The 70454-nt window shown below is 39.7% G+C and overlaps 7 protein-coding genes across 12 annotated transcripts in view; 1 reads left to right on the top strand and 6 right to left on the bottom strand.

Moving 5' to 3' along the window:
- Positions 1–18195: 18195 nt before the first annotated feature.
- On the bottom strand, positions 18196–25455 carry ist1 (IST1 factor associated with ESCRT-III). Of its 2 annotated transcripts, none has more exons than XM_050040365.1 (10): positions 25322–25455; positions 24622–24722; positions 24315–24495; positions 24094–24181; positions 23891–23974; positions 23672–23782; positions 23402–23578; positions 22173–22274; positions 21603–21648; positions 18196–20144 (listed from the first exon to the last, which is right to left on the bottom strand). In XM_050040365.1, the coding sequence occupies exons 2-10, from the start codon at positions 24710–24712 to the stop codon at positions 19966–19968; spliced, it is 1059 nt and encodes a 352-aa protein (XP_049896322.1). In that variant the 5' UTR covers positions 24713–24722; positions 25322–25455; the 3' UTR covers positions 18196–19965. The 2 variants fall into 2 exon arrangements, with proteins under 2 accessions (XP_049896322.1, XP_049896331.1); XM_050040374.1 differs by having other exon boundaries at positions 18196–20138.
- Positions 25456–27317: 1862 nt separating this feature from the next.
- On the bottom strand, positions 27318–33664 carry mphosph10 (M-phase phosphoprotein 10 (U3 small nucleolar ribonucleoprotein)). Its single transcript, XM_050040251.1, has 11 exons — positions 33532–33664; positions 31459–32113; positions 31199–31380; positions 30943–31108; positions 29304–29445; positions 29056–29123; positions 28811–28948; positions 28619–28729; positions 28307–28414; positions 27985–28215; positions 27318–27602 (listed from the first exon to the last, which is right to left on the bottom strand). Exons 1-11 carry the CDS (start codon positions 33615–33617, stop codon positions 27453–27455), a joined length of 2037 nt encoding a protein of 678 aa, XP_049896208.1. The 5' UTR covers positions 33618–33664; the 3' UTR covers positions 27318–27452.
- Positions 33615–39038, top strand: mcee (methylmalonyl CoA epimerase). Its single transcript, XM_050040481.1, has 3 exons — positions 33615–33736; positions 35889–36229; positions 38678–39038. The coding sequence occupies exons 1-3, from the start codon at positions 33709–33711 to the stop codon at positions 38828–38830; spliced, it is 522 nt and encodes a 173-aa protein (XP_049896438.1). The 5' UTR covers positions 33615–33708; the 3' UTR covers positions 38831–39038.
- Positions 39039–40854: 1816 nt separating this feature from the next.
- fth1a (ferritin, heavy polypeptide 1a) lies at positions 40855–45076 on the bottom strand. The gene is made up of 5 exons (XM_050040468.1): positions 44791–45076; positions 43394–43499; positions 42408–42554; positions 41960–42085; positions 40855–41337 (listed from the first exon to the last, which is right to left on the bottom strand). The coding sequence occupies exons 2-5, from the start codon at positions 43493–43495 to the stop codon at positions 41179–41181; spliced, it is 534 nt and encodes a 177-aa protein (XP_049896425.1). The 5' UTR covers positions 43496–43499; positions 44791–45076; the 3' UTR covers positions 40855–41178.
- A 5348-nt stretch (positions 45077–50424) lies between these two features.
- Positions 50425–53147, bottom strand: rplp2l (ribosomal protein, large P2, like). Its single transcript, XM_050040493.1, has 5 exons — positions 53040–53147; positions 51644–51767; positions 51487–51535; positions 51015–51107; positions 50425–50542 (listed from the first exon to the last, which is right to left on the bottom strand). The coding sequence occupies exons 2-5, from the start codon at positions 51764–51766 to the stop codon at positions 50466–50468; spliced, it is 342 nt and encodes a 113-aa protein (XP_049896450.1). The 5' UTR covers position 51767; positions 53040–53147; the 3' UTR covers positions 50425–50465.
- Positions 53148–57418: 4271 nt separating this feature from the next.
- lin7c (lin-7 homolog C (C. elegans)) lies at positions 57419–66312 on the bottom strand. The gene is made up of 5 exons (XM_050040454.1): positions 66111–66312; positions 64706–64824; positions 64516–64587; positions 64161–64370; positions 57419–62278 (listed from the first exon to the last, which is right to left on the bottom strand). The coding sequence occupies exons 1-5, from the start codon at positions 66145–66147 to the stop codon at positions 62111–62113; spliced, it is 606 nt and encodes a 201-aa protein (XP_049896411.1). The 5' UTR covers positions 66148–66312; the 3' UTR covers positions 57419–62110.
- A 3364-nt stretch (positions 66313–69676) lies between these two features.
- Positions 69677–70454, bottom strand: part of bdnf (brain-derived neurotrophic factor) — a 14735-nt gene continuing 13957 nt past the window's right edge. For all 5 annotated transcript variants that reach the window (XM_050040390.1, XM_050040383.1, XM_050040417.1 and 2 more), the window contains exon 2: positions 69677–70454. This exon is cut by the window's right edge and continues 273 nt beyond it. In XM_050040390.1, coding sequence (XP_049896347.1) covers positions 69897–70454 — 558 coding nt within the window. In that variant the 3' untranslated portion in view covers positions 69677–69896.

Raw genomic sequence — 70454 nt, 5'->3', positions numbered from 1 at the left:
CTTGTCCGCTTATGTATCAGGATCAGCTGCAGACTGACTTGGCAGAGATGGCTGCCATCTTGTTTTTACATTTATTAGTGTATTGTGCTCTTACTACCACTAGATGGCACAAAAAAAAGTGTCAATGAGCAAGGACAACAGATCTAAGTCAATCAGAATGAAGTGTAAGTTCAAGTAAACCCAAGATGTGATGTCCTTATACGAGGACACAGGGTCTCAGGAGGATATGTTCTGGTTGTGTGCAGATCTGTCCATCTTCTGGAGAAGTATTGTTAAAGTTTTTAGTGAGATGTTTGAAGCCCAATTGGACACTAACCCAGTCTACACACTCTTTGGTTTAACTTTGAAGGAATCCCATGTTATCTTACCAAACAAAACCCTACGTGGTCATAGCTTTCACTACTCTCCTGGCAAGATGCTTGATCCTTTTGAACTGGAAACATCGTGCTCCCCCATGCTTTTCTCATTGGGTCAGAGATATCATGTATTTCTTAAAGCTAGAAAAAATCAAGCAAACACTCATAAAGTCCTCACAAACCTTTATTAAGATATGGAGACCCTTTTTTGATGTTTTTGATTCACTACAGGAACCTTAATAAAGAATAAGGTGGTACCTATAGATGTTGTATTATAGCTGTAACCTGATTTGTTTTCATAAAAATACTCATATAAATAGAATGACTAAATGTTTACCGTTGCAGATTACCTAGCATATACTAGTCTTTTTTAAAAGAAACTGAAATGAATGAAAAGCCTTGAATGAAATGCTATACTGGTTACTCTGACACTATAGTGTGGTGCTTTCCACAGTCTTGGTTCAGGTCACTGATGTGTGAAACCAGTGCTGTTACATGTGCCCTTTGTGCTGTCCTGTAGGTGACAGTGAAGCTGATTGGCTCACAGGGCGAGAGTGACACACACAACCTCACAGATCCTGACAAGCCTGTCTTTGAGAGAGGAGCTGTCGATATGTTCGTGTTGGCCACACCCTTCCCACTGGGCGAAGTGCGAAACCTCAGGCTGCAGCACGACAACTCTGGAGGTCATCCGTCATGGTACTGGAGAAGCAATTAATACATTTAGTGCAACTCCAGATCAGAGCAGGGGTGCTTCAGTGCTTGGATAATTGGTTAGTGTCACTGTGAGGATGTAAGCAGGGTTGTTAGAGCTGTGTACAGGTAGTGTTTATTGCCTTGTCTTGGCTTCTCACAGTGACACTTTGAAATGTCAGGCCTTTGTCGTCACGTAGCACTACCGTGTTATCACTTCTCATTAGAGACCACTCTCAGCAGGCTGTTTACATGCATGCACACACACTTTGGGGAAGAACAGCTGTAGTCTAATAAGACTGGTCATAAAGAATCACACAAAATGCTTTGAGCAATATACAGTGCTGGTCTTCCAATAAGACTAGCAATGCAGCATCAGAGGTTGCTGCTATCTTTAATATTGGCAGTAAATCTTCAAAGAAACTTCAAAGTAAAATACGCAACACACAAATATGGGTGAAGAATGAGGTAGCAGTGTGCTATAGGACTATCTATGTCATATAACACTCAAGAGAAAAAAACGCATGTGCTCTTGAAGATAAGGGTCAGCACGTGGGAAGAAAAGGTACTCATGCGTGGAGCAGGAACAGATGCACTTGAATTAAGTTAAAAAGCCTTTATTTGAAAAACATGGCTGCTTACATTAATACACAGACCGGTTTCAACCCAAAGGTCTTCATCAGGGTGTAAAAGGGTGGACAGGAGTCAAGCAAAACATTTTATAAGCTTGATAGGGGGTGTCACCCAATCCTGATTAATAAGTGAATGCAGGTGGGGGACAGCAATGGATCACAATGAGAGGCCATTTTGAAAGTGACACGCCTCCACAAGTGTTCAGAGAAAAAAAAACATCCTGCACTAAAATGAGAAATTACTAAACAAACATCAAAATTACATACATCATATAAAAATACAATCCATTCCTTAAATTAAGTTTTATCTGTACAGAAACATATAACAGAAAAAGAAAATTGGAAAAAAAGGTCAAATATGGGTACATATATATATATATGATATATATACAAATATGGATATAGAATCCTCTTCTTTTGATGCTTCCCTTTGCAGACTTGCCTAGTGTATGGAGTTAGATTTGTGTCTTTATTACATGCGAGAAAATAAATGATATGAGAGAAAAAAAAATGTTCGAGACTAAAAAAAGTTTTGAGAGAAAGTATTTTGTCATAGAATATAAAAAATAATAATTTGAGATTTAAAAAATGATTTCTGAGGAAAAAAAACTCTCTCTCAAAAAACTTTTCTTTACTCTCATTCTCATTCTCAATCATTCATCATCTGTGTCATCATCTTACCCAAACATTGGAGTCTCCGCTCCCAAATAACGCAGCGCATCTATGCCAGTGAATCGACCATGGTGGATGAATGATTCAGTTGAATTCGACTCCCAAGACGATCCTCACCCAGCTGTCAATTCGATTGAGACTGGCCAACAGGAACGTGGCCCTGCCCATGACATTATTTTCACAGCGAAAGCAAAATCCTGACACGACAGCAGAGAAGAAAAATGTTTTGAGAGAAACAATTTCTTTTGAGAGAAAATGTTTTCACACTGATAGCAAAAAAAATAATATTTGTTTTTTGAGAGAGAGTTTTTTTTTCTCGGAAATCATTTTTTAAATCTCAGGAAAAAAAAAATGTTTATATTCTATGACAAAATACTTTCTCTCAAAACTTTTTTTAGTCTCCAATATTATTATTTTTTGCTATCAGCGTGAAAACTTTTTCTCTCAAATATTTTTTTTCTCTCATTTTTTTTCTCTCATATCATTTATTTTCTCGCATGTAATAAAGACACAAATCTAACTCCATACTAGCGTAGCTTAAAGGAACAGTGTGTAAGATTATTGGAGATTTAGTGGCATCTAGTGGTGAGGATTGTAGATTGCAACCAGCTAAAACTTTAGGATTAGGATTCCAACAGTGTTTACTGTTCAGTTGTTTTAGGATTTACTGGGAGCCAAAGTATCGGCAGAGGTCTCTCCTTCACCGAAACCAACCAACCAGGTGATTAAAAATGGTAAAAGCGGGGCGTCGGTGGCTTAGTGGTAGAGCAGGCGCCCCATGTACAAGGCTGCTGCCACAGCGGCCCGGGTTCAAATCCAGCCTGTGGCCCTCTGCTGCATGCCATCCCCCCTCTCTCTCTCCCCCCCTTCACACTCACCTGTCCTGTCCAATAAAGGCAAAATGCCCTAAAAAATATCTTTAAAAAAAAATGGTAAAAGCACTGATTATTAGTTTACGTTACAAATCAGTGTTTCTCTGACGCTGTCCGGCTCGTCAAGACGTGCCACTATCTCAGCACCTGCTAATGTTTGCTCACCTTTTTTCTCTGATATCGTTAGATCCAGACTTTCAGGAGGTTTTTACTGGGAGCCGAATTATCCACAGAGGTCTCTTCCTCCTAAAAACAAACAGACTCTGTGATTTAAACTGGTAAAAACACTGAAAAAAATCAGTGTTTTACTGGCGCTACTCATTGCGGAGGGGGTGCTAGTTACAGTGACCGACAAAAAACAAAAAAACGGGAATGGCCCTGTCTAGAGCCAGTGTTTGGTTTGTCTGTATTGGGCTACTGTAGAAACACGGCGGTGCAGCATGGCAGACTTTATGGACAAGGACCTGCTCCCTTATGTAGATACAAACAGCTTATGATAAGGTAATGAAAATGCAGTTCTTACTTTTAGGTGATGATACATTAACGAAAACACACTTATTATATCATATTCCATTTCTGCCAATATATGCCCCTAAATCCTACACACTGGACCTTTAAATATTATCTAACATTTGCATTTCTCACATAAACAACCCATGTGGTAAATGTATAATTGTTGTTTTATGATTTCCCCTTATAAAAAGGTATATAAACAAGGTGACCATACAAGACCTCCAAACACGACATGTGTTTCACTTCTTCTGTGACTGCTGGCTGAGTGCCGACCGTGGAGACAACATGACCAAGAAAACCTTCAATGCTGCAAAGAACAACGAGATTGCCAGCTTCAGGTCAGACCAGGTTACACTGCTGGAATAAAGTCAGCTCTGAAGGAAGAGTCATGATGGGTCTCTGTTTTTCTCTGCCAGGAATATTTTCCAGAGCAGAACATCGACTGGCTTTAGGGATGAACACATCTGGGTATCCATCGTGGATCCTCCCTCACGCAGTCCGTTCACACGTGCCCAGAGGGTCTCTTGCTGCATGAGCCTGCTCCTCTGCACCATGGCCATCAACATCGCCTTCTGGAACATTCCTGTAGATGAGGACTCACCAGTGCTCTTCCAGTTTGGTGAATGATTTTAGCTGTTAGTTAGATGAAGAGAAATTTTAATACACAGAGAGAAAGCTAATCTTTGTTAGATTTACCAGTGCTGTTGCTGGTTCACAGGCATCTGAAGATGTTTCTAGAATAAAAGGTCACTTACACAACAAGCCCACGGATTTTTTAAGAGTTACTATACTGATCATAAAACTGAGCAAACATCTAAAATGTAATATAATGAGCTGTTTTCTTTAGGTCTCAAAGTTTTGGAGAAAGGTCAAAGGGTAGGAGTCAAGACGTGAGCTGGAGCAGAGGGTGTAATGTGAGAACTAAGTTAATTGGCTGCCTGTTGTCTCATTTTGCATTTTCTCCAGCACCTCTGCTTCCATATGTGTACCCGAAACATTTCTAAGTGTGGAGGTGTCAGCACAGGCCCACAGCAATAACTGAATATGTGTGGGATGAGGGACTAAAGCAGCTTTCACAAACTTTTGAGTACTGCTGACTCTTGTTTTGAGTTAAGGCTCCAGGAACAGCCTCAGGCTTTAAAGGCAATTTTTGTAGTGGCCAGACTGTAGAATCACAATGTCCAGGTCTTTCATGTGATGCCATCAGGCCCAAAAATACTTTCCCCAGAGACTTACATTGTGAAGGAGACGTCTGTTTACCAGTGGATACATTTTTTGAGTGTCCCTACTCCCAAGAAATGACTAATTTCACGATCAAAATTTGGTCTATTTGGTTATTTTGAAAATCAAGAGGAGCCCCCCTTTTTTTTTTTACCCTTATTTGACTTAGCGGAATGCTAAACCAGAGGTTAGCCGCTCAGCCGGCAGAAGTCTTTAGCACACTTGTTCTGTGGGCTTTTTTTGGCTTTATGTGCCACCAAGCAACTTTCATATGCATGAACAGGGCCCTGCTACAGTGCTGTATCCAGTTCTCTTCACACATCCGTGTTTTGAAGCCTCAAGTTCGTTATTTTGGCTGCTGCTAATTTGGATATTTGGAGCTATATGTGACAAAATTTGGACAAGAGGGTGGAACAGTGGAGAAGCAAGGGTGTGGATCTGTCTCATAGACAGATGGTGGTGATGCCTCACAGACAGCCTGTCTCTCAAAGCAGCCCTGCCCTTAATTATGCATAGCTTTAGCCTTAAATGGTTCAGTTATGTAAAAAGTCATCCCCTGTGAAGTTGTCATGAATGAGGAAATTAGCTACAGAAACCAAAACTGTTTTTTGTACCAGGCTGTAAACATGTTTATTTATACTTTAAAGTTTGCTATTTAAAATGGGTGTCTAATGAGATTGACTCACTTTTACAGCCAGCCTCAGAGGTTGCCTTTTTTTTGTTTGTATGTTTTTATTTACAAAATCACCCATTCACATTTAGCTGAATGCAGATTGTCCACAAGAGGGAGCTGGTTGGTCAGCCTCAGACCAGCTCTGGACAGTGGCAGTAAAACCTGCGGGCCTACACATGTCAATGTCACCACCTTCAGGCACTGTTGAAGCTGCTGCTTTCTTTGTGTACCTCTGTGTGTGTGTGTGTTTGAGATTTGACATTTGTGCCGCCTGTTAGGTAAAATGAAATAATACTTAGAAATGGAAGTGTATCCACTATGCAAGACTAAAATGGATTGTTGTTAACTATATTGAATTACAAATACATTTCAGCGTGAGATTTTAAAACACCAAATTTAATATGATTTTATGATGTAAAACATGTGTAAACCTGACATTAGATTCTGTTTTTGAGTCTTGTTCCTGGCAGCCTGATGAGTCCCTCCAGAGGAAATACTTGCTTCTTTAGCTGCCTAATAATTAAGTACAATATTCACCCCTACCTTTGTCTGTGTGCTTTTTGGTGTTGAGCAGGTAGCGTGCAGACTTTATCAGGGCTTTAATGAGGTCGATAAAAGTCATAAAACCAATGTGCTGACTGAATGATCCAGACAGGTTTTAGTTGCCTCTCATCACTGACACTGTGTCCTTGTTTTTTATTTATTTATTTATTCATTTTTTGCCTCTCCAGGTTCATTACAAATCACCTGGCAGGAGCTCATGGTCGGGGTGCAGAGTGGTCTTCTCATGTTTCCAATAAACATCCTCATCATCACCATCTTCCGAAGCATCAGACCTCGCATGATTTCAAAATCTAAAAAAGGCGACCCGGAGGAGAACTTGAGACCCCCCGCAGTTACCATACCATCTATTCTGAAGGTGTGTTTTACATTATCTAATCTCTGGGGTATGACAGCATGTTCAGCACAACTTTCTGTGGCTTTGATGCTTGCCTCATCACTGACCTTGTAAACCCAGGAACACATTTTCTATTCACTTTATGTTGCAGTTGCTGTACGCCCCCTGTGTGGCTTTGACCTTTGCTGAACTTTTACTGTAAAACATGCATTCCTACTCTTCCATGTGTTTGATCAAACAGTGTACGTGGTTGCATTTGGTATCTGTTGTGCATCACTTGAATATCCCTAGGATACAGAGGAGGTGATTTTTGCAGTGAGCAGTAGTCCGAGGAACAAGATGTCAGAGATGCACAGGCTAGAGTCCACCGCTGACCTCTGCCCAGCCTTGGACAGGGTGCATGAATTCATCCAGCTTATGCAAGGTAGTTTTTATAGTTAGGGTTTTTTTAAACAGAAAGGTATCAAACATTGACTAACTCCTGTTGGCCTGACTCAATAAAATGAAAAAAGGCCCTCTGTATTGTCTGTATAATCAAGGTTAAAGATTAAAATACACTGAAATTACACTAAAACAAAAAATCCAACAGGGCTGAGATGGGGAAAGTGAATGAATAAGACGCCAAAGTGGTACAATGAAACAATAAGGCTGGTGATATTGTATACTTTTGTCAACACATCCTATGAAAAGACCAAACCAACAGAGTCAGCCTCTGACTGCTATCCAGCTTCACCAGCCTGTTTGTTGCCCATTAATTCATACTGAAGACGTGAATCTTGAGAAACAGGTCACAAACATATACTTTAATTATGACTCTGAACCGGCAACAGCCGTGGATGGGGGCATTGTGTTTTCAGATTGTCTTTCTATCCATCGGTCGTATTCTCATAAACGTGATATGTCAAGAATGCTGTGAGGGAATTTCTTCAAATTTAGGACCAATGTGCTCCTGCACTCGAGGATGAACTGATAAGATTTTGGTTGTCAAAGGTCAAGGTCAATGTGGCCTCGTCCATTGCATTCTGGTGAATGCAATATCTCAAGAAAACCTTATGGGAATTTCTTCAAATTTGGCACAAACGTCCACTTGGAATTAACGGTGTAAGAATCTGGTGGGTGAAAGTCAAAGGTCAAGGTCACTGTGACCTCACAACACGTCTTTCACCATAACTTAATCATTCATACGCTGATTATGTTATGACAAAATTTCACACACATGTCTAATAGGATAAAATGTTGAATTGATTACATTTTATGTCCAAAAGTTTAAAGGTCAACATCACTGTGACACCATAGTGTTCTTCAGAAACATGTTTCTGGCCATTACTCAATGTCATAACTCAGGAACAGAGGGGGAGACATTTGGTCAGATACTGACACTAATCTTGGGTGCCCACCCTGAAACTGTGCTGAATGTATAGACCATATATGCTGCTGGGGGTCAAGATGTGTGTGAAACATCCATATTTTCACAGACGAGGATGTAAACTGTAACTGTAACTTGACAGGTTTGCAGATGCATACAACCGCGAGGCAGTAATTATATATATATTTTTTTTTTAAAGAATGGGATTTCAAATCAAATCAAATCAAGTTAATCTATATAGCACATTTAAAAACAACCACAGCTGACCCAAGTGCTGTACGAAATAAAAGAATGACACACAAATATGTAGCAATATAACATGTACACAAATATAAACAGAATAAAACCGGTGAAAAAGTTTATAAAATACTAAACTATTAAACCACTACAAACAACCAAAGGCCATTGAAAACATGTACGTTTTAAGATTTGTCTTAAACGTGATAATGGAGGGGGAGCATTTGATTGAGAGGGGAAGGCTATTCCAAAGCTTTGGAGCAGCTTCCACAAAGGTAAGATCTCCCTTAGTTAAAAGACATTTGTTCAGAGGATCTAAAGGGGCACAGATCTGGTGCATTATTGAATATTGGAGTGCATATACTGTGCAGAGAATTGCAAATGTACTGTAATGACACGCTGGTCTGTGTGTAATCCTGTCAAAGGGGAGAGTGAGAGTGACCCCCACTGGGTGTACTGCAGCAAGTTCCTCCTGGCTGGTCTGTGTCACCTCCTGATGTGCCTCGAGAAACTGGATGTAAAGAACTTCCCGAGTACAGATGAGTATCAGCAGACCCTCAACGTCACCAACATACTGGTCCGCAAGGCTGAGATGGTCTTCAGCAGCCACTTGGCCTACTGGTCAGCACTCCAGGCCGACAAACAGACACTGAAATATTCATGTAAACTAGAAATATGACTGGTTTTATCTAACTGGAACATCTTGTGTGTTTCGCTCATTCCTTCCCTCTCCTTGGCTCAGCCCGCCTCCTGTAAAGAAGAAGAAGAAGTCGGCGAGCTGCTGGCTGCCCTGGTGGTGTGTGTTCCTGGGCTGGTTCCTGTTGCTGTCCATCAGTGGAGTATCCACTTTCTTCACCCTGTTGTACGGCTTGGATTACGGCAGGGAAAAGTCAGTCAAGTGGGTCATGTCTCTGGGCCTCTCCCTCTTCCAGAGCATCTTTATTCTGCAGCCTCTCAAAGTGAGTAAGCTTAAAGTGTATCAAATATAAATTTTATAAAGTCATTTTGTCTGAAAAAATACTTTTTCCTGCATGGCACACTTGTTAAAGAATAATATGACATATGACATTTAAGTTAACTGCTTCCTTGTGGCTTGTTTTTGTCCACAGGTGATTGGCATTGCTGTGTTTTTTGCCCTGCTGCTAAAACCTGTAGCCGTGGAGGAGACTGAGGAAATTGAGCAGGTGATGTTAGGTAAGAACAGCATTACGCAGCCCATCTGTTACCAGAACAGCTTGGCGTGAACAGGTTCCTAGCTGTTAGTAAGACATTGTAAATACGGTGCTCAAACATTTCACATCTGCTCTTTATGAAACAGTGTTTCATGCATTACGTAAGCAGTTCATAGCTCTTTCCTTTGTCTTTAATATTTTCTGTTGATCTGATACCTGTGATGTTTAGTACTGAAAGTAACCAGTATAGCAGCTTTTCATCTTCGTTGTATGTTTCTGTTTTCCATTGTCCTTGAAGCTGGTATGATGAATGTGTTTATATTTTCAATGGGTCAAATGATTATTGTGTGCGCTACTCGTAGTAATGAACCCAACTCTGCAGTTCCCTCAGAGCTTTTTTTGTTTTTTTTTTGTTTTACGACTCACAAATTTATGGTTTTGGTTCGCTCACTGCTCTGAAAAAAATACATTTTCAGATGTAACAGGCAGCTATTAACAGATGAAAGCCCCCAAAATCCACTGTACACTTCCTGCTCAGCACCAAATGGTAGAGTAATGGTGAAAATGGTGGAGTATTACCTGCTAAAGAGAGAGATATATTTCCTTCAGGAGTTGGTGGAGACCAAAAACAGAGCTAAAAGTGACTGAATATTGGACTTATATTCAAACAAGTTGCTCCATGTTTGCTGGATGTGTAAATAAGCAACTGTTTGCTAACACATTCACAATTAAGGTTTAAAGGTCCAGTGTGTCGGATTTAGGGTAATATAAGAGGTAAGTTTTCTTTGTATAATCACCTGAAAATAATCATTAAGTTTTCATTTCTTTACAATAAGTCTGTGAGTTTGAAACTACATTCGGAGCACGTCTCATATGGAAGTATTAAGAGAACTGGATATGGTATTGACCCTGTTCAATCCTATGAAAGTTGCTCAGTGCATAAAGCCAAAGAAGCTCCATTTCCGCAGTATGCAATTACCTGATGATCAGCGCTGCTTCCACATCATTGGGCCCATAGAACAAGTGCACTTGGGACTAACAGCCAAGCATGGTTAAGCATCCAACTTTCACCAGCAGAGTGCCTGACTTGGCCTGAGTGTTGCTGTCTGCTAACTTGAATGGAGATAAAGTACTTAAATCTTGTGGCTCTAAGACTTTAGACTTAGACTTTCAAAATGTTATTGGACTGAATGGATTAAATCCTGATGGTGGAATGAGTCATTTAGTGGGAGTTGTGACACTCAGAAAAATGTATCCAATGATTCATAGACGTGGCCCAATGTAAGTCTATGGGGAAAAAGTCTTTTCAGACCCAATGGCATCATGTGATGGACCCTGAAAATTGTAGTACCACTGTTTGGCCACTACAGAAATTGGCTACGTTGCACTTCCTGCGGGCCTGGAGTCTCATCCACAGAGTCTGGCATGTTGCATGTTTCCACAGTAGCCCAGAACAGACAAACCAAACACTTGTTCTGGATAGGGTTATAGGGTAAAAACCTCCTGAACAATGAATACTGAGGGAATCCTAACCAGAAGTTTCAGCTGGTTGCAATGTGCAATCCTCACCACTAGATGCCACTAAATCCCCCTAAATCTTGCACACTGCTCTTTTAAAATGTCCACATGGTGTTCACAGCTTGTTTCTGCTGCTCCCAAAGTGGACAACATTTCACTTAGTACAGGTTTAAAGACTAATAATAATAAAAAAATAACACTGTAACTCTAAGGGGAATAATTAACTAGTTTCAATACATTACATTACAAAAAATCTTATTCCACGGGTTGCCGGTGGTGTGATCCCATGAACGCTGGGTCCTTTGCAGTGGCCTTGATTCGGGTCAGATCCACGGCCCTTTGCTGCATGTCATCTCCTCTCTCTCTCTCTCTCCCCCATTTTGTGTCTATCTGTCTTATCTAATAAAGGCAAAAAAGGCAAAAAAAAATCATGAAAATTCTTCTTTCAAGCTTGTCACTCGAAACAAAAACTTTCATAAAATAAATATGTCTGTGACAACTGATCTAGTAAAAGACCTGAGTGGAAAAGAACATGCTTTTGGGATAAACTGCCTCCAAATCTCATTTATCACATAAATTGTTTAGTCCAAACTACCTATTCATTATTCATAAAGAAGACAGAGGTATCCATTCCATTTGTTTCAGCTTGACTGCAGAGAGCTCTTATGTAATGATGCATGTGAAACAGTAAAAATATTTGCTTTGGCAACTACAAACTAGTGACCCTTTTAGTTTTGTGCTCCTCCCAAGTGACTCCTCTCTCTTAAGTGTATCAGTGCATCCTCCCTTTAGTTTAAGAGAAGTAAAGTACTGTGAGTCTCACTGCACTGTCTTCTCCATCTAACAGAGCAACAAGACAAGTGTAGACGATACTCTGGCAGGGACACACTGTGAGGAGGCTGCATTTAGCGGGATAAGCTGTCTTCTCCAACGGGCCCAGCTGCGATCCACGTCACCCACGCTTCGTAAACACTCTTTTGCACTTATCGGAAGTTTTAACATTTTGAATATAAAATTCACTTTGGTGTTTTATATGTGTACAGCCTGAGAAAGTTTTCTGAAATGGTGAGTCAGAGTAAATGGGTAATTAAATAACTGTTGCTCTTGCTTGTCAAAGTGTTGCTTTTTCCAAGTCATTTATTATTCCTGCACATGGATGGATTAGTGAACTGGTATACATGTCCAGGGGCCCAAACTGTCAGGGCCCGATCTGGCCTTAACCTCAGAGACACATATTGACCAGGTAGAGACTCAAAGAGACCACAAAGAGACTCAATATGACCACAAAGGGACTCAAAATGGCCACAAAGAGACACAGAATGACTACAAAGAGACACAAAATGACTACAGAGAAACTCAAAATGACTACAGAGAGACTCAAAATGGCCACAAAGAGACTCAAAATGATGACAGAGAGACTCAAAATGACTACAGAGAGACAAAATGGCCACAAAGAGACTCAAAATGGCCACGAAGAGACACACAATGATGACAGAGAGACACAAAATGACTACAGAGAGACTCAAAATGGCCACAAAGAGACTCAAAATGGCCACAAAGAGACTCAAAATGACTACAGAGAGACTCAAAATGACTACAGAGAGACAAAATGGCCACAAAGAGACACACAATGATGACAGAGAGACACAAAATGATGACAGAGACATAAAATGACTACAAAGAGACACAAAATGGCCACAAAGAGACTCAAAATGACTACAGAGAGACAACATGCCCACAAAGAGACACACAATGATGACAGAGACATAAAATGACTACAAAGAGACTCAAAATGTCTACAAAGAGACACAAAATGGCTACAAAGAGACACAAAATGGCCACAAAGAAACTCAAAATGATGACAGAGAGACTCAAAATGACTACAGAGAGACTCAAAATGGCCACAAAGAGACACACAATGATGACAGAGGGACACAAAATGACTACAAAGAGATTCAAAATGATGACAGAGACTCAAAATGACTACAAAGAGACTCAAAATGGCCACAAAGAGACTCAAAATGATGACAGACAGACACAAAATGACTATAAAGAGACTCAAAATGACCACAAAGGGACTCAAAATGGCCACAAAGACACACAAAACTATGACAGAGATGCAAAATGACTACATAGAGGCTCAAAATGACTACAGACTCAAAATGACCACAAAGAGACAAAATGGCCACAAAGAGACTCAAAATGACAGAGAGACTCAAAATGATGACAGAGACACAAAATGACTACAAAGAGACTCAAAATGGCCACAAAGAGACACACAATGATGACAGAGATGCAAAGCAACTATAAAGAGACTCAAAAAGACAGCAAAGAGACACAGAATAAATACAGAGAGAAGTAAAACCACGGAAAGATCAGAGAGGAAGAGTAAGAGGCTAAACTATAAAGTCTGTGTCTTGCTCCTCCCATGAAGGAGAGGGAGTGGGACCTTCCACATGCCTGGCCCCAGGGGCCCGCTGTTTCATAATCCACCCATGTCCATGATGCTGAATATTTTTGTAAAGAAAATCTCTGGTTGCTTATTTTAAACAGCATTTGTTCATCTGTGGATACATGTTCATTTTATGCTGTCAATACCGATATGACACAAGACCTATCATGAGCTGTCTGAGTTATTTTAAATTCAGTATAGTACTGGAATAGAAGTCCTGCTAGGACTGTTAAATTTCTGTGCAGATATACCTTTAAAAAGTCTTTAAAAAAAATCTGTGAAGAAAATACATATTTATTTTGTTCTTGCTACCCAAGTTAATTTGGGTTTTATTGGAGCATTTTAGTGTTCCATTATTATTAAAATGATATTTCAAAGACTCACAAAAGGGAGGAAATACTGGATCCTTTTTGTTTTTACATTTAAATAATAAAACATTTCTGATATTTATTATTGGCATGAATTATTTTTTATTAAAATATCAACCAGTGTTCCAAAGCCAAATGCTGTCAGCATGACTAGTCATCACAGTGTCTGACAGCCGACCATCGACTGCTCACCAACATGGCTTTTCACTTTGAAAAGAGTGGGAAGGTGCTCTTATGTAATTGCACATATGGGAGCTGATTATTAATTGATTGATTTTTTTTTCTCCGTTTCACCTCTACGTCACCGTAATACATGCTGAAGGTGCATGTCATGACTTTTTATCATACATGCTGACTTCTATGTGACTCAGTCTGTCCTCCCTTTGAATGATTTATGTAGCAGAACTAACTTGTGCTTCTGGTTTGGGAATACAAGACACTTTAATGTCCTGTCTTAAAACCTTCTGTGCTTTTATTTAACCACATATTTATTTATTGTTTTCATTTAGTGGTACTGTATGTGTTGTATGTGTGAACTTGAATAAACTGATCTTATATGACATCGGAATGTATTTGATCTGTCTGTCTGCATGTCTGTTTGTCTATATCTCTATCTCTACACCTCTATACCTATTGATATTGCAGTCAATGAGGTTTGCTTGACTAAATCTTCTTCTTCATTCTTGTGAAGAAATTTGTCCTGATGTTTTCTTATGTGCAGGAATATATAGCAGGAAATGTTGCTCTGTCTCCACCTGTCTCAGGTTGTGTCTGTCGTCTCTATGATCACTGAGTCTGTACATAGTCAGCATCTTTCTCAGTTTCTGATCGGTGACAGTGGTCAGATAGTTTGCCATCACGTACTGTCTCTTTAGGGCCACATAGCATTGCAGTTTGTTTTGGGTTTGTGTGGTAGATGTCCAATCGTTGATGTAGTTTTCTTTTTCTTTTGCGATAATTTGGTTGGGCTGGATTGTGTGAGGGTTGTCCTGAGGCCTTGTAAGAGGAGGCCAGCCTCAGGACCAGCTAGCTGAGAGGACTTCTCCTGGCAATGGGGAGCCTTGAGGAGAGGAGTTGGGGTCTCTTGTTTTTAGGTGTTTGTAGCAGTTGATTGCTCTTTTTTGTGACCTAATGAGAAGGGGGATTGGCTGAGCTCAGTGCGGCATCCATTGTTAGGGGTGTTCCTGTGGACTCTGAGTACACTCTTGCAACTCAGTAAGGATTCTATTGGGTGTTTGTACCATTTTTCAAAGTCTTGATTTTCTATCTCTCTATATATCTCTAGCTCTATAGGTTTATTTCTATCAGTAACTCATAATTTGTACCTTTATGTCTGTCGATATCTGTCTATATCTCTATATCTATCTTTATCTTTCTCTCTTGCTATATCTCTGTATCTACCTACGTCTCTATATCTCTGCTTAGAGATGTCAGTCAAATGGTCGATAGATTAATATATGTTACAGACATCCTCCTCTATAGTGGATTTCACAATGGATAGGGTCACATAAAGACCAAAACGAAAACAAAAACCTTAATAGCATTCTTTCTAACATATCAGATGATGCAAGAAAATTGTGGAATCATCAGAGTCACTACTACAGTTAAGCTTTAGCGTCACCATCAGTAGCTGTACTTTGCTCACACGTAGTACCTTTTGGGTGCTGAAGACACATCTCCGTGCTTGTATTTGTTGGTTAATCCAAAATTATGTTAAGTGGACATTTATTTTGTGTCATGCAGTCAATCTAATGCTTGTCAGTAGATTAATCACATCAAAATGAATACACACCAACAGTATTTGACCCACTTCTCTGACAGTTCGGCCAACCGAGGCTTACATCACCTGCGTTAGATAGCCGGTCTTTGGCATCACCAAGGACACAGAAAACTAGTGCAACTGTGAAATTATCATCTCAACACTGGTGTGACAAGCCATCTTAAGGACACTTGTTGTATCAGCAGCTGTCGTTTGTCTTCACACAGTGCTGCAGCAGAGTGGCTCAAGCCACATTTGTGTCACAGTAATTGGCGGGTGCACTCCTCCACCGAGTAAAAGCAGGAGGTGACGTCAATGCAACTGTGTGTTCTGTGTTAATAATGAACAGTTTGGTCGGTGTGATTTTTCAATGCCAGTGGATTTTGTAATGTTTTCAAGGAGCTTAGAGAAACCACACGATTATATAACGTGAAGAAAGGCTGTTTTTGGCTCAGTGGCTTCGAAGACAAACCTAAATCTGCTGGGGTCACCAGGCCACAAAACAGATATGTGACATTTAGAAAAAGCACTTGTTTGGGAAGTACTGAACATAAAATTTATAAAAGAAATAAAGAGACAATTTATAAATGGGTGTTTTGATATCACTTTGTTGTTAAACTGGTCCACCTTGACCTCAATAAATCAATATGCTGGGCATTTTCCATGGAGATATGCAAGAAAAACAAAGTTTTCTTGATAAATTCAAGGTAACAGAGCATGAATATTGGTTTATAAATGGTCATTGTGGGTGAAGTATTCCTTTAAAATGTCCTGCTCTCCCAAATTGGAATGACATTAAGGTGGAGATTAAGCAAATCATGGGGGTAGACCTAACTCTAGAGCCAGCATTCTTTATACTGGGAGACACTCCAGAGAAATGTAAAACCACCAACTGTCCAACAATGGAGGGAAAGATTGAGGAGTGTATATTTGATGGAAAGCACAACGGCCAAGCTCCAATTAAAGACTGGTTTTCAACATTAAGTGGACACCAGTAATTCTACCGTTACCGAGACTGGTTAAGGACACGACTTCTACATAACCTCAGTGGAGAAAAGTTTGATCGATACTGTCCATGTGCAGCTGATGCCATGAAAACAGATGTTTCTGAATGTGTAGAAGCACATGTGTAGTGGTGATACAATGACAACTGATTGAGGTGGGTTTTGTGTTGAAAATAGAAGTTAAGTGCAAAAAATAAATAAATACATGTCCTGCTCAGTCACAAAGAAAGCACCTCACTCTTCAGCAAACACTAGACTTGAGTATTTAAACCAAAACTCTGTGGCGGATTATGTAAGAGACTCCCCTCCCCTCAGCCGCAGCCACTGACTGCTCTTTTTACTGATGTTACATACTCATAATAATGAAGACAAATGACTCCCAGTGTTCAGAGTCTCACTCTTCAGCCTCTAATGCAAATATTATCTCAGATTCTCATTTTCAAATGCCTCATGTGCCACGAGTTTGTTTTTTTTAAATTTCCATTTCATGCCTATTCCAAGGATATCTCTGAATGCTTTAATTTATTTAAATTTTTTGTCATGCAGTTGCTTACATAAATGTATATTTTTACATATACATTTGATATAATATGCTTGTATTTCATTCTTTTTCATACATACATACACCAAGGACATTTTATGCCGGGCTCACACTACACGACATTTCTGTCCGTTCCGATGGTCACAATAGAATGTATATTTTGTCCTTGCTATTTCATTATTATACATCTTTGTCATCCAGCATTTATGTATGCAGCTCCTTATATGTGGAATCCATTGCAGAAGGACGTACAGTTGCACTCTGTGGTTCCTCTCGGCCGTTTCAAAGCACTGTTGCAGGATTTGTGTTCACAATCTTCTATATGCCAATGTCATGGTGTGTCTTAGCTGGTCTCTGTAATTATGTGTAGTTGCCCTTTTTGCGTTTTTATGGATCACTTCTAGTTTATATTAACATACTTTCTAGTAATATTATTTGTGTTTATATTGCTTGTTTTAGAGCTGTATATTTTTATTCTGTATTCTTGTTCTATGTCGTCTGCAACTTATATTGCTGCCTGTCTTGGCCAGGACACTCTTTAAAAAGAGATTTGTTATATCAAAAAGGGTTTTCTGGTTAAATAAAAATAAATCTTTTTTTTTATTTTACTCTGTATTTTATTCTTACTTGTCTATCAGATGTTGATCGGCAGTAGCTCAGCCCATAGGGACTTGGGTTGGAAACCAGAGGATCACCAGTTCAAGTCCCTGTCCAAACCAAATACAGAGTGTAGACTGGTAGCTGGAGAAGTGCCAGTTCACCTCCTGGGCAACCCTAAACTGCTCAGGGTGTATATAAAGTATATTTATCAAAAATGAATCTCAATGTGACTCCCTGATTAAATAAAGTATATGTTTGAGTTCAGTAGGCTCAACAGAACCAGATATTGCTTTAACTGACCACCTTCCCCGCAGCCCATACTTGTGCCCTCTCAGTCAAAGTGCTGAGTCTGAATTTATCGTTTATTTAGAGGTCAGCAGGTAAAACATATCTCAATATGATGCAGGATTGTCAAATCAAAACTATTGAGATCCATGAAGAGGGTGAACAGGTGACTCTGATCTGATATCAAAAGATAAATAAATCTCAACAACACATAAGTCACTGTATCTACAAATAAAGGTTTGCTGTATGTCACCACTATGAGGGAGTTCTTTCCCTTTACACTGAGGACCCCTGCTGGTTACCATTTGACATTACAGCATAAAAAGCCAAAGCACTACTATTAAAAAAATCCAACCACCTTCCAGTTCCAAATAATCTTTTATTAAATTGTTATTTTAGTATACAGTGGAAAAAACTCTTCTTTTTTGCAACAAGACACCATTTTGTGTCTCGATTCTTAGCATGAAAGAACAGTCCAACATAGAAAAGACAGTGAGCAGATCACAGTTCTGTAGTGTTAATCTCTCTACGTTCTCCAACACATGTAAAACCTCAATACCATCATCAATAAACTGTGTCTACCACCCAGCTGGGAGCTTTTCTTTTGCTTTCCAGAGATTGCTGAATCACTAAATGCGAGGCCATCGTCTATTTGCCATGTTTGCCATGCAAGCAGAGCTGGGTGTGGTTTGTACGACAAATAAATCCCTCTCGCTCCCCTTTCTCCACAGGAAATTGAAACCGTGAACTCTATTGCCTGACGTTTTTTTCCTCAAATCAGCAAATTTCAACTCAGCAGGTTTTCAGAAGATTGTTTATGGGCAAAGCAAATAAAGCAAAGTGTAATCTAATCAAATGAGACACACTACAGGTAACATGTATCCAGTCTTGATGGACAACAAATGCATAATCCTAGTACAGACTGGCAAGGCCTCTGATGAGAGATGGTAACTAAGGCAAATGCAGTGGTGCACATACAAGACACATGCACACACGATCAAAGTGGACAACACAAACCTATCACCTCTGGGATCAATATTTACATATAATCAATCAAATCAGGTCGTCGTGTGGCTAAATCAGGTACTTCAACAATAAGAAAGGTGCAGGTATTTGGTACGACTGCAATCAAAGGGGCAAAAACAACTTTATTTGGAGATATATTAAAAAAACAGATCTGTCAAATAATGAACAACTCCCGACTACCAAACTCTTTTTGCTGTACAGTTCAATCATTCGTGTAAATAGGTTTATCTATGTCATCGTACATGTGTTATATTACAGATTTCCATACAGTGTTTTATCACTTTACATCTGTGCCCCACCACCCCTGTAACAGGTCTGACATGTGTCACCATGAGCTTCTCCTTTTTTCTGATATGAATAAACCTTGAAAGTGTACGGAGTGTTTTAAAGCATCCTCTCCACAGTGACAAAACTGCATGACTGCGCAAGACACTGAAAATATGGCTTCCATCTTGTCCCGATACCTTTATGCGAAAACAATTTGGGGTATTGTCGGCGCCTCGCCTCGGAAACAACCTGCACCCTTTGTTGGCGTGAATGCCAGCTCCTGATCAGACTGGGGCGGCCGGTCCGACTTGTTTGACTGGTCTGCGACAGGATTGAGTGACACAGTGGCAAAGATCACAGCGACACAGCATGTGCAAAGTAGAATCAAGGCATGTACTGTAAATATCCCCCCGCGAAAGCAACGATTAAAATCTAAGTTTGGTTATAGTTCATCACACAGACAAATGGGAAAATTTAAAAGTTGGTGTGACCTTAAATGAAAAGAACCAGGGGTCAGCACCTACGGTTGTATCTAAGAATATATATTAAGTGTCCTATAGAAAGCAATTAAAACGTGGTAGTCACTGGTACTGCCACCAGAAATCAGATTTCTATTAACTAATGTTTATACAATGAGGTAAGGATACATGTGTGTTTAATATCTGTCAGATTACTTCACTATGGAAGGTGAAGGGGAAGAACCATCCAAAACTGATTCAGAGCCTTTTTTTATTTCCTGTCCGAAGCTGCGTAGGTGACGGCACAGGCCTGTGTGTGTGTGTGTGTGTGTATGTATGTGTGTATGTATATGTGTGTGTTAATAGACCAGGGATACAGCAATTATGTCTTCTTTTTCAGCTCCTGAAACCGCCGTGTTAAGTCGTCAAAGTCAATGTCGTCCGAGGTGGTGGTGTTTCCGCCGAAGGAGGATGTCGGGAGTGTGTCGGGAACCGAGGGGAGTTCTGGGAGAGCGTTGTTGTCATATGGCTGAGGAGCAGGGCCAGGACCTGGACCTGGACCTGGTGATATATGGTATTTGATTTAATATAAGCAGCAACATATCTAAGCGTTTATACAATGGCAAAGAAATAACAGTGGTGAGTTTCCTTTGGAATAAAGGGCTTAAGTCAGTCAGCAGAACAAATGCTGTTTTTACATGAAACACCTGAGGGATAATTTTAAAAATATTTCAAGGATAAATCTAGTACTATGCTTTTTTATAAAAAACCAAAACCAACGACGAAATGATCCTAAGTGCTGCCTGTGTTGCCACAGCCTGATAGCTTGTTCCCCTCTGCCACAGACCTTATCGTTAAAAACAAAACAGTGAGCATCACATTTCACAGGGTGACTTCATTTACATCCAACATTTGGCACTGTAGTTTATTCTGAGTCAATACCACATACACCTTCCTGCTGCAGTGAATACTCACTAAAGCAATCTGCTTCTGAATACAAAAACACTATCTGCTTTTATTTAGGTAACATTTGCTAAAAACTGAAGTGTCTATGTATTTAAGGAAATTATTTAGCTGTTTTTTAGGGTGTCTACATGTATAAACAAGTTAAATTTAAGACCTTTAAAACCTCTCTAAATAAGGACTAAGCTTACCGATATAGTTTCACTGCGTGATTTAAAAGTGTGGAGGGGGAAATTAGGGGTTTTGCTTTTGTGTTGTGTGGACGTCTCTTCCTCTGTCCAATAGTGTTTCTCTGCTGTTAAAATTATGTTTCCCAATTTTTAATTTTTTTTTTAAATATATATATTTTTTATTCCTTTTTTAAAAATGTATCTATTTTTTATTTTATTTTTTATAAATATTTGTTTAAAATAATAATAATGATTTATATTATTATTATTATAATTATCTTTACTTATTTATTTATTTTATTTTATTTTTTACCAAGAAGTTTTCTCATGGGTTGAAATATGTTTGTTTATCATACCACTATGACTGTTTTTGAAGGCATAATCACATAACAAATGTTTTATCAGTATTCGAATGTTGGGTTATCTTACCTTCAAAGAAAAGGGAAGAAAAAACAAACAAAAAACAGAACACTTTGCAACTACGATGTGCTGTAAGAATTGTGCACCAATATTGTTTTAAATAAAAATTTAAATTCAAAAAATAAATAAATTAGGTTTCCCGTAGTGCCAACACTGAAAACTCTCTGAGTCACTGGACTGAAAGACCCATTCAATCTGAATTTAAAACAATTTAATACTTTTTACGGCCTTAAATAAGTTAAAGTGTATTTAAGGCTTTTTAATCACTTGTTGCCGCCCTGTTTATACAAATAAGACTATACATCTCTGACCTGTTTTTGAAGACCATCGTCTTCAGAAGGAATAAATGGGCTTGCAAGACAGACTACAAAGCCGTTTTTGTCTTTTTGGATTTGTTGACCAACAAAAATATAGAATATCCCATAACCTTATCCATTAAGTGTTGGTGATTGTCGGCAGAACTCACCTACGGCCTGGGAAGGAACAGAAGGTTTGTCAGTGAGGTCATCAATCTGAAACACAGAGAAAATGTTAAAGGACTCCTATCAACTTCATATTGAAATAAAATAAGTATTATAAGTATCATATGTGTTAGTGTTTAAAAGAATTGACAATTGCATTCAACAGTGCAAAAGTAAAAACAAACAGTAAGAAAATAAAAAGGGAGAACTGCAGGGGAGTGTTTGAGAAACCATCACCTTTAGTGTGACACCTAAACAGCCTATGATTCAGCTAGCCTCAGCTCCCTCTAAAACACAGTTAGCACTGTCATCTGTTCCTTTCAGCCCCATTCAGAGTAATTGATCAAGTCAAAGTTAGTAGTTAGTGAAGTATCAGCACTTCATGCTACTTGTGTCAATGAGGATGAAGCAGACTCTGGGTCTATTCTGGGAAGTACTGTTAAAAAAAGTAGAGGACAGGCAAAACTGTAAGCAAGCCGAATGAACTGCCTTCCCTGAGTGATGCCCTGCCCTGTCCGTCTGTCCATCTGTGGGAACGGGGAGGGGGCATGGATGGGATGGGTTGGGTCACTTACAGACTCGTATGTGGGGGGGCAAGAGGGCAGCTGAGGGGGCTGCCCTCCTCCCATGGGGTGCTGGAAGTTGCTGTAGGCTCCAACAGGAGGGTTATACGGTTCCTGGGGGAAAACGACAGTTAGGTACAAGTCTGACGGAGGCAGACGACATTCTCATCTCTTTAAAACCATCTTAAGTAAGGGTAACAAAGTACAATTGTTTTGGGACCGTACATCATATTTTGGGTGCTATAATTGCTGGTAAAAAATCTTTCTCACATCCCCACACTAATCCACAGACCTCGCTGCAGGCAGTTTTATAGCCCACTGTACACTAGAAGACTTTGAAAAAACTTTTTAAAGTGTTAAGTCTGACACCCTCTCACATCTAAAGACAATGTTCCTGACATACTGTTTTTAGATGTGAGAGGGTGTCAGACTAGAGTCTTTACAAAGACAGGGCTGCTCCAATCTATTGTGGTTCATATGGGAGGACACGTCAAAGTCCACAGTACAAAACAACTGAGACTTGTTCACATTCGTGGGTCCCTGGAGTACCCTCCCTGTTCACTGTCTACCCGTGTTTGCTGCTTCACATTTGGTGCTGGAGAGAGTGCACTTATCGGTTGTTGACAATGTTCACAGCATTGAACTTCACTACTTGCATGAGCCAAATCAAAAAGTTCTGTATTATTAAACATGTTGGATTTTATCAGAACGACAAGACAAGAAAAAGACTGATATAAAACAGCCCGTAATGAGTTTTATGACTAGGGGTGTGTCATATCATCTTATAGTTTTGTGCCGAATAAACTGTGGCGTCCTTAGGCCTGGGCGCCTTTAATATTTCATGAACAGCTGCAGACTTCTCAGACTGTTTTGCAACTTCCTGTGAATTATGCTCCTCTGGAAGCAGCACAGCGTTTCTCTCTCTCTCTCTCGCCGTGCGCACATGGGAGTCAGTGTTGTCAAGTGATTCTTTTTTTATACTAATTTGTCATATCGTCAAGAATGAAAAAATGTTTGAAATAACTTGAGTACTGCTTGTTTAACTCTGAGGATTTAATGGTTATCAAGATAATATCAAACATCCCAGGTAATTGTTCTCCATGGTTGGTTGAAATGACAATATGTACCGTTATTCAAGATTTCATCCACGTCGGCCACTCCTATTGAACTCTACAGTTCTCTATCATCAAATGCATAACTTACAACAAAACAATAAAATAGGATCTTTAAAGGAATCTTACGGCTCCTTTGGGAGGTGGGTAGTTGAAAGCTGATGGCATAGGCATGGGCATGGGCATAGGCATGGGCATAGGCATAGCAGGAGCAGTAAAACCTCCACCACCTCCACCTCCTCCTCCAGGCTTCCTGTCAATGTCCACGTCAATCAGGTCTGCCTCCTCTCCAGGACACACCTCAGGCTGCCCAGAGATAGGGGTGGATGAGTGGGTAAATAAACACAATGCATAACGTCATCCTTGAAAACGAGTGATAACTGATTCTCTCATGCTCACCCGGACCATGGCGTCAGGTTCGTACGGCACATTATAGTTCTTGGCGATCTCTATCAGGTAGCGCTCCACCAAAATCTTTGGAGGGGCCTCCACGCCCAGTTTGTGCATCAGCTAGAAGCATATCAGATATTTGGTTAGACGCCGCTAAAGAGATACTAGGCCAAAGGTTTGTGCATTCTTCAACAGACTCGTGGGCAGTGAGTGGAAAAAATTGCCTACCCTGTCGTTGACTGTGCCAATCTGGTTTGTCCTGCACAGCTTGCCATACTCCTTGCTATATTTTGCACAGAGCTGGTCAGATACCTGATAGAAGCATTTAGAGACACGACTGTCAGGAGTGAAATAATAGGAGTGAACGGACAGAGCTTAGTCAATATTGTTGGCAATGCCGCCCAGCACTGTGTTATCCAGACAGTACTTACAATTTTTAGTTCAGACACCTCTGATTGGAGACGAGGCGCTGCCCAAATGAGGGTGGACACGGCCTCCTGTAAGCCTGGGTCCAGTTCCCTAATTATAGAAACAAGTAACAGACAGAAAGGTTATTAAACCGCCATATTTCCCATGGTAAATGCATGAACACTGCTCATCAGTGTGTTCAATAAAACTGCTTACGGTGCACCTTGTTGGCTACGTTACTCACTTCATTGCCTGAATGAGGCCAAAGCGAGCCAGAAGCAGGTCACAGTAAAGCTCCAGGATCTCCATGGCTTCCACCAGGTAGTCTTCTCTGATAATATGCTCCACACGGATCCGTGCCCGCTCATCCTTTCCCGATGACAGGTAATCTGCAATCTCCTTCCTTGCCTTTTGAGCAAGCTCAGCTTCATTTCAAATTTGTTAATGGGAGAGAAAGAGGTAAGTGTCATTACTGGGAGGGACAGAAAAATGAAACAAGAACCCATTGATTCTGGGGTAGGAACAAGTTTTGTATTCAGCCCAGGACTTACTTTTCTTCTTCTCGAGGAGTTTAAGTCGGTTAATGACCAGTCTGAGGTTGACTTTTAGCCTCTCGTGTTTGAATCCTCCGCCCAGCATCATGATAGTCTATCTGTGAATGGCAGAGTGTGAGAGGAGCTCAATATACACGGAAGCATACCAACAACAATAACCTACAGAGTCCATCTAACCTCGCCCCCATCTGTGATCCTGTGAGTCACTAAATCATGTGAGCATGACCAACCCATCGCCACACAATGACTCTTCAAATAACCCCAAACAAATACAACAACACACGAAAACATTAGGATGACATGCTAACGAAAACTATGTAACATTAGACGTGCAACAGCTCAAAACAGTTAGCTTTAGCCTGACGCGACGGAAAGCTAACACAGCCGCCCCAGCCACGCTGCTTTAAACGTCACCGTATTATCTATTTAACTTCTTGTCTTACACCTATTTACAACACCATACTATTACTAACACGCTTAGACACCAAACCCCGTGTCTGTGTCGCTAAACCCGGCTGTTAGCTCGCGTTTGCTTTGTTAGCTGTCTTCTGTTCTGTCATCGTTTTGTGCTAACTGACGTTAGCTACCAAGCCGCCGCTAGACATTAGCCAAAAATCACAACACACCGATAGACACAGCGAAGTAGTTTGAAGAATTTGATCGTTTTAAAGCGATTAATAAAAAGGCCGTAACTTACCTGTAAGTATCAGTGAAGCGTACACACCAACTTATTTGGGTTTCTGTCTGGGTTTCGTCGCCTGCTTCACTTCCGCAATGATCCGCAGTGACGTCATGGGAATTTTATCTCAGGAGGCGGGGCCTTCAGAGTTTCTGTCAGACAGGAGTCAACCACTGTTTTTAAGCAGTACTATTTATAACTTATAGTATTTGTTTGTTTGTTTTACTTTTGAATGAATGAATGACTTTATTCAAACCAAAATAAAAACAAAATTATAATAAAAAACAAACAAGACAAGGAGTAGGTAGAAGTATTACATATATGTCCCTACCCCCTTTCTTACATTTCTTTTAACTCATATATTATTTCAACAAATTCCCAAATTTATTTACAACTAATATACAACTATCCCCATTCTATTCACCACCCAGTTAAATAAATATGTAATAAACCCAGGTTATTTACAGTCCAAGTACCACCTAGTGTTACAAAATAAATATGCACTTCCCTAACACCTTTCCTCATCTATATATCTGACAGAAATATCTTTTTTGTGTGTGGTATTTTAAATTGACTTATATTTGTGCGTTGTTTCAACTCATACGCAGCCCATTTCACAAGCCCACCGCATACGCTGAAACACACAGACTCCTCACATTGATTTTTTATATTCATTTCTTGTCTGAAATTATAACCTCCCTCCCGGTCACAAAACATTTTTGAATGTTGCCCAGAGGTGAATTATTTCTCGCTTTAAACGTGATTATTGCAGTTTTAAATTTGACCGGATTTACACTTTAGAAACAGTGTGTTCGTGATATATAATGGTTTTAAGTTGCTTTTTTAAGTGTTGCCCCAAACTTCCACATAGTAATTAAAATATGGTAAGTGATGAGTTTTACATATTATATTTAAGTACAGTGGTGGACTCTGGCTGTCTGAAGGGTGGGGGTGAAAAAAATAAAAAGGGCACCAGTTGCAAAAGATGGGGCACCAGCACACAGACTGTCCTCTACCATGTAGGGAAGCTTATATGGCACCGCATTATGTTTCTTTAAATTTACTAATACCCCCCTTTCCACCAAAGTTAGCGCGAGTGATAAATATGGACTCCTTTCCCACTGCCAGTAGACCTGACAAGTACGCCCTTCTGGGCGTGTTAAGATTGATGTCACAAACAGGCCAGAAAACAGATTAGTTAAGAGTAGAAAGCAGCATGGAGGCCCTTGAAAACTTTATGGTGGCCACTTCTTTTCATAGATCTCTCACTGGCGGTTACTTCTTTTTATAGATCTCTCTTTCAAACACATTGCAGACTAATTTGGATCGATGTTTGAGTGCTGCTTAGGCAGAGCCGGATGGTACTCTGTGGTGGCGCGTCATTGCATCTCACCAGTTAATGGGCTAAAATTGTGTAAAGTTGTGTTTCCATTTATGCTGATTGGAGCCTATAAATACCTTGGACTGCTGCAGAGTCATTTGACCCAGGTGTGAATGCTGATTGTGACCTTTCCCATTATGTTGAAAACCCAGATGTTAGCTCTTTTTTTTTTGGTGCAGAGGAAAAAGGGCTTTACATGTACTGGATACCCAACATGCAAAAATATTGCGCAAGACACTGAAATTCATTTTAGAGGAAAATATTCCACTACATTTATGTGACAGCCATAGTTACTGGCTACATGGCAGACAAAGATTTTAAATACAAAACATATCAGCCTCTGAAATGTGATGGATTGAGTAAAAAATTAGCTCAGCCTCCACTGTACTGTTTATATGTTGATTTATTTTTTAATAATAATATAATATATAACTGACAACTAAAAGAGTGTATTTGTACTTCGCGATTTCTTTGCAAGGTGTGAGTAAATTCAATATTTTTGAATGAGAAAAAAAAAACTGTTGATCTTCACACAGACGCTGTACATTCATGTTTCCACAAAAAAAACGCTCTGATATTTTCATGTGAATGAACATTTATTACAATTGAAAAAGCCAAACAAACACAAACGCATCTGGGCACTTGATTTATTTCGGTGAAAATGGACACATCTAACACGGACTTTCAGGTTTAATATATATCAGCTTTCTCATAAAAAAGAATCTGTACAGTAAAAAGTCAATCTTCTACGACAAACCATCACAGTTACTATAACTTGAGTTTGCTCACAGAAACCTCTTTGTGTTTCTTCTTCTTTGAAGACTGGTCCTTTACGCCTTTGATCTGACTCTTAACCTGGTCCTGCAGCTCAGAGAAGAAGGCTTGAGAGGACCGCAGAGCCTTGTCCTTCCCTTCGTCCTGAAACAGAGAGCACCAATTCAAATGAGCCATCACGGCAATAAGGGATCATCTAAAAATTCATATAAAGGTTATTTTTGGCATTTAAAGGTGTGACATGTGTAGGCAGTGAAAGCAGACACATGCAACTAACACAGAAGGAAAAGTAACAATGTAATGTAAAAGTACTCAGTTAAAAGTAAAAGTCTTGCATTCATATTCTTACTCAAATAAAAGGGACAATTCTATTCTTTCACAAGACATATAAATTCAAGCACTTTCAATGATCCATTTCTGTCTATTTCTCCCCCCTAAATTCACAAACATTCAAGGATTTCAAGGACCCATGGGAACCCTGTACTGAGAACTCTGGACAGGCTATGCTAATTTTCTAAACACTCACCTTTAGTATCGTTGTTTTGCCTCCTTTAGCGAGTTTCTTCAGGTTTTCTGCGACTTCAGCCTTTGATTGCTTTTTGTTCTGCCCAGTTTTACTGGCCTCTTTGAGTTTCTGTCTCGTTTCTTTCTCCTTGATCTTTAGACGCTTCACCGTCTTCTTGTGCCGTCTCTCACGCTTCTTGTCTGTTGACGTCTTCTCAGTGTCACCCAGAACATCTCCAGCTTTGTTCTTCTCCTTCAGTTAAAGAAGAGTATTGTTAGACATGTACTGTTTCTAAATATAACAAAATCAAAATAAATGTTCGAAAAATTAATTAATGACAAACCTTGATTTCTTCTGGTGCGAGCAGCGTAGCATCACTAGCGCTGACTGGAGCCACCTCCTCCATTGTGATGGACGGCATGTTAGACACCACTTTGACTTCAGGAACGGGCTGTGGATCAATGACAACATGAGTGCAGGTTGTTTCTATTCCATTTTATCCATCGTCTCTATTTACAGACATCTTTTTTGAGTGGATGGCATGTTATATATTAACCACACTATCTTTCAAATGCTTTCAAAAAAACAGTCAGTCTCAATATTTTATACATATCTGGCAACTCTCTGTCAGTGCTTTACAGAAGGCAAAACTTACTGGTTTGGGTGTGAAGTGGAAGTTAGAGAGAGCATCCAACTTCAGGAAGAGTGTGTCCATAAGCTTCTGAATTTCTACATGAGCTGGGTTCTCCTCCTCTTCCGTCTTTGTCTGAAATCAGAAACAGAGGGATGGATGCAGCACCGGTTCATATGTGCTGGAGAAGCAGTGGAAACAAGATAAAAGTCAAACCTGATTCTGCTTGAGGTATTCCTGCTCATAGATTTCCGCGAGGCTCTGCTTGCTCTTCTCATGGTCCAGTGTTAGTCTCTTCTTGTACTCAAACACCTCCTCTTTGGGTTTCTCCTTTCGGACCACGTCGTCAAACGCCTTACAGAAACACAGGTCAAAGGTACTGCGTTAAAATCAGGCGACAAAAAACAGAACACCCTATATGTCTTTCAGACAATATAAAGACACAAGTTACTGTGACTAACCTGGTCTTTAATTCTCTGTTTGATGATGTCTTCAAGCTGTAGTGTGGTTTCCTCTGTGACACTAGGGGCTGAAAAAGCAAATATAAAATCTTGATGTCTGATTTGAAATAGCACACAGACATTTTAATAGCTGTAATTAAACAACCAAAATCATTAAACTACTACTAAATAATCATATTAATCCAATATAACATTCAGTTGGCTGCCAACATGAGAATGCAACCCACTAAAGAAGGAGAGTCACTCACCCATCCTGGACGTCTGCTCAAAATCCACATCTTCCTCCAGCATGCTGTTCTCCGGGCGAGTCTGTGCTGTCACCTCTCCCGACAACTGCCAGGGCTTCGCTGCAAGAGCGGCTTTCTCCAGCTCCTCAATCTTCTCTGACATCTGCAGGTTAAAACAACAGTAGGATGTATCAATCAGCATTAGGGCGTGTTGCCTCAGGTACTGGTGAGGCATGAAACACAGTCCAGGAGGTCCAGTCTGAGGAACACATACGTGAATCTGAGGATTCTCAGGTCCTTTCAGACAAGCGCACCTTTATGTTAATCTGATGGCAATTTAACATGTTGCTTCCTGGTCATTTTCGTGTAAAAGTCACTACAGAAATCCTACTAGACCAAACCTACTAACATTTCTGTAATATTTTAAATGCAGCAGTGTTGTCTGAATTGAAAGCCATCTCATTAACATAAAGGGTGAAGCAGAGAGAAAAAGAAATGTATATCTTTTACTGCTCTCTAAGACCACTGTAATTTACTATTGCAATCATCATCTACTACACATATTAGTTTAATAAACTAGGCAAGGTTTTAAGTATGTCCGTGTCTAATTCACGAGTGAGGGTAGAATAGAGCGTGAGATGGATTGGCTGTTTGGTGCAGCGTCTGCACTGATATGGGCACTGCACCAGACTGTTGTGGTGAAGAGGGAGCTGAGCCAGAAGTCAAAGCTTTTAATTTACTGGTCCATCTACGTCCCAACCCTCACCTATGGTCATGAGCTCTATGTAGTGACCGAAAGAATGAGATCGCAGATACAAGCGGCCAAAGGGGTGGCTGGTCTCAGCCTTAGAGATAGGGTGAGGAGCTCAGGCATCCTGAAGGAGCTCAGTATAAAGCTGCTGCTCCCTTGCCTCAAAAGGGGTCAGTTGATGTGGTTCGGGCATCTGATCAGGATGCCTCCTGGGTGCCTCCTGTTAGAGGTGTTGTGGGCACATCCCACTGGTAGGAGGCCCCGGGGCAGACCCAGAACACACTGGAGGGATTATGTACCTCATCTGGCCTGGGGACGCCATGAGATCACCCCAGTAGGAACTGGAGAGCGATGCTGAGGAGAGGGATGTCTGGAGTGCTTTTTCTCGGCCTGCTGCCCCCACGACCTGGCCCCACATAGGTGGTTTAAAATCGATGGATGGATGAGGAGAGTCTTCTCATGTCACATCAGTCTATGAAAAGTATTTTCCTCAAGTTGGGCAACCAGGGCAAAGGTGGTTAAAATCTCAGGTGCAGCCATGGTAATAATTTGACCAGCACTCTCCTTATATGTTCAATGTTCAGTTAGCCATGAGAAAGAATAAATTTTGTTCTAGTAAATGCTTCACAAACACTTATAACTAAAATCAATAATGTATCTTTTGGGGTCTGCAGTGTTTTGTATTTGTGTTCATGCTAACTGGCAAAAAGGGGCTACGCGTAGATGTATGCACGTACTTGGTTGCAGCTATTGCAAGTTTGTGCCTGTTTAGTTATTGTTCTTGTACGGCTGCATCTTGTTAAGACTAAATTAAAAGCTGAGGCATTAAAGAGGAACAGAAGCCAAGCAGCACTATTAAATCAACACACTGATGGTCTACAGTTGGTGTAAAACACACCCACTGATTACCTTTTCTTGCCGTTTCTCAAATGATGACTTTGATTCAGACTTTGCTGAGCTCTGCGCTTTTCCTCCAAAGATCTCCTCCATGTCCTCTCCCTCGCTGTCCTCGTCCCCGGAGAGGTTAAAGGTCACTTTCTTATGAGATGCTTTGGACTGAGTCCTCTCGTCCTCCCTGGCAACAGGTAAACACCAACATGCTGGACTTAACCATACGGGCTTCTCCCACACATATTATGCATTATGTCATTTTAATCACACTTACTCATCATCACCCTCCTCTTCACCATCATAGTCATCTTCCTCGTCATCTATTTCTTCTTCACCTTCTTCCCGGCTTCCATCCATGCTGTCATCCTCGCCATCTGACTGGTCATCTGCTTTAGCTGGTTCGCTATCCACAGCATCGAAGAAGTCCTTGTACTTGAGATTCCTGGAGCTCTTTGCCTGTCAATATAAACAATAATCAATATTCTGCACCATCAGGACAGAAAAACAGGTGGGAATCGGTTATAAAATACATACAGTGTTCTTCTGTTTCTTTTTGGTAGCAAGCATTTCTTCTAAGTCGAGTTCATCGTCCTCATCGGAGGGCAGGTCCTGAAAATAGTCTAGTTCATCTTCATTCTCGCCCTCCTTCCCCTCTCGCTTGTCCATATCATCAAGAAACGACTCCATCTCTGACAGTTTGAAGAACTTGTCATCAACCTCAGAGGGAACAACTTTTGTTGTGGAGCCTTTCCTCCCAATCTCCTTCTTCTGTTTCTCTCGCTTCTCCAGAGCATCCACATCAAAATCTAAATCAGAGTCCTCATCGGTGTAATCCTCTGCCCCGTCCTCAGCCTCCACAGCCATTTTCTTAGACTGTCTGGGTGGTTCCTCCTCCTCCTTCTCTTCTTCTTCTTCTTCATCATCATCATCAGTCTCTACATCTTCCTCCTCCTCTGCCAGCAATGTTAACGTCTCATCTGACAAAGCCTCATCAGCTGCAATTTTTAAGTGTTTCAGTATGGCGTTGTTCTGCAGCTCCAGCTCCTGCCAGATTTGCTCTTCATCAAAGTTTTCCACCACCAGCTGAGCCAGCGGGCTGCCTTTGTAATCTGCAGGCTCCTCAGCTTTGTGGAGGTCATACAAGGTCTTAGTGAGAGAGGTGAAGTCTGCTGCCACTCCATCTTGAAGGCTGAGAAGGTGAAAACACACAATCAGTATGGCAAGTCTGATGTTGTGTTAAAAGTATCAGTATCAGTATGTTGTGCACACCCATGTCCTAACAAAGAGGCAAACTCTACCTTAAAAAATGTAATCTGATTTCATTTCATTAAAAAAATAAAAAATAAATAAAATAAGGGGAACCTATTCCTCACAGTTTACGCGAGGGAATTATAAGTGTGTGACATCTTACATTATCTGACATTATTTCCTGTTTAAATTAATGCGTTATTGGTGCTTTGATGTCATTTTAAAAAGTTTAAAATGAATTCTTGAATCATTTTGTTGATAAATATTCAAACATTAATGGTTGGTTGTCAATTGATATTTGACATTAGTAAATAAAAACAAACATTTACGTCGTGATAAAAGTGATATCACATGTTATAGAGGCTACTGTGCACAGATATAAATACAGATGTGCCTTGAGATTTTGGCTTGCTCTTTGTTGTGGCTTGGGCACAAAAAGTTTAAAAACCACTGATATAAATGATAAATAAAGACTTGCAGGTGCCATTTCACACTGCAAATAGTCTATGTTTAATTACAAAGTTGACCAGACATCATCTTTAGACGTCTTTAGATTATTATAATGATTGACAGACAAACTGCGTCAGAATCTGGGTGGCTAAACCACCAATTTACAAGTTTTATCAGGTTTGTGCACTGCTAGTTTAAATCTTTTTGAGGCCAGGCACACACACATGCTGCAGTGTGTGTTTTGCCCTACATTACACTGTTACATCTGAATTATCCATAAGGTTTTGTGACACTGGGTGAGCATGAAGTTAGTGAATAAATTAAGAATATGACTCCTTAAGTCCTGCATCATAAGAAGCATTTTGCCATTAAGTGTTTTTGCTCTTTAGCTACACTTATACTTTGTTAGTTGTCTTGCAAAATGTCATGTGTCACACTCACATCATCCCTATCACATGCAGCATGTGATTATATTGTACTGGTTGTTTCTAAACACAGCTGTGTCAAAGCAGTAAGGTCAGCTGATGACTTCAGTCACTTTGGCACTTTTTAAAGTGTAGTAAACTAACAGACAGGAAGTGTAGATGCAGGCTAGTGGAACTTTGTGTGGATGTTGTGGTCCCCATTGATAAAAGATACACAAGTCGTCCGTTTGAAGACATGTAGTTACCACAACATGAAAACAGCGACTTTATAAAAATAAAAATAAAAACCCTCCCAAACTCTTCTGTATCAAAGAGGTTGACTGTGACAGCTTGCTACTTATGTAAAGAAACTCGGTGCTAACGCTAGAAGTGCACGCAGTTAGCATTAGCTAACGGTAAGCTAGCTAAACCTCTTCAAACACGCGTAAACAACATTTAACAGCTTTGTCAATAAAACACAAACATGCAGACAGCAAACACTTGCCTCAGAAAGTTCTCTGGCTGTGATGTGTTTGCATTTATTGTCTTTACACACTCCTCCAGCACGCTCCACACATCTCCACTAGCCATCGTTGCCCCCACATGTGTGACCGTGTGTGTCGCAGGTAAACAGGCTCTCCTAGGAACTGTTCCGCCGCTGCTTTGGTTCCGAGGTACAAACATGGCGTCCGCCGCGCTGAAGGTTGCAGGTTGGTTTGTGTCAATAATTATTTAACTACTACTACGTGCGTTTGTTAGCAAGGTCGTCCTCTGATTTATTGAATAGGCTTTAACACGACTGCAGCGATGTCGAACATTAGCTGCGTCACTGTTAAACAACATGTTAACGTCACATCATGGGTTTGTTGTGTTGTTGCTTTAAGGCACATTGTACTTTTCGTGTTTGTGTGGTTTCTGTCTGAAGATTGACCATTGTAATGTTTACTTCAACTCTCATCTGAAATGATAAACTGAACTCCCCAAGACTTTAAAACTTAAACTTTTGACAAAATGCCATGGCTGTACTTTTCCAAATACTCAGATGTGTTTTAACATAAGCTACTGTGTCATTAAATGCGTGCTGTGCAGCCAAACATTGTTCAAACCCACAGACCCTTGTTTTAAAATCTACTCGAGACTCCAAAGACACCACATGTCAGGCTGAATTTGAGGGAACAATGTGTGTAACACGGTGCACAATACATCTACAATATTTCAGTTGAATAGAGTGCAGCCATGAAAATAAAATTACATTTGCATTTTATTTCTTTATGCACAACCATAAAAACATGTCTTTATCTGTGAACATACAACACACAGCTTAATTAAAGAGTTAGAACAAGGTAAAATATACTGTGTATGTGATAATGTCAGAAAGTGTGGAATTAAAAGATCTTTCCAACATTGCAGAGATGGGCAATGTTTCAATTAAATTTATTTAATTACTGTAGTATATTCTGTATACTACAGTAATTAGTATTTTGCTGGACAGAAAAAGGGAAGATGTAATTTGTAACAAAATATTTTATAAGCTTCTATTTGTGTATTTGAAATACTGAAAATACATTATTTAATGTCATTTTACTCTCAAATAAAATGAAATTTAAAAAGATAGATAAATAAATACATTTTTATCCCCAGGTTTTAACAGTGGGGAAAAACAGTACAGCTAGGGATTCACAATATCGGATTTTTTTCGCAGATATCCAATATGCCAATATGTAACAACTCATTTGACCGATAACCAATACCAATATCAATATATCCGCTTTTTTCCCCACCTAATTTTAGTGATCATCAAGTCTCTTCTGTAGTGGAATTAACATCATATTATGCATGCATACTTTCATCATCATGGCCCACCAGCAGATGGAGACATGAAATAAAATACCTTTCAGTGTATGCGGCAGTAGTCCATAGGGACTTGGGTTGGGAACCGGAGGGTCACTTGTTCAAGTCCCCGTCCGGACCAAATATGGAGCGTGGACTGGTGGCTGGCTCCTGGGCACTGCCGAGGTGCCCTTGAGCAAGGCACCAAACCCCCCCAACCGCTCGGGGTGCCTGAGCAAGGCAGCCCCCTCACTCTGACATCTCTCCACTTTGTGCATGTATAGGTCCTGTTTGTGCATGTGTGTGTCTTTCGGACCTGTGTGTAATTGACAAAAGAGTGAAAAAATTGAATTTCCCCTCAGGGGGATTAATAAAGTATATAAAATTAAAAAAATATATATGTAATATTCATTCATTATGTAAATTGAGAATAAAGCATGTTGGACGATTCTGATATTTCATTTTAAAGCCAATATCGGCCGATACAATGACGCGCCCCTGTTATCGTGTATCTCTAAGTTCAACAGTTAGCATAATCATAGTCTTTGGCAACATGCAAGTGGATCAAGTGGCATGTACTGTTTGGTCTAGAAGCTTGCCTGGCCCTGAGCATGCATTCCCGAAGTTGCACCCTCACACCTCCAAGACATCCTGTTTGGCCACTTTAAATCTATGATGTGGGAAAGTAGCAGAGCTTATCTTTTCAGTGTCGGAGGTTAAGGGCAGACCCATATTTAGGCTACTAAATGCCTGAAATGTGATTAAAATCCCTTTGTAAAGGATGTGTTTTTGTATTTTCAGATCACAAATTACTCGTATTTTGATTAAATACATTTGCTCTCTATCAGTGTTTGGTATTTCATTTGATACATTTGATGAGCAAGTATTTGTAACAGGATACTTTTTGATGTATTTGTGCCCATGTCTGCAACCTTGGAGCTACTTGAAGGGAAAAGAGAAGGAACCTGTAGGACTAATGTTCTAACATATTTTCTATAACTAAGCTCACCAAATTTTAATGTGTTCATTCAGTGGCAGGTCTCTCCAGATGTTCTCGTCTAACACTCATGAGGGCCCATTCAACGACAGCGCCCCTCCGGCAGGGCGTCCCTGGGTCAGTGTGGAAGCTGGGGAGGCTGAACCACATTGCCATTGCTGTCCCCGACATGGAGAAGGCCACGGCTCTGTATCGGGATGTGCTGGGGGCCACAGTGAGTGATAAGGTGCCCCTGCCTGAGCACGGCGTCTACACGGTGTTTGTGGAGCTCGGCAACACTAAACTGGAGCTGCTCCATCCTCTGGGGGAGAAGAGCCCGATCGCTGGATTCCTACAGAAGAACAAGTCTGGAGGGATGCATCACATTTGTATTGAGGTGAGGCGGCACTGATGTTGTGTCACAGGGTTTACGCTCAGCATTGTGTCGGACTTTAACCCTTAGATAAGCTTGAGTAGAACCTTCTCACTGCAAACACTGCTATCGGTCGTAACAGAATAAGCACAGGTGTAACTAACGGCATTAAAACAGGCTCTGTTGTGTCAGCTGTGTGTAAGTGACCCAGCGTGCACAATAGAGTTTTTCACAGCAGACATTTTGACTTTTCTTACATGGAAAATCATGGGTGTTAGATTATTAATGGCTCTTTCTGTCATCAGTAAGCAATGGCAGTGTGACAGATAATACCAGGACCCTGAAAACAAAACGTAATGTGTTAATACAGTAAGAATTTTATCCTACGCACCTATGATTTACAAAATAATAGTAATAAAGGTCCTGTATGTAGGATCTATTGGCAGAAATGGTATATATTGTTTTGTTTTTGTCACCTTAAGCCCCTTTCCTGCTGGATAAAATAAACCCATTAACACCCACTAACACCTGGCTTTTGTATTTAATGTAAAAGGTTACAATCGGCATTCATTCTCTGGATAACTAGCTACAGGTGTGTATCGGCTCCAGCCCCAACCAGCTTGGATTGGCAGTAATGTGAATACAACACCCTGGTAGATGTGCTAATTTTAGCGCCGTTGGCAGAGTGATGCAGTGACGGGCCATCACAAAATTCCGTCTGTCTCCATGTTTCACTGGCCTCAATGCTGCTTTCTATTGTTTACTAACCTGTTTTTTGTCAGTATGTGACGCCGTACATGACACACCAGGAAAAAAAAAAACCCACAAAGGCATACTCCTCTTCTGCAAAGCCAGCGTTCACGGCTCTGGTCTACCCACATTGAAAAAACCCACATGCACAAACTAATTTTGGTGGGAAAGGAATAACAGAATAAGCAGTTTATACCTACATTTGTGGTGGGTCGTCTCCCACGGAGTCCGCCATGTTGTTCTGCAGTAGCCCAGAATGGACAAACAACCATTAACTCCAGACAGGGGTGTTTGCTGTTTTGCATCACACACCATGGTTCTCCTAAACACTTGGCACACAGGAGAAGTTCACCACAAGAGGCCGTTAAATCCTGGACCTTGGACCACTGTTGGACAAGGCCAACACCAGGGCTCTGATGACACTGACACACCTGAGTGGAGTGTATCCATTATTAATTCATTATTTGTCTCACCTTTGTTTAAGTAGAAAAGTCAGTCAAGAAAATGGTCTACTGTTACAAAAAAGAAACATATATACAACAGACATCCTGTCCCACTTCATCCCAAATCTCTTTTAGGACACTGAATTCCTGCTTCTATCTTTTAGTAGAAGACTAAGACACTATGCATATATATTATTCACTATACTTTGAACTTTTGTATTTTGCCTGTTTGATATTTTTACACACCCTGCACAAGACTGTACAGCTTTGTCATTCTTAAAGCAGCTGTATGGTTCATATTTGTCATGTTATAGTGTTTTTATAGAGTATTTTTTATATTCACAGAATATCGTCGATAGGACAGTTCTCCCTCTTCTGAATAGTAAAAAAAAAAAAAGACGGATGAGCTGAAAGTCAGGTCCAATATTTAAAGAGAGGGGGAGGGATGCCTGTGTAAAAGGCAGGTTCAGAATAGTGGGGTCATACACACTGACAGGAAACAGCAGAAACAAGAGACAAACACAAAACCTTCAGTTAAAGTGACAGCTCTGGAAGTATTTCAGAAAGAGGCCCCTAATCTTTTAGAATTTTTTTATGTGACTTACAAATTGAGTAGCGCATCTTATCAAGATTAAAGCAGAACATAATGTCCCTCAGCCACTGTGCAGGGGTGGGCGGGGCAGCATCCCTCCATCTGATTAGAACCGCCCGTCTGGCCGCAGAAAGGCAAAAGACAGTGTACGGCGTTGGATTGGAGTCAGGTGTACATCATCCTCTCTGGTGGTGCCAAAGAGGGCGACCAGAGGATTGGGTTGCAGGTCAAAGCTAAGGATTGAGGATAAGGTTGTTTCAAGGCTCGGACACATCCAATACATGTGAATAAGAGAAGCCTCACCTCTTGAACATTTGTCACAACTGAGGTTCACATCTGGATAAATACGTGACAGCCTTACTTGAGACAAATGGGCTCTGTGTATGACCTGAAACTGTATTAGACACTGGCAGGCACAGAGAGCACTGACATGTGTTATGGTTATGTGTTTGTGCCAAAGCTCAAATTATTGTCAGACTACTTAAACTGTCAAATGTGACGACTGGCCTGTATATCAATCAATCAATCAATCAATCAATTTTATTTATAAAGCCCAATATCACAAATCACAATTTATAAAGCCCAATATCACAAATCACAATTTGCCTCACAGGGCTTTACAGCATACGACATCCCTCAGACTGACTGAAGTTATAAAAAGATTAACAGTTTTCCTCCTGGTTGCAGGTGGACGACATAAACGCTGCCATAGCTGACCTGAAAGCAAAGAACATCAGAACTCTGTCAGCAGAGCCTCGGATAGGTGCTCACGGGAAACCAGTGATGTTCCTTCATCCTAAAGACTGTGACGGTGTGCTGGTGGAGCTCGAAGAAGCATGAACACCTCAGTCTGACACCGATTGTGGGAGCTGTTAATTCACATTTATATATTCCACAGTTTGAAAACAAATGTTGATTTTGTAATATTTGTCTTCACAGCATTTAGGTTTTTGATCTTCTCATTTTGAAATGTGCCTCAGAGTTGTTCCTCCAGATCTGCTCTTGACTTTCCTGTTGTGTTGGGAATAAATTGTAGTGTGGTGTTCAAGGAGTGTCAAGTGTGTGCTGGGCGAGAGGCTGAACCTCATATTGCTCCTGATGGCTGTTCATTGGTGTGTGAGTGTGTGTGAATGCTTACTGAGTAGCAGGTGGCACCATGTGTGGTAACCTCAGCCACCAGTTGTTGAATGTGACGTAGTGTAAAAGCGTTTTGAGTGTACAGAAGTGCAGTCCATTTACCACCGACTTGTCTTCTCTCCTTTATCCTGTAGCAACATACAGCAAGACAAATGCACACAGTAACCAACGATGACTGATACTGTTTATTTTTTTGTGGTATTTTCAAGCTATTTTAATTCCACTATATTATTGCTGATTCCAAAAAAAAAAGGGTGCTACATCAGTAATACTCTAGGGCCCAATAGGGTGCCAGGTGGTCCCCCAACCATTTTGTATTTCACCATGAAAATAAATTAATGCACACTGGGATTTGTTTTAGTGCCAGGAGAGGATCCCCTAGACCCCTGACAGAGGTTTTGTCTGTGCCCTGAATGACCTCAATTCCTAGAAACACCCCTGCATACACCTGACCTGTGCAGGGCTGCTGTCCGGGCCAACTGTCATTTTGCAAAAGTGGCCCCCGGGCAAAGCAAACGGAGTCTCCCTGGGCTACATTTATGTTATCTTAGTACTTCTCTTGGCACAATTTTTGACCATGAAAGGGTATTAAATATTAAAAACATCTGTCTTTCAGGTAAAACCCAACATACTTTAGTTTTACTTTGAAGTTTGCCAAAATTCCCAAATCATGTGTAACACAGATGACATTCACTCAACATAAAGACACATTTTCTTGGCATATAAAATTTGTGTTGCTTTTTTTTTTTAAAAATCAATTGTTGATCATGTACTTTTTAAAACCATGTCAAAACACATTCTAACAGTTATGCTATCAGTGCTGTTGGTTGTTAATTCTACTTCACCACTAGAGGGAGTGACACTGTCTCCAACCATAGGCACCAACAATCTGAATCCCTACAAGAAAACAGATGTCTGATGATTACATAAGAGGGGAACTCATGGTGACGCACGTCTATGCACGAATATTTTTTTACACTTCCTGTCAAAAAGTTGGGTTTCTGAGTTGGAAATCCCCTGATTACGCGACTTTTTTATAATCCCAACAATCCAAACAATCAACTTACATATTGTAATTCTTATATACCGGTAAACGTATTTATTTATCTATTCATTTAACCAAATAAAAACAAGATAAAGATTTCTTTTTCAAGACCAACCTGACCAAGAGGGCATCATAAACATTGTTCCAACAATAAAGTGTACACAATATGCAGTTAATAGGTAAACAGGTACAATTGGTGTCAGTAAACATTTTGAAGTACTGGCACAAAAGAGCCCAGTGACAATCTGCTAATGCCTTAAGACACAAACTGCAGATGATCATAATTAGTTTCACCTCAAGCTGCTTATTTTGGACGTTCGGTGTATATTTTCCAGAGCCCACAGGCTCGGAGGAAAACAGTAATTACAGTCTCCACATTCAGGTAAACATTATTATTTTCTTGATGACCTGTCTCTGGAGTTTCCCTCAACTACCAGAACGTTTTGCTGTCTATTGGTTTAAATACAATAGCTGATCCTACATTTTAAGGCTCAATAGAGGAGTTCTAACTTTGCCCACTGAAATTTTACTCACCTGACTGCCTGGTTTTGTTTGCTCTGGAAGTGGAAGTGAAATTAGTATCAACCATTTTTACCCACTTTCATCAGTGGGTAGGTTTCATGTTTTTCATATACAGAGCTAAACTCAAACCACTGTGACAACATTAAAAAATTGAGACGGATCAGAATCCAGAGGGTTCGTTTTATTGGGTTTGATTAACAGCTACTGGCATAAAACAGCAAGTACATAGTTATGATGTAGGCATAGCTGACAGTAGACAGAGAAGTGCAAGATACAAGAGTGGGCTTTGAGTGGAATAGCTCACAGCTCTGGGATCAGGGGACTATTGAGCTATGATGTGGAGGGAATGGCAATAACCACATGAGTAATATAGGTTTAAATGTTGAGCCAGTACCATGCAGATGGCTTGATATTTGGAAAACATTTGAAAGCAAGATACAAATATACATATATAGAAAGCTTTAGGAAATGTGATCGGACGGATTTAGCTGCTTTCTTTGCCCATGGTGTGTTTGTCGAACAGGTACTCGGCCAAGCCGTTCTGAGGGGCTCCCATGCGGCGCAGGTTGGTCACCCAGTCTGCCAGCTCTTTGATGGACTTCACCTGCTCGTCCAGGTAGTGTGTCTCGATGAAATCGCACAACTGAGAGACAGAGAGTTAAATCAGATTAGAGCCGAAACTCACTCGCCGCCGGAAGAAAGCCTGAAATACTAGAATTGTCTGACTTTACTTCCTTTTCATTCACCTGTTGAAGTACTGTAAAATAAACACGAGCAAATCAGGAACTGATACTTAACTCGCTATTACTAGCTTAACAGATGCAAAACAACACTCAAACCCACTGCATTTGAAAAAAAGCTCATATTGAGTATTAATTAAAAACAAAATGGCAGGTCAGCAATCTGCTGCACAGCACATTTGCTGTAAAGCACCTCAGCTGTACTGTGTAAATCCCATAAAGGCCACATCAAAGTCTGACAGATGCTTTCACATCTTGAAAAAACATGAAAAGGAAACCTGCAGAATTTGCAGCTAACTGCAACAAACAAATCTCTAAAGTACAGGTGTTCAACCAATATGTATGTCTTAGGCACTTGTGCTCAGATCTATGTCTGCAAGAGCTAATTGCATTGGTACCTGAATTGGCTAATGCACCTATTAAAATACTTGATATTTATTTCACTGATGAGAATTTGGGATTGATGTTCTCTAAAATTTCACGGTGCTTTGCTGTACAACCATCAAGACGCAATTTAATACTCACATGTGGGTCGTTGTGTTCAGAGCAGAGCTTGTGCAAGTCCAGCAGTGACTGGTTCACGCTCTTCTCCAGCTGCAGGGCACATTCAAGCGCCTCAACACCACTGCCCCACTCGTCCCTCTCTGGTTTCTGCAAAGAACGAAGCAGGTCAGGACAACAGTGAGACACTCATTAATGCGAGGCAGGAGGCCAACGACCTGACCCAGACTGCTGCGAGCCTTCTGATTATTTCAGAGTAGGTTTGCAGTTTAACGTTTAACGGGTTGTGTCTGTGTGTCAGGGAGAGATAAGCGGCGCGGCATACGCACGCCCTTTGTATCTTATGGTGCCCATCCTATATCAGTCATGTGATAGCTCAGAGCTCCAAATCTCACACCCAGTGTACGTGTTAAACACACGTGAAACAAATTTACTGTCACATAAACACAAATGACCCAATATGAGCTCGTACCTTGACGTCTTGTAGGAAAATCCTTCCCCCCCTCTGGTTCTGCAGTTTCATCAGCTTCTCAGCATGCTCGCGCTCCTCGTGTGACTGATGGCGGAAGAACTTGGCAAAGTTGTGCAATGCCTGGTCATCCCGGTCAAAGTAGTATCCCTGTGAGGAGGAAAGAGGGGAATGGTGATGTTTTAAAAACTGGAAAGCTTTAGTCAAAGCAAAATAAATCCTGAGAGGTAGCTGAAACCTAACAAGCAAACACCTGGCTTCTGAGATAGCTTAATATAGGTCACACTACTACTGCTACTATTGTTAAAAAAAAGCAAATGTTCATTGCTTGTTCTTTGTAAATCAGTAACGCAGAGTTTGCAGAGGCATGGCAAATAAACTTTCAAAAGCATCTCAACTAAACAAACATGTATATTCATTGAACTATCCTCTCTGGGAAAAAAGCAGACAGAGAGAATGTTTAAAAATAAAAATATAACATACATAAGATGTAGAAACCCTTTCATATACGCAGTTGTGTTTTGGACTGATAGGTGAAAGCTGTGCTTAGTGTGAAACACATTTTTAAGGTCAGGTGATACACTTCCTGCGCTCTCTCTGTACATAGGGTAATCTCACAGGGAACTTCAACCTTTGCTTTATAACTCTGCCACATGACATTCATGCCACCTCGGTTCAAACGCCTAAAAGCTCATGTCTAACATGCTAATGTTTAAAAAAGGAATGGCTGCTGATAGTGGCTGTCTGACTACCATCACCCACCATTCTAACCTGCTCAGCTCAGCAGTCACGTAACCACAGCACAGTCTGATTTAAAGGAATTAAAACCACTTCTCGATAATAAATGGCACCAGTATCACGGGTACACACAATTCCCCTTATGCTAACACGATATACTATCGTCATCTGTTCCACTCTGGATTTTCCCAATCATCTTTGATCACTCAGGTGCCCAAACATTTTATTCTATGAACCTATGGGGCTCTCACCATTGACAGGTAGACGTAGGAGGCATACAGCTCCAGGTTGATCTGCCTGTTGATTGCAGCCTCGCAGTCCTGGTGGTAGTTCTGTCTCACCTGGGAACTCATGGTTCTGCAACACAACAAACAAAATCCTTAGTTGGCAAACAAACTCGACTGAAAATGACACAACGTACATGTGTAGCATAATGTCTGTGTACTACAATTTATATCGCAAGTTGACCTGAATTGATTAGTCGAATATTAAATCAGTCGAATAAACAGAAAATTAATCTATGTTTTGATAATTATTGCGTTATTAAAGCTTCTCATATGTGAAGTTTTGCTGCTTTCCTCTATTTAATACTGTTGTAAACTGAAAATTGGACTGGTGGTCAGACAGAAAACATCTGAAGACATCGCCTTAGGCTCTGGGGCACTGTGAAGGGCAATATTTTGTGATGTTTTAAAAACTAAACAATAAATAAAAACAACCTAAGACAAGACTGAATCCGTTGAATAAATTTAGAAAATCATCATATGTTGGAGCCCTGATCACAAACTAAACAGCACCTTATCCTAATATTGCCCTGCCTATACTTATCATTTTCTATGTGATATCTATCACTTTACACTGGACATAGCGGCGAATGTGACTTTTTTTGGTGTGAAAATGATCTTTACTTTGGCAAAAAAAAAAATCCGTCTCAATGGATGTTTTGTATTTGTATGTTTACTTCAGATATTAAAACCATAGAGCAACTTTCATGATCTGTCAAGAAAAGAAACAAAAAAACAACAGAATGAGTTGGCTGATGATAAATAAAAAATATTATTGTCCTCATTGCGGAACACCTGTTGTGGTGAAGCAATGATCAAAACAGCACAAAGTATGCAGGCCATCGTTACACAACAATGACTATGACAATGGACGGGCCCTAACTTTATCAGAGGTATCATTACATAGCAAACTGTGCCAGACCTATTCATTTCCTCCGTATCACTGGGTTTGGCACACATACACCTTCTTATATAAAGGCAAATCTTGCCACGGACGTAAAAGCTAACAAGGGCCAGAAATTCAGGGGAAAATAAATCATTACCAGGTCCAATTGGATTTATTGTTACGTCACACACTCCATTAAAGTACATGAGACGATTTCAAAGTCACGTCTGTTAAAATACGCAAACAAAGTACTGTTTTGTCTGGTATGTCCAGTGTTTGTGTGCCATGCTTGGCACTGAAAACATTACGCAGACGGCGCAGAGCCAACTGCGCCCAGGCCGAGCTGGCGGCGGCGGCAAGAAAATAAACAACCGCCTCAGTGCTACCTTACGTCTGCTAAACACACACTAACATTAATGTAGTCGTCGGTGTAGGTCAGCTAAAACCAAATATACACAACACACATACTTGTACTCACCAAATCTCAGTGGCAGGTCTCGTCGTGAGGAGGTCGAAAAGCTGTCCGAGTGCCTTGCGCCGTTAGCAAAACAGTTAGCTAGTTAGCAAGCTAAACGTGTTCGGGATAACTTAGCGAGCTGATGTTTTAAAAATAATTAAATTTCGATTTTGGTTGTTATGGATTGATGGCGTGAATGATCAGAGCGATTATTAGGGTCTAAAGACAGTAGAAAGGTTGCCGTTCAAGCACTGTTGAAGCAGGTAACCTTCACTGTCCGCTAACTGGAATCGACTGTGTGCGCACTCGGCCTGAGCAGACAGTTGGTATAGACGGTGACGTCACGGGAAGTGGGAGGGGCATGGAGGCTGCAGCACGAGCGGATCTTACAGTGGTGTAATTATACTGTTTTTGCAGCAAACACACAAAAGAGGAGAAAAGTAATAAAAGTTATAAGGAAATCTATTGTGTCTGTTCTTCATGAGGATATTGTTTTTCTGTTTATAACAGTCTTAACTGTATTATTAAGATTTTAAAAGTGTTTGTCAAAAAATGAGCAGGCTATTGACATCACACACAACCTTGAAATGTGCACAGGTAAGGAAATATATCATTCATAACTATGATTTCCTACATTTTTAAAGTTATTAATTAACTAATTTTACAAACTCACAGATGTGAAATGCTTACGGGCTGCCTATGGGCTTTTTTCCTTCACCATCTAATTTCGACAGGATGTCACGGAGACATGTCATGTGATGTGACGTCAGTATATTTATAAATGAGTAAGCTATTGAAATCACAACTTTGAAATGTCCATATTTAAGGCAACAAGTTACTGATAATTGTGCCAAGACATTTGCTAAGGGCTTTTCCACAAACTGAAAGTAGTGACACATGACATGTATTTTGATATCAATAGCCTACTTTGACAAATGATTAAGCTACTGAAATCACATACTTTAAATTCCCATATTTATTGGTATAGGTCACTGATAATGATGCTTAGAGATTTGCAAAGCATTTGCTGGCTCGGAATGACATTCTTCAGTATACGCATCGAAACAATATATGTACAACTGACAGATTGTACAAATTTTCAGATTCAGATGACATACAAAATACTATTCAAGTTTGTTATACAAATTATGCAAGAAATAAAGTACAAAAGATATTCAAAATATTATCTGAATTCCCGAATTAGTTGTGCAGATTATAGGAATGCAGATGGCATTCACATAACCATGGCACACGTACAAGCGGATGGGGTTGATAATAATGATAATATATATATGGCTACTCAGCATTTTCCTCATCTTTGTAGGTATTAAAGAAGTATTTTTTCATTCTATTTTTAAATTGATTGATATGAATACTGTTCTGCAGGCCCTCTTCTAGCCCATTCCACAGTGTCACTCCATACGATGATATACACATGAGCTTTAGGGTGGTACGAACCACTGTCACAGTCTCATCTTTCATATAAAAAATTTTTTAGTTTACACACACACACACACACACACACACACACACACACACACACACACACCATATCAAAGCATACACAATACCTTTAATATTACATTTCTCAGAAGTGAATTTAATGATGTAATGTAAATGTACTGTAATGTAGCTACTTTTTGTGGAAAGGATTTACATTGGTGTTATAAAATATATATAGGAATATGTATCGAAACAAATAGTTGTGATATGTTTATATTAATTTATATTAAATATATTGACATTCAATCTAAATGTATATTACATAATTTACATTATATAACGTATATCAAATCATATTTAAAAACTTCAAAATTAAACCTTTTTTCCTTCAGATTTCAGGAGGATATTAAGTTTCAGAGACTTTTTTTTTTTGTTTTGATTTTTTGCAGTGTTGGAAAGTACCTTCACTAAAGACCAATTCTGTTTTTCTTGTATTCTTGAGTATTTCTATTTTATGCTACTTTTTTACATCTATTTCACCACAAGAACGGTAAACTGTAAACTTTACTTAAATAATTCAATTTTTGCTTCTACCCAAATACATGTAGAGGGAAATTTTGCACTCTTTACCCCACTAAATTGATTTTAAAGCTTTCATTAATTTGCAGATTATTAATACAAAATAAAAGCAACTAGCCTAATAAAGCTCCCCTTTTTCCAGCTGCAACATTAAAGTGATCTAAACATTTAATTCATATCCTTATGATATCATGTGAAAAATAAATTGGTCGACATTATTTAAGGCATCAATAATAATCTGACAGTATAATATACTGTACATTGTTATGAAATGCTTCACTCTGAATCTACTGTTAATTTTGATAGTTTAAATATATTTAACGCTAATACTAAAGTAACATTTTGAGCACAGGACTTTCACTTGTAACAGAACATTTCTACACAGTGGTATTCCTCCTTTTACTTAAGTAACTTAAGCACTTCTTTCACCTCTGGTCATTGTACTTGGGAAGATATTGTTCCTTTGACTCCACTAGATTTATCTGACAGCTTGAGTTTCTTACTGTTGATTTAAGTTCATTATTCACAAGTCAATAGGTGAATGATATAATAACCATCCAGTAGTGTATGAAGCAGTTAAAGTAGGCCCACCTTGACCAGCTATAACGTTAAAATGCTTAACCTGCATTAATAAGAAATATTCAGGTAATATAACAATCTGAAAGAAGCTTTACAGCACAATGACTAATTGTACTTTTGATACGTTAGGTATTTCGTGCTGGTTATACGTTAGTAAAACTCTTAAAAGTTGTATCAAAGTATTTTTACATTGTTATGTAGCAAGTTTGTTTATATACCCTTAAATCACAAGTTTATATCAGAGCAGAGGACTAACAACCTACAGCACACAACATCCTCTATCCTCAGAGCTTTGACATAAAAAACACACACAGAGCGGCCCATTTAATGACTCAGCTTTGAAACACATGACATGACTCAGCTCATTAGACAACTTCAGAAAGTTAGGGATGAAGTAACACTTATAGTCACACATCAGGACATGACTAATTGGCTTTCTGGGCCATACTGTGCTGGTTGCCACGTTCAAAGTTCACACTGTAACACAGATAGGTTTGTTATAGCTGTGGCACGATTACCAGCCGAGCAGAGTGAGCAGCTGCCACTGAGCACCCAAAGCCTCACGTTCACACCTCTCTGTGTGACCGACGGTGGTGTGTTTAATGGTTATTTTGCTGACGAAGTATCCATCAACTAAAGGACAGTATCTCCTGAAATAATAGGGTCCTGCTTTTATACTGGATTTTAGTCCCTGCCTTGAAGAGCCCTGTGTCAATATGTAGTTTTCGATGACAACCTGATCAGAGCTCTCAGGTCGACAGGCAGGGGTTTTCCAGGTGTAAGGTGCCTTCAGTCACTGTGGTGCCAACAAGCTGCCTGCTGACTTCAGGTCCAGAAAACCTGCGTGAGAGTGTGTGTGTTTGTGTGTGTGTACTCATGTAATCACACTTGTTTTTTTGATAGCACAGAGGTTTGATTGTCTTACTGTCAATGACTCACCCTGTATTCTTATCTGCGTTGTTTATGCCTCCAATGTTCTTGTTTTCTTTCATATTGTCTGTCAAGGTAAGGGACTTTGAGTTTATGTGAAATGAAATGTGCTATATAAATAAAATTCCCATTGCCACTTCAAGGTGATCTGGATACTGTGTTTACACTGTACATTCCTAAATCAAATACTGGTGGGGTCGTACTGTATGTGGGACAGGACTTTGGCTCCTTGCTGTACTCAGAGGTCACTATATGACTAAACAGCTGTGAGACATTTGAAGGAGTGTGTGTGTGGTTTTAGTTCCTGGTGTGGGGGAGTCTGGGGAACGTTAGCAAAACCAAAAAATTATAAATACATAAACTGAAAGTCAGTTCCCTGTATTTGTAAAGACATCTGTGACTAACACAGTATAGAAAAAAGGTATTTTTTTTTATCTTCCTGAAGACCCATTTACTAGATATCTTTTTAATTCAAGGCCTGAGGTGTGAGTACTATTCTTACAAAAACAAAATAAAATAATTCACAGCATTCTCTCAAAGGGTAATGACAGCTGCGAGTATGCCGTTAAATGTTATTTTAGTCATTCAGATTTTGTAACACTCCATGGGATCATAATAATAATAATAATGATAATAATAATATAGGCTAATGATAATAATCTTCAGTTATGGTGGAGTGGCATTTAGAAGAAATCACGCTGCACACAGACCAATAGAAAGTCTGATAAATGGTCTGTTGTTGCTATGGCGATCCAAGCAACATGCACATGTGAAGTGTGGTTGGGTCCCACTTCACCTGCAGAGGAGGAAGTGGGTTTATGAAGATTTCGCTATGTCTATTGAAATGATTTGCCAATTAATTACTGGTGTTAAAAAATTGACACTCAGGATGTTGACTCACAAATATTTAGTGACCTGGTTTGACATTTGTAAAACTTGTGTGAGGGTTTGTCTTTCCTCTTCATCGATTTCACTGATTGCTGTTGACACTACAAACCTCACAAATTTCACTGAGTGATAAAGTGATAAGTTGGACAGCTGTCAGTTTTTCACATCAACATTTCAAACCTTATTTATCCCAAAAAGGATTGAAACAAAATCTATTTTTTGAAGCTCACACACAAGACTTTCAGATCTAAAGTTGTCATACTTGGTGCTGTTGACTGCTGTCATGTGAATTTGTCATAACACAATGAGTTGCCACAGCAACAGCCGAGTAGCAGCCCTGTTATAGATCATCTCATTTCACTAGGAAGTGATCACATGCCAAATTATTTTGCTCATGGGTGCTGTGGTAGTGAAACCTACATATATTTCTTTTCTACAAATGGTGATTGTGCAGTCTAGTTGAAAATCAGTTTGTGTTTAATGTGTCTGATGTAACTTATCATCTGAAGAATCCCTACCATAATCAGATACCAGCAGATCACCTGCACAGTGTGCTGTAGAGGCCGGTATCTATCATGTATAATTCAAGATGTTTTTAACAGTGTCTCTATTACTCCTGTGTATAGTGCAACATACAACAGCGCCATCTGCTGAGCACTGGGCTCTATTACATAATTCATGAGTCCATAACCAGCTGTGATAGTTTTGCAGTTGCTCTGGGGTCCTACAGCACCTATTGGTGGTAGCTCATGATTATTATTGTCGCATATATATACTATCATATATTAATATATACTTACAACATATGTTACCACAGTTATTTTAATTATACTAAAATTAATGTTATAGTAGCTATTATTACTATATGCCCTGTATCTCTCCATCCGTCTCTCTTGGTGTGCCTCAATTCCTCTGTATCTCTCTCTTTATATATCATTTTGTCATATGGATTACTTCAAATTCATTCTTGATCTGTTCTGTGCGATATCTATTGCTCGTCCATCCATCCTGGAAGAGGGATCCCTTCTCAGTTGCTCTGCCTGAGGTTTCTACCATTATTTATTATTGTTGAATTGAAAACCTTAGGATACAAGTGGCTGCTTTATAATAATATTTTTTTTCAGGAGGCAGTTCACGCTTTACCTCAGCAGTGACACCTTTCTCAAACCTCCTAAACACCACTAACATTTGATTTACTTGAAGGACATTCTGCAATGAAACAAGAAATTTAAACAGTTTGGTGTTTTGTATAAATTTTATTCATGTTTGAAAAGAGTTTAGTCGAACAGGCCGAATCCCATGTCGTCATCGGACTCCTCAGACTCCTCCTTCTTCTCTTCCTTCTTCTCCTCAGCTGCAAAACAAAAAAAGGCACTCGATGTTATTTCCTGCTCAAATCACCAAAACATATTTAATAACAGCTTTGCTCATGAGGCCATGAAGGTAATTTATGCAGTCACTGAAACTTGCGTCAACCACCATTGGGTTTACATGCCAAATTGTTTTAGAAATGTGAAGCCACATACTGTTCATAACAAATATGCTACTTGTGTTTCTCCAAAATGACCCACCTTTAAGCCATCGCATTAATGTTACACAAATTAAAAAAAATCTGACTGATTACATTACCTACATGACCACAAGGTACAATGTCAGGTTTAATTTATGACTTATTAGAGTTACATAATTAAATTAAATGGAAAAACTACTGATGACTAACTGACTTGGCTGCATGTAATCATATTAACATACAAGGTGAAGGCAAAGGCACTGTATGCCAAGTGTCATGGATGCTGACAAACAAGGTGCTAAGCTGCAAAGCTCACCTGCAGGGGCAGCAGCTCCGCCAGTGCCAGCAGCCGCAGAGCTGGCAACGGCCACGGCACCGCCTGCTGGCATGCTGGCCAGTTTACCGTAACCTGAGGAGACACGAGTTGGCAGACATAAAGCACAAGTGATAACATTGACACTTAGCAGCCAGAAACAAGATAGAGGTCACACACAGTATGTTATTAGATATAATCTGGCAATTTAGTCGTGTAGTAAAACTAACATAGCTTAAATGCTGCCATTTCCTGGCCTCAAAGTGAGAATGTGCTCAATCTATTTTAATGTTTTGGCTAAGTGAAATTAACAGTTATTGCCTCTGCCTGCTGTTACACAGAACTCCTGTTATTAAGCATTTCTAGTCTGTAGTTAATACGGTGAGGAAACTGTTCTGATTTCAAACTAAAATCTAAATTTATCATTACACAAAAGGCACAAAAACACTGACAAAGGGCACACTGGCACACTCACCTGTGGCGATCACCTCCTCCACATTCTTGCCTGACAGCTCACTGATAACCTGTTGAGAGAAATCAAATTTGTAAATATCACAGAGGCAATGACAAGCCGCCGGTCAAACTGCTGCCACCAACACCAGCAACACATTAAAGTGCCAGCTGCTCTGTACCTTGTCCAGGCGTGTGTCATCGGCCTCAATGCCAACACTTTCCAGGATCTTCTTGATGTCCTTGGCCTCGGGGTTCTCATTGCCACCGAGGGCAGCGAGCAGGTAAGCAGCAACGTAACGCATCCTGAAAAAACGATGACCAGAAAGGTTAAAACTTTGAGTAGATGTGTTCTAGTCTTATTCTTTAATGTCTGTTAAGACGTTAAACACGACTAAAATGTTGTCTTTGTACTTTGTCTTGATGATCATGTAGAGCACTTTGTAATTGTGCAATATAAATAAACTTGCCTTGCCTTAATGGACATCGCCAATCAGAGCACACAGACATTTACAAGTTTGGCCACCTTCTAATACAGTTGTAAATTATCCCAATAAAGACAGAACAAAGTCGAATGTGATAACCTACAGAAATTCTTAGTAAACATTTACTCTAAATAGATTGAAGATAACCATCAAAACAAATGTGGCACGTACAAAACCTGCACTGTCTTTACGTGCTTAGTGGCACCTCTTTGAGCAAAAATAACAGATTAAACATTTCTTGCTGCTAGCTGTAAACACTTCCATTCTGATTCTGCTTTAAACTACTGTCAAATTGTTCTGAAAATTTCTTAAACCTTCTTGCAGGTGTTGCAAGTTTCAGATTTAACCAAAGATGTTTTTAAAGATTCAAGTATAGTAACTGAAGGCAAAACCTTTACACTTTCTTGATGGCTTATTCTTGATTATGAAATAGGCTACAATTAGGAATGATGTAAATGTATAGGAAAACTATGATAGTGCTTTTATATGTACTTAAATGTTACTGTGATTTTAAAAGCAAGCAAAGAAAGTTATAGTAATATTGAGCAACGAGCATATTCTCCTGAGGTTGTTTCCTATTGTATAGGCAAGTTATAATATAGCCACGCTTTCGCATACTGAAAGTGTTCAATGTCAAATCATTTTATAGTTCAATAATTATAATTAGCATGGCACTTGTAAGTCAATAAAACCCTTAAGTGCTGGTTTTCTAGCCGCAGAAGAGGTGAACAGGCACCGCATCTAAGTATCTATCGGGTCTTTGAGTGAACGGCGACAACTACATCTTTGAAGGTCTTTAACAGAAAGTCACTGAAATGAAAACTATTTAGATTTACTCCACTAAGTCTTTTTAAACGTGACAAGAGAAACTGCACTTTTTACACCCATGTGGCGGCGTGTTCTGCAGTCCCGTTGTCACAAGCTAACGTTAGCCGCCACCGACGTTACGGTGGGAAAAAGGAGTTAATTTCGCTAATATGCCGCTTTTTGATGTTTTAAACTAACTGGGTTTAAAGTTTACTTATTTATGGGGATATATCGAGTATCCTCCCGGTGGTTAACACATTTATTACAACATAAAAAAGACACTCACTTGAGCTAGAAGGCGAACGCGTGTTCACTTGGAGGTTAGCACGGACAGAAAGGAAGTTACGTCACAGGAAGAAGGCGGAAGAAACCTCGCTTCTTCTTCGTGTTCAGTAAAAGAGGGATACAACGGGTAAATCGCTGCCTGCTGCTCCGGAGTGTCAAATGGAAACGTTACACCTCAATGTGGCTCAAGTTTGTGGAGCTGCTGGTTTAACAACCTGATTTAAAATAAGTGTCCTCCATTTAAACTCAGCAGCTGTGAGTTTTAATGTCATTACTGTAGAAATTCAATATCAATATATACATAAAGCGTGCTGACATCTTATTGTGTAGTCATGAACTGTTAAACACAGACAGGGCAACTCTCTCTTTTAATGCAATATAACTCACAAAAAAAGGGTTCCCCACCCATAGTGTCTGTTGTTGATGTAACACATTTTATGTCTATTACAAACACCAGAATACAGAAAAAACAATGACATGCAAAACAAGTGTTTCTGAATGGGGCATTTAAATCTCATGACCTTCCAAGACAGAGTTGATCCTAAAGGTCAAAGCACAACATGTCAGAAAACACATCAACATTTCACAAAACACGTCTAAAAAAAACACATTTCATGAAACGCAACGGTATTACATTAAACACAGCAACATTTACATAAACAATGACAACAGAGAACACACGATAACATTTGGTAAGATTCTAACTGTAACAGTGTAGTGTTTTCTCAGATGTTGTGTTTTCTGATATGTCATTGGGTTTTGTTAGAAGTTGCTGTATTGTTTTAGCCCTCAGGGCCGCCATAAAAAAACCCAGAGTATATGTTGTTGATGTAGACATTTATTTTATTTCTATTAAAAACACCAGAATACAACAAAAGAACAATGGCATGCCAGAGACATGTATCTGAATGTGGCGTTCTAAGCTCATGATCTTCCAAGATAGATAGTTGTCTACCTTCTATTTGTACTCGAAAGGTTAACCTCAAGTTTATTTTTGTATTTTTTGTGTAACGATGCAGCAGTATTAAAGTATTCCATTTTTGTTCGCCGTTATTCCATTAAATTGTTTTTGTTACAATAAAGTTTGATGGTCGAAAAAATTTCAAAAAACACATTTCACAAAACACATTTTTAAAAAAACACATACATTTCTTAAAATGCAATTATTTTTAAAAAACAATGGCGAAAGAGAAAACACAACAACATTTGGTGAGACTCTATTTGTAATGTGTTTTAGCCTTCAGGGCCACCATAATAAAGACAAGGAGTTAAAAAAATGTATGCTGTTGATGTAAACATTTATTTTTTTAATAAAAAATGCAAGAATACAAAAAAAGCAATAACAAGAGAAATGTATCTGATTTAACTTAATGTTTTTCTAAGATAAATAGTTGGCAACTCACTTTTTTGTACTTAAAATTTTAACCTTAAGTTTATTTTTGTGTAACTATGCAGCAATTTTAAAATGTTCCATTTTTCTTCCATGTTATTTCATGAAATTGTATTTGATAGTATAAAGAATGGTGGCCCTGAGGGTCAAAACACATCAACATTTTACAAAACACATTTCAAAAAACAAGTTTCCCTAATGCAATGATATTTCATAAAACACAACAATGACATAAGAGGAAACAAGCATTTGGTGAGACTCTAACTGTAATGCTGTAGAGTTTTCTGACATGTCATTGTGTTTTGTGGAATGTTGTAGTGTTTTAGCCCTCAGGGCCGCCATAATAAAGACAAAAAAAAAGTAACATGGATACACCTCACTGAAGCTGTTTTAGTCATCATTCTGATTTTTCTTGTTATGTGTTAAATCTCTCCTGGATTGTGTCCCTGTAATTTGGGTCTTCACAGATTTTGCTGCAGTGTGTGGAGAGGAAGTTTTCTTATTTTCTTATAATCCTCACATCAGAGAACATATCTTATAATTTATGTTTATGTGTTTTAATGAATTGTGTTCTTTGTGGTAGAATTGCTGCTTCCATAATGCTGCAGTCTTACCTCTACATTCTGCCGTCTCTTCCCTCTGAACAGGCTCTGTGTGCAAGTGCATATGTGTTTCACTGTGCAGTATACTAACATGAATCAATTTATTTTTCCTTGTCTGCTCCCACTGCTGATTTGGCTGCTGATCCAGTTCGGCCTCCTGCTTCGTCCTCGGCCCCTGCTGCTGCTGCTGGGCTCGCTCTCGGCTGTGATTGACTTTGCTTGCCAGAAAAGACGGAGTGAACCGTCCTCACGTGACTCTCTGCAATGGACCGGGTCCACACCATGAGAAACCAGCAGCTGTGCTCTGCTCTCAAGCTGTAGTGTGAACAACAAGCTCTAATGAATCGCTGTCACATGCACTGTTTGGTTCCAGGCAACCAGCCACTGATCTGCCACTGAGCTCCTCCAGACATCTACAGCACGTATGGATGCATCTGGTTAAAGTCACATCTTAAACATGATTATATCCAGAGTGGGAAATGCTTTAAGGATGCTTAAACATCGGCAGGAGCAGCAGATGGAAGAGACACCAAACGCCAAAACCCAATTTTATATATATAGCAAGACTTTTGTCTCAAGAATTAAAAAAATAACAATCTAAAATTTAAAAATCAGTGGTCACAAAGTGCCAATGGACAAAACATGAGAGAAAAGTTTTGTGACAGGTGTAACACATGACAATAATTGCTGAAATGCAGCCATCATTAATTTTTGAGTGACATCAATAAATAAATAAGAATACGAGGGATTCATGACAGGGGTGAACCCAAAATATGAGGAAGCCTATCTTCCTCTCCAGTTTATGGTCAATGATAACGTAAGGCCGTAGCCATGGAATCAACACGGCGGGGACCAAACCTGCCGGGGGGTCTGAGGGTTCCCCCAGACGAAGAAATTTGAAGTTTTAAAATGTATTTCCTTTTATATATGATGTCATTTAACATAAGCAAGCATATGAATATGTAATCAATGAAAGCTCCTGCTGTCTACATAAATTCCATGACTGACACTGTAACGCTCATATTACATTCTAGTATTCCACTGTTTAATACATTTGAAAGTCATGGTATAAAGAGTAAATACAGTGTTTGCCATTGATTGTACCGACCCACAGCTGTTGAGCAATGGCTTAAAAGCTGGGATGTGTAAATGAAATGCTCAGGTATGGGCCCAAAAAAAACCCCAACAATTTTTTTCTGTTTCCACTGTGAAAAGTTGTGGATGGGACCAATGGAACCGTTCCGTACCGTCCCCATTTTTGGTCCCCCCTCTGTTGGGGTACCTAGCACACAGATCTGGTACTAAAAGGTGGAGCTGTGAACACTGCAGTCTGTTGATGGGTCAACAGAGGACGGTCACTCTGCTCAGGGCTGAGTTGTGGCTGGTTTTGAGGCTCATGTAACCACTGCGTTTTGCATACATCTGTAGACTGTAACTATAAAATGAAAGGATGTTTTGCTGCCTCTCACAGCAGCTGTGGTCTGAGAAAAAATAACTTAATTCCCTGGGCCGACTGCTGGCAACTTTTAAGGTGGAACATTTACTTATGAAAACTTTGACCGTTACTTTAGTTTTTTTTTTTAAAGATTATTTTTTGGGGCTTTTTTTTTGCCTTTAATGGACAGGGCAAAGTGAAGAGTGTGAAGAGAGAGAGAGAGAGAGAGAGAGAGAGAGAGAGAGTGGGGGGGATGACATGCAGCAAAGGGTTGCAAGCCAGAGTTGAACTCGCAGCCGCTGCAGCGAGGCATCACCTCTATACATGGGGCGCCGGCACTATCCATTACTTTAGTTTTTTTATTATCTATTGAGTGGATCTTCAAGTGTTTAAAAATATATATTAATTTCAACCAGATCATTTGAACTGCATATCCCAATCCTCACTTGGAGCAAAAAAAAAAAAAAAAAAAAGTGTCACTCCTGTGGGCTACAGCAACACTAAACCCCTGAGCTTGCCCAAGAAGGATCTAATGCACTTAAGTATCCCATGGAGAGAGACTCTCACTGCTGCCTGTTCTTCTTTGTTCTGAAAATGTCTGTGTGCAACCTCGTTCTGTGGACGATAAACGACGTGCTGACTGATAAATAAGAGAAAATACAGTGAGTACTGGACGAAGCAGTGAGTGACAACAACCCCACCCACGTTAAGTAAGAGGATCGTTTGCGGTGGAAATTCTAGTTGCACCTAGGGTCTAGGTACCATGTCTGAAGGGTTGCTTTTGGATCCAAAGGTACCATACCGAAAAGTGTTTGGTGGAGACAAGTCTTCTTGCACCTCCTAAAATCAAAAAGGCCTCGTGACCCCATGTGAAGCTTTAGAGACTAGTTGGAGTCGGGACGCCCAGGTTTGGAGCCAGTGTAAAAGATGTTAAAGACGACCTTCAACAGTCATAAATTTAAGCACTGTTTATTTAGCCTTTAGTCCAACTATTATTTTGTTCTACATCACAACATTTTACATTCCACATCAATGTAACACAGTAAATTAGGTAAGAAACACAAAATAACACAACACAGTCTACAGGTAATAATCCTAAACAAGCACCGGCTAAAACATTTCAAAACATTATCAAAGTTTTCACAAATGTTGTAAGTTTGGTCTTGGTACTAGAAAGAAAAGAAAAATCAGTTCAGATCCCAGAAAAGACGTTCTGACGCGGGACGGTTCATCTCTTAGAGTGTGTGAGATCACACAGTCGAGAGACGTCAGTCCTGCGTCAGCGCTGCTTTTCAGAGAGGCTTTGCTGATATGGCCCTGGTACACAGTCAAAATGGAAGTACCAATCATTCCTGGTATTTGTTTTTTAGGAAAATCACTTATAAAAATTGAGAAAAATATCAAAAGAAAACTATTATAAAAAATACTCTATTGACCATTCCAATATTTAGACAAGGAAAACGGGTAGAAAGTTGAAGGGACCTTCACAAAACGTTGCAACTAAGTCAGACGATGGTCAGTGACATTCAGTGGAGAGTGTGACTGTGCAATATCGATACCAAGTCTCGTTACATTTTTTTCCTGATTTACTATTCATGTGTGTGTGTAAGCAGTGAATGTAGCTAGCTAGTGTTGGATAAAACACAATTAAGGGACAAACTATACATTATATTAAGACATTTCGACTCTTATGTACACGCCCGACTCTTCCGCTAAGTTTTCTGCCTCAAAACAAAAGTATGTTCAAAGTAGCCTATGGAATGGTCTATTACTAACCACGCACTCACATAAGCCTATTCCTCTCCATGCATCCTGACAATCATTAATTAGATAGCAAGGCTAATATCACCTGGAAAATTTCACTGCAACTACTTGATTGTGAGCAATATGAGAATGTTACATTAATAAACATCATCATAAGATTATGTTTCTCCAATGTGTCTAAGTGCAGCGTTCACAAACTTTTGTCCACACAGCCTTAAAGCGGTAATTTCCAATATCTCACTGCAGTTAAATGACAACTAGTTTGCACCATTACAAGATATTTCCAAAGATTTTAAATGACCTTGCATAGATAATTGACTTTGCATTCAGTTTTTGCAGAACTGTGTGTTTGTTTTGTTTTAGACTTTATCCCAAAATTCAGCATTTTCCATAAGGAGTAATGGATCACAGCAGGAGCACACGCGCTGATATACACCTGGGCCATGTGCTCATCATATACCATCATTTTCTTGCAATATTTAAAGCAATATTAAGGTAACATACAGTTTGATTAAAATGCCTTCTGCTGACTTGAGTGAAGATAATCCTGCAGGTAAACCTGATATTTAAAGGAACAGGTGGACGGTAATAATGGACATATGTTCAGAGTGTATAAAGCAAAAGGAAAGAGCCAAAGAGCGATTTGTTTGCTCTAAATCTGACCTCAATTTTTGTTCCAATTATTAACTACAACTTATAATTACTGGCTGATACTCACTCTTGTGGGAAAAAAATTAACTTCAGTAATTTTTTTAGCACTTGCTGATGCATTTCAGTGCACAAAAGTATATTTTTTTAATGCCAAAAGTACCTGTGGACAATATTCCTGAATGAGCTGCTGATGTCACAGGCAGCTCCCCTTTTTGTATGTGACAAGATGGTGGATAAAGAAACAAAAACACCAAATTTAAAAGTAACTACGCCACAAAAGCAGCTACAGAGGGAGTCAGTGACCTAATTTCAGATGCCCTGATGACAAAAACTGTACAGCTATTTAAGTAGGCAGTATGTCATGTGAGTCACGACCCAACTGGAGATCCATTTAACATTAGGCTGCATTAAAAATGAATTAATTTCTGAAGAATGGTTAAACAGCTGAGGACACCATTCAAAGAGAGACTGAAGCTGCACTGAAGGCAAACTTTTCCTGTTTTGTTCTACTGCCGTGTGTTTCTGTTGACTTTATCCACCATCCATCTAATTTTATACATCAGTGAGATAGATCACATCTGTCGTCATCGTTACAACCGTCCTGTCTCAGTGATGTGTTGATCCTGAGACTGGTCAATAGCATGGCTTAGTCAGCCAAAGCCAAGATCACATCATGCTATATACATCATACTGCACCTACCATGGAAACAAAACACTTTAGTGAATAAATCTCTGAAATCAAATTAGTTCTGGGGACATTTTGTTGTTATTTGTTTAAATAATTGAATAATAAAATATTTTCATGACTTCAGGACTTACGTGAATGACATGTAGGTATCAGGGTAGGATCTGGGCTTCTCAAACAGGAGAGGTTGTTCTAAGCTTTAATATTCCACATCATAAGAAGGAATATCTGTACGATGGCTAAGCATGCATCCTGCAAACACTTTAAAACTATAAAAACTTTGTTCTTAAGTGCTGTAAATGTGTGAGGAAAGCCTAAATATACAGCATATTGAGGGTTACTGACACTGTTGACATTAGCCCGCTTAAAACCGCATATCAGAACAAACGTGACTGTTTGGCAGTATTAGTCATTATTATTCTTGTTTTCACATATTGTGCAGGTTGTGTATTACATACAGAGTACATGAGTGCCACTAGATTGCAGACTTTAATGTAGCAAAGAGGACTGTTTGCGATGTCAAAGAAAAGGTACGTAAATGAACCTGCAGTAACACACAGGTGAGAAAGTGGTTTAAGTTATTATTACACTACTGAGATGTATGAGTGTGCTTTTTGCTTTTGGCAAGCATAAAAAAAAGTCTGACATTTTTCTTTAAATCTTATCCTAGCACCGGTATAATTTTTTGTCTTTAAAGATGTTAATGAGCCTGTACACATGCCATGATTTTTGCACCCTCAAATCCAATGATATCAATGTAGATGCGCGGAGAGTGCACTCAAGGGTGAGAGCTCCTGGGTGCCTGTTTTTCAGGGTGTGAGATAAAGTTTTGGGATGCAGCAAGCGCACTGCATGCAGATATCTTCCCTTTCTTCTGTAAACATCAGTCTATCATAAATATGGATACCCAGAGCTTTACGATTTGTCCCACAAACAATATTTTAGGACTAATATACACTTAAAAAACAATGCCTGGAAGAAGATCAGCTTTGAACTCAGGATTTCTGGTGAGTAAGCTAGTGAAGGTTATGGATGCCTTGCAACATCAGGCGCAATCTGCCTCTGCACCCTTGAAAGTTGGCAAAAGAGTAGCACCCAGCGCCTAACTTCATGTTTTCCAGGCAGTTAAAGACCCAGTGTGTGTGCTACCCAGGATAAAAAAGTTAAAATGACGTGAATGTTTCATTGAAGACACACTTTTGTTTTGCAAGACATTGTTGACATTGACTTCACTGTTATAAACTGGCATTATAAGATGCATCAATGCAGCAGATTTACAGCATGATCCCCTAAACACTGTAATGTTTGGATATGCAGGAGCAATTCATCAGCCGTGATATCAACGTCTGCCATTTCAATCAAAACAACAATGAAAGCTCACATTAAGCATTACTGCGACCTAAAGCTTGATATTATCAGATTGTGTGATATTATGAATGTCTTAATCTTTCACTGGATGATGCAAACAAGCAGATTTTAGCAAAGATCAAAGCTAAATGTTCAGTAACCGACTTCTCATTAAGAACCCGGCAAAAGGAAAAACATGACATACAGTACATTCCTGATTTATGTCGAGACAAATTAATCAGAAGCTTCATCTCACGTCATGCTGACAGCAAGCGCTTTGCTTACAAAGGTTTATTACTTTGATAAAAGTAGAAATGTGAGTCTCTGTGGTGGCAGGAATTTAGTTCAAAAGTTGCTGAGACCCCATTACATCACTTACAGTACCTGCTGGGCTTTTTATAGCGTGGTGTGACATTTCAGAACTTTAAAGGTAAAAGCCCAGAGAAAAATAACAACATAATCCTTCACTTCTGATTCTAAATGTCCTTTCAGTGGTTTCCCTTATTATCCCACATGTAACTAGATTTTTTAACAAATTAAAATCAACTCCTCCGAAGCCTCCCTACTGCGGACATGCCTGTAGAGCAGCAACAAAAACAAAACTGTACCTTTTTTTAACTTTGCACAATTAAAGGGTTGTACATGTCTATCATGTATTTACATCAAATCAAACGATCTCTGAGAATAACAGATGCAAAGCGTGTTGTAAGTCCTGCCACAAGCATTTAATTACCAGTACTTGACTTTAAACCGTTAAAAAAGAAAATCGTCATGGTGAACACAGGACATGGAGATAAATGTGTTTGCCCTGAGGCACTTGGTAGTGGCTGTGATAAAAAGAATTAAAAACACTACCTTTCCAGTCAAAGGAACTGCGTAGTTGGTCTCAAAAGCAGAGTTGCATTCAAATTGTCAATTCAAAAATAATGCACAAGTGTGAGCGACCACCTACACTGACAATCATGATCATTTAGTGTTTGTCTAGAGCTGTAGTGTCCAGTGTAACAATGGCGAATATTAAAAATGCTACAGAAAACAGATCGAAGCACAAAATACAGTATGTGTGAGTGGGAGCTGAAACTAAACTCGGGTGTGTTTGTTATGCTTTTTTGGGGGGCAGGGAGAAAGAGACCAGAACACATGGCCAGAAGGCTAGAGGAGGAGAGACATGGGAGATGGGCATCAACACAGAAAAATCCTACTGGGGGTAGCTGTTCTGTTGCCGGCGCTTTGCCGACCTCATTTTCTCAAAGCGTGACTCCATTTCCTCTAGGACTTTGGGGGTGTACCTTACTACCAGCTTCACTGTGCCCTGAGCTGCTTTCAGGAGCTCCACAGCCTTCTCGTGGTGCTCACCTTCCACACTCTGGAGAGAACAGAAACACAGAAAACTCACTGTAAGATCTTTATCACACAGAGGCATAACAGCGGTAATAAAGTCCACAGTTTTTATTAGTTTATAATCTAAAAAGCAATATACTGTGGGCATGTTGTTAAGCACAACATCCAGAATTTATGTCGTAGACTATGGAAGAAACTATAACCTCAAAACTTTATGGGTACTGGAGTGAACATAACTCCAGTGTCGGGTCTGCCAGCCTGGATCAACTCACCAAATAAAAGTTTGTAATTTGGGAATTTTAATAAGAGAACAAACTGAGCAATAAACAAATTCAATTGGATGATTGTCTTTGGCTGATCCTTTAAACTAACTAAGCACATCTGCTGGACGCTGTAGCTGATGTGGAAGAGCCTTAAAAGAACCCTGTTGTTCTTGTTCTTTTCCAAACTGCATGTTTACATTCACTGTTTGTCAACAAAACACATTGTTTGTATCTTTGAGGACTAATAAACATGTTGAATGCATTTTCCCTCCTTGTAAAACAGCCAATTTTCTAAAGAAGTTGAAACCTACATTGTTTACATCCACATTAGCCTGCTAGCGGTGTTCTTCTCCCGTCTCTTTGTTGGCGCACTGCTACATCTATTGGCTACTGTTCTTACAACCACCAACTGCCAATCAGTGGAGTAGCGTAAAAGCATTGGCAGGACTGAGTATGTGTCACTTACATGCACGGGGGCATGCTTAAATGTCCTCGCTGACAAGCTGAAGACCATCTCTTAAAAACATTACTCCATAGCACTGCTGAAATACTCCACAGGGTACCTTTGGATGTAGCTCTTCTGATAACTGCTTTACGCCAAATGTGAGTGTGCAAGGGTCGAAAATAAATTTCTGTTTGGAGACATCTCTGTACTCCTTGAAGGTGAGGATGCTAAACGTGAAGAATTCAGCTCTCTGCTGAGGAAGCAGAGGCGAGTTTTGTCGAGACAATCACAGTGCGAGTATGTCATTTCAAATCTACACATTCGAATGACAGGATTCATGGTAAAAACAGGCCCCTTAGAGGAGCAGTGCATAGGATTGGAAATGGAATACAATATTCATAATTCTGTTCTCATAAGCGCATAATCACCTGAAAGTAAGAAACATTGTGTTTATGTTAACTTAGAATGAGCCTTCATAGTTACAGAGAAAGTGGGTCCTCTTCCACAGAGCACGCAATGTTGGACCACCGCGTTTCAACAAATGAAACACCTGAAGGCCACCGTAGGTTCTCCTACACGCTTGGAAAAGGAATGGCGAGCAGATGGGTATTCACTTGGTTGCATTCTATACGCCACCAAATCCTACACATCGCATCTTTAAATAGGACAGTCATGTCAGTATGTAGGGAGAGCTATTAAAAGGACGCCGCCATAGGGAGGGATGTATGGCTCACGTCTCAGATATGTTTGACGGCATCAGTCATTGCTCAACATCTTTCTGAATCCATATTCATCATATACGTTGCTATCTTTCCATGATTTTGTTACTGTAGTTTTACTTCCTGAGGTATTTTTTCCCCTGTTTAAGTTTTTTAGGAAGTTTTTCCACATTTGAATCAAGGGTCTAAGAACAGAGAGTACTGTATGCTGGACAGATAGTACGGCCCCTTGGAGCCAATTTGTGATTTGTAATTCTGGGCTGTATGAATGAAAATAACTTAACTTGAGATGTAGAAGTGAATTCAAGAGGTGAACTGCTGAAGTGTTCATTTATCACCTGGTCAATAATGACACTAGCCATTAGCTTTGCCTTTTTGCTTTATGTGTAACTATGTATATGGAAATAAACTAATTGTCCCTTAAATGTGTTCATGTCATCAGACTGAAGTGTGTGTCATGATTCTGTGAGTTGAGCGTACCACCCCATTAACAGACAGAAGCTGGTCGCCTCTCTTCAGGCCTCCATGTCGGTCAGCGATGCCTCCCGGGATGATCCGTGAGATGTATATAGGTGAGTTTTGCTCCTTTCCACCCATTATATTGAAACCCAGGCCTTCTTCTGTCTTGGGCAGCTCCACGACACGTGGGTGTGAGTGTCCCTCACTTGCTGCAAAAGCTGCCACTGTAGCCTGCAAACAAACAGTGCTGTTGTTCAACATTAGCAAATAAACTATATTTATAAGTATTCAAGGAGAAAGCCTTTAAAGAAACTCCATGAAAATAAGATTTGAAAAAGATGCTTGTGTTATTAGACTGTAGTTGACTTGGGTCTACCTTAGCTGTGGCGTTGGCCCTGACCTCAGGACTGCTGTTGATGTCCACTGTTTCATACACATGTTCGTAAACCTGAGGAGACATTTTTGGACAATATATATAAACTCTTAAGGTTGACATCAAAGGACAGAGTGAGCTAATGCCATCACACAGTTAAGTGTTTCAGGAATAACATGTGTAAGTGTCTCACTTCTCTGACAGCGTTACAGAATTCACTCTGTAAGACCCTCTGCAGTGCCTGCAGCTTCTGGGGAGGCACTTCCCCTGTCCTCTGAAGCTTATCGAGCAGTTCAACAGCACGGTTAATATCTGTCAACAAGAACACACACACATAGATTTCATTAATATCTGCAAACGGAGACTATTACATGGGTAATAACTGTTTGCTGAATGAACATCAGTACTCGATCTGTACGAACGTAAGATTAAAAAGTAATAAACTATGAATAAGCTTAGTGAATGATGGGTGGTGACACTTAATAAATGTCAGAAATGACTTACTGTTAGGTTCATTTCTGTCAATTAACATAAATAAATGTTGACACATTAAGCTTGTCTTGGCTCATGGCACTGTTTATTTATCATAAATAAAATTAACTACTACAGACGCCTCCACTGTATTATGCTCCAAAGCAAGATATACTGCACCTTCATTCAGTACATTTCAATGCCAGCATATCATTAACTTCCTGTTTTACAAATGAGTGACTGCCTCTGCCACCACAGAGGGGATGGGACAAATATTATCAGCTGCTCTGTCATAATGAATAACCATGTGAAATTACATTAATACGGACAAACACAAGTGTATTCTGTTAAATTTTTCCCATTACGTTCAATATTGTCTTAAGTTATCTAAATTAAAATAGTGACAATAATGAGGAGTTGTCATTCTCTCCATCTGTGCTAATTGCTACTGTAGCTAATAATAATTAAATAATTAGCTTCCTTTAGCATTTCAGTGTACCAAACAAAGAGAGTATTAAACATTAATGTACACTACTTGTGTTTTTCTTCAACCACAGTAATGTTAAACCTTAAATGTGTGGGGGGGCTTGTTAAAATAAAGACCACAGTGTGTTAGCAGACACAGCACAAGCTAATGTCAGCATTTTGTTAAAAGGAATACTGAGGTTATAAACAAGTCTACATCGTTAATATAAATATTTCCTCCTACCCATCCTTGCTGCCGGTTGTGATCGAAATGGTACAATTAAGTGTCGCTTATAAAGCCTTAATTATATTATGCTATCAAACGTTACACCTTCAATAAACAAGCTAACGTTAGGTTAACTGATCGGTCTGTTGTTACTAATATTAGCCAGTTAGCTAGTGTGCTAAGTAAAACAATGTAGCCCTTATAACCATCGTTACTTTAGCTCAGTGCATTAGACATTTACAGTTTTATAAAGCCATAAACATCGGTTATCAACAAGACATCCTTAACGCAACGTTGGTCGCTTAAATAAAAGAAATTTTGCTGTCAAAAAGCAACTGCTGGCTCTGTGTGGCTAACGCTAGCTAAGCTAGCTTAATGTCTCCATGGATCAAAACGAATATTTCTAAGCTAACGCTAGCTAGCCAATTAACTTTACCTCTTTCCAACCGCACGGGCTCCCCAAGCGATGCCATCCTGGGAATGATTGGCTATTTGGTGTCAAGTAGATATTGCGTTAAACGCTAGATATGGAAAACTAAATATGGTAATCCTGGCTAACGTTACGGGCGCTTAACCGAGACGATAAATCAGATTAGCAAAGTTAGCCGGCTAGGCTAGCTGCCAGTGTCATGGTGCGTTCAGGTAAGCCCCGTAAAGTGAAACACCCTCCGATATCATCGTGTTGTTTTTCATTATCACTGGATGTTGATGAGCCAACACTGAAGGCCTCTTCCCTAACTAACATGAGTCAGTCAAAAACAGTATTTTCTTTAGAGAATTAACAAACAATACAGAATGTATTAGGTATTTATGTAATACCTTATAAATGCAGGTATAGTACTATTTAATATACAATAAATACTGTCTAAATATCAGTATATCACCATATCACCCATTGCTTAGTGAAGTGGACAATGGAGGTTTTATGTTGAGGATTCTTCCTTCTTTCACATTGAGTGCCTTGGTGCATATTTAATTTCTGAGGTGACATCCCCCTCTAAATGTTGCATCCTGCCCGTGGTGTAGTGGTAGTTGATGAGGTGGGTTCTTTGGTAGATGAGTAGATTACCAAGGCAGAGGTGGGTATACCTTCCTGTATATTCCACTGGCATTTTGATTGATAGGTGGGTGGATGTACCCCGTATACTGTATGGACAGTACAGTGACTCAAGTTTAAGTATAGGTATTGGGTTGTGTAACTTCTCTGCAATGTTGGCATGAAATATTGAAAGGTGTTGTCCTTTGGTGCCTTGTGTCCACCCTACTGATGTCTTATGGGCCAGCATCCAGGTAAAAGGTGCCCACTATGATCCCAGTCTAATATCACTATTCAGCATCGCACATTCAGCAATCACCTGTGTATTAGTGCATCATTCATTCATCAGCCATGCTGCACCTCTACATGGACTCCCACAGCTCAAGGGATTGTTATATAATGTCCTGAGTATTGGTGACAAGGGACCAGCCAGAAGCTTCTTTGGCTCTTTGCTGACACCTGGGAGGAATGTCCTCTCTGCTGCCCTCCGCTGGCTGACTGCAGCACATCCTCACACTCCAGCACATAAGTCTGCAGAACACTGCTGCTGCACTGCTCCCTGTGGGCTGAAACTTTCAAGCATGATTCACCTCTGACCACACCCTGGTTGGTGATGTGTTTGCCTTTGACAGCTGATGAAATACACCTGCTGTGACGTCACTAAGCGGGACGTGGCCAGGGTCACAGCACACTTGAATGTAATGCCCTTATTTAGTGGAGCAGCAGCATTTATTGTCCTTTTTTTTGCTGCAATAGATTCATTGTGTTTGTAAAATTGTTCTTTTTTTCTCTCTTTTATTTTAGTGTTTAGCTTCAGTTGCAGCTTGGGGTCAGAGAAATACAACATCATGCTGTAAAATCTACTCACATGCATGATTTATGATCATAAAAGACAGTATGGGCTTTACTCTGGCTCGATTTCAGAGTCACTTTGTTCTTTACTTTAATAGCTGTGTGATTAGTGGGTGGCAGTTTTCTTTAATTTAAGCTTTGTTATACAAAAATACCTCAAAGCTTATACTCAGGATAGACTGAGCAGCTCAGAATACCTCGTCTAAAATACACAGCAAAAGGATTGATTCATTGTCCTGCATGCTGAGGATGTGTTAGTGTTCAGACACGTTGTTTGAATTTTATGAATTTATTCCAATTCTATCTTAAGGGGGATTTTCTGTGAAAAGCTAGTCTTCCCATACAATAACTTAATTCTAACTCGGTTTGTGCAGCCATGACCTCCGTACCTTTTACAGGGAGATTCATGACAGTAGATCATTTGAGAGACAGTACTGCATGCTTGTCATCTTTCTCAGAGTTGCTGCAGAGACTCTATTCGTTTATGCTTCTGTAGAAGAAAAGTAACTCACAGCATCTTCGTCAGCCTCCTCTGGAGGATCCAAGACAAATAGAGAACAAAGTGGGACATCTTCGTGAAAATCTTGTTTCCAAATCTCCAAATGCCGGATGTGGTTTTCTTCAGAGGTCACACTTACCTTCAGGTTGATGACGAAGAAGTAAAATGAGATGGTTGGATCACGTGACACAAATGAAGCTTTGTATCTTCTCTTTCTTGGAATATGTCATATTATAGGTATCTGCAAGTGTTTTATGATGTTAAGATGAAAGGTTGAGCAGATTTTATTGTCATCCGACTACGACCTTAAACTATGGCATCTAGACTTGGCAAGCAAGAGGTTCTCACTATGAGTAATAATCTGCTGGAGGGAATGTTGACACGAAGCTGCAGTCATCTTTTAACCCAGATACCAAACCAGGCTTTTCCTTCTGATCAAATGTGCAGCTGAGTAAAATCTGTGATGATTGTCCTTTTGTAGAACATCTGAAGATGGGATTACCATGCACCGATGAGAGAATGTTGGGTGTGTATGTTTCTAATGCACACGGATGCCATGTATGTGTGGGTGAATGCATCACTGTCAAGTCTGCGCTTGTGATGTTATGTTCTAGTAGTTCTTGCAGCTGGCGCAACAACTAAGTAAATCGCTGAAAATCTGTGTGTAAACACCAAAGTATCAAAAGACATGCAGTAGGTTTGTGTCAGTAATGTGCTGGTGGGGAGCAGGAGCTGATTCAGGAGCATTTTGCCACCATTTCCCTCCTCAAAGCTGCAAACTATACATCGTTTCCACCCATACCACTGTAATATTGCTGTCACTATGTATCACCCAATGCATCGACTCCTGTGCCACTGAAAATACATGATTTTGTCGCAGCCTGTTAAATATATCAAGCATCCTGGTCATTTGTGATTTCAATTTGGCCGCTCTTTGGCAGCATTTGTGTGCGTGCATGTGTGTGTGTATGTGCCTGCCTGCCTGCATAATAAATTTTACCCTGTCTTGAGGTGCACTATTGAAACTTTATCGACATTGATTTTGTTTTTCAGTTGCCTATAGTCATTTTTATTTCTTCAAATATTTCAGTTTAATATTGCAAACAACTTCACAACATACAAAATGAATAATATTAACCCAGAAACATGTCAATGAATAGATTTTATATATATATATATATATATATATATATATATAGAGAGTTTTTTTTATATATATATATATATATCTTGTCCTCTGGTGGGGATAAAAAAATAAACAGCAAAGCTTTGACAACAGCACCTTGACATAGTATGTAAGTCCAACATTACCTTGAGAAGTTTAGAACAGTAAACAGATAAATTACTTGAGAGGAAAATTGTTTTCTGCTGAATATGTAAACGGAATGTTTTTTTTTTTGGTTTTTTTTTTGGTCAGCATCATATCCTTTTTTTCTGTAAGTGGAGAATTTCTCGATTCACAATTGAAGCAGCATGCAAGCTTTTGAAGATGGAACTGTCCTCTCTCATTCCTTGCCTGTTTTTTTTTTTCCTTCATTTTTATAATTCTTGGCAACGTAAACAAATCACAATGTCTTGAGGGATGTGATATAGTAATTTAAACTGGGCGCAAATGACTGATCAGATTTTTTTTAATTGTTTACAAGGTCATGAATATGTTCAATAAATAGACTGTAGTATCACTTTTACTGTATAAACTTCATCTTTTTTTACATGCAGTCCATAAAATTTTCATTTGACGGAATAATTTACCCTGTTATGTATATATACAAATAGATATTTTCTCTTTATTCTCTTTTTTTAAACTCTTCAATAAAATCTATACATTTTATACACTATCTCCCTCTTTTAATGGTCAATGTGCATACACATGAAGTGTCTATCCTTATAAACCGCCAGCCAATCTTCTTTTTGCTATCCATGGTAAGCGCTCGCACGTAGGACTGGGTTGTCCTGCATTGGGAATTATAATGCCGCTTGTCTATTCCTCTGCAGCCCTCCTTTGTGTACCCCATGGGGTTGCATTTGGTCTCATAAAAGTATTGCTTCAGTTGGCCATTGGGGACAGGGACCTTTTCCATGACGGTAACTGTCTGCCCAGACATGTCTATTGCCGTCTTTTTATCCACAGCTGTCACCCACTGGCTAATACTGTCACACACACTGAGCTCTCCGCGCCGCGAGGGATCGGAGTGTCGCCGCACCCTCATGGACATGTTAGCGGCATCCAGATAGTTTTTGTATTCCTCCAGGAGAAAGAGCAACGGCGGCTCCAAAGGCACTTGGTTGCTGATCATCACCCGCGAGTCGTACAGGTCGACATCCTTGGTGTCTGCGGCGACCACAGAGGACGGGCCCCCACCTCCCTGGCTCTTATCAGCCCCCTGTCCCAG

This window comes from Epinephelus moara, chromosome 1 (genome assembly GCF_006386435.1).
Source record: "Epinephelus moara isolate mb chromosome 1, YSFRI_EMoa_1.0, whole genome shotgun sequence".
Classification (NCBI taxonomy): domain Eukaryota; kingdom Metazoa; phylum Chordata; class Actinopteri; order Perciformes; family Serranidae; genus Epinephelus; species Epinephelus moara.
Note: the sequence above shows the minus strand (reverse complement) of the source record. Positions and strands in the feature narration are given on the sequence as shown.

Excerpts from the sequence above, each read along its gene's own strand:
- mcee (XM_050040481.1), top strand. The coding sequence starts at position 33,709 with ATGGCGTCCGCCGCGCTGAAGGTTGCAG. Across the intron at positions 33,737-35,888 it reads CGCCGCGCTGAAGGTTGCAG|TGGCAGGTCTCTCCAGATGT; the intron begins GTTGGTTTGTGT and ends GTGTTCATTCAG. Across the intron at positions 36,230-38,677 it reads TGCATCACATTTGTATTGAG|GTGGACGACATAAACGCTGC; the intron begins GTGAGGCGGCAC and ends TCCTGGTTGCAG.
- fth1a (XM_050040468.1), bottom strand. The coding sequence starts at position 43,495 with ATGAGTTCCCAGGTGAGACAGAACTACCACCAGGACTGCGAGGCTGCA. Across the intron at positions 42,555-43,393 it reads CCTACGTCTACCTGTCAATG|GGATACTACTTTGACCGGGA; the intron begins GTGAGAGCCCCA and ends TCCTCCTCACAG. Across the intron at positions 41,338-41,959 it reads CTGAACACAACGACCCACAT|TTGTGCGATTTCATCGAGAC; the intron begins GTGAGTATTAAA and ends TCTGTCTCTCAG.
- rplp2l (XM_050040493.1), bottom strand. The coding sequence starts at position 51,766 with ATGCGTTACGTTGCTGCTTACCTGCTCGCTGCCCTCGGTGGCAATGAG. Across the intron at positions 51,108-51,486 it reads GGAGGAGGTGATCGCCACAG|GTTACGGTAAACTGGCCAGC; the intron begins GTGAGTGTGCCA and ends GTGTCTCCTCAG. Across the intron at positions 50,543-51,014 it reads CGGAGCTGCTGCCCCTGCAG|CTGAGGAGAAGAAGGAAGAG; the intron begins GTGAGCTTTGCA and ends TTTGTTTTGCAG.
- mphosph10 (XM_050040251.1), bottom strand. The coding sequence starts at position 33,617 with ATGGCTAGTGGAGATGTGTGGAGCGTGCTGGAGGAGTGTGTAAAGACA. Across the intron at positions 28,949-29,055 it reads AACAGAGAATTAAAGACCAG|GCGTTTGACGACGTGGTCCG; the intron begins GTTAGTCACAGT and ends TGTTTCTGTAAG. Across the intron at positions 27,603-27,984 it reads GCAAAACAACGATACTAAAG|GACGAAGGGAAGGACAAGGC; the intron begins GTGAGTGTTTAG and ends TCTCTGTTTCAG.
- ist1 (XM_050040365.1), bottom strand. The coding sequence starts at position 24,712 with ATGATGCTGGGCGGAGGATTCAAACACGAGAGGCTAAAAGTCAACCTC. Across the intron at positions 22,275-23,401 it reads ACCCACCTCCCAAAGGAGCC|GAACCGTATAACCCTCCTGT; the intron begins GTAAGATTCCTT and ends GTTTTCCCCCAG. Across the intron at positions 21,649-22,172 it reads GCCCCCCCACATACGAGTCT|ATTGATGACCTCACTGACAA; the intron begins GTAAGTGACCCA and ends TCTGTGTTTCAG.
- lin7c (XM_050040454.1), bottom strand. The coding sequence starts at position 66,147 with ATGGCATCGCTTGGGGAGCCCGTGCGGTTGGAAAGAG. Across the intron at positions 64,825-66,110 it reads GCCCGTGCGGTTGGAAAGAG|ATATTAACCGTGCTGTTGAA; the intron begins GTAAAGTTAATT and ends TCTTGTTGACAG. Across the intron at positions 62,279-64,160 it reads TTCTGTCTGTTAATGGGGTG|AGTGTGGAAGGTGAGCACCA; the intron begins GTACGCTCAACT and ends TGTTCTCTCCAG.